Source organism: Panthera onca, chromosome C2, assembly GCF_046562875.1.
Source record: "Panthera onca isolate mPanOnc1 chromosome C2, mPanOnc1 haplotype 2, whole genome shotgun sequence".
NCBI classification, from domain to species: Eukaryota; Metazoa; Chordata; class Mammalia; order Carnivora; family Felidae; genus Panthera; species Panthera onca.
This window is the reverse complement of record NC_138347.1, coordinates 21,676,722-21,748,810: the sequence shown is the minus strand read 5'-3', so window position 1 is coordinate 21,748,810 and position 72,089 is coordinate 21,676,722. Positions and strand designations below refer to the sequence as shown.

Below are 72,089 nucleotides of genomic sequence, written 5' to 3'. Positions count from 1 at the left end.
ATAATGGGCTCAGATTATTTTCTAACAATAAAGTATTTTGTACTTCAGGCATGCACATTTTTTAGATATAATGCTGCTGCATGCAGAAGATTACAATATTTAAACGTAACTGCTATATGCACTGGAAAACAAACAAACAAAAATCATATGATTTGCTTTATGCCAATGTCCGCTTTAATTGTGGTGCTCTGAAACCAACCCCACCCTTCTGTGGTATGCCTGTAACCCCTGCCCCCACAACATGTATGCCTCCCCCATTAGCAACATTCCCCCCAAAGTGTTGCATTTGCTACAACTGAGGAACTGACACTGACACATCATTATCACTCAAAATCTGCAGTTTACATTTTAAATCACTCTTGGTGCTACACATTCTGAAAGTTGGAACAGATGTACAATGATATGTATCCATCTGTATGACACAGCAATGAGTATTTCACTGCCCTAAAATACTGCTACACTGTGCCTATCCACTCCTTCCTACCCCCTCCATTTGTGTTGTTTGAATCCACTGTTCGTGGTAATTTGGCACAGTAGCAACAGAAAATGAATATGAGATGATGATGATAGTATTTCAAAAGGATATTGATACATGTAATATATTGTATTTGAAATCATTGCACGCTATGATTTTCCTTAACGACTTGACTCTTTTTTTCTTTTAATTCTTTTTAATGTTTGTTTATTTTTGAGACAATGCGAGAGACAGAGTGCAAGCAGCGGAAGGGCAGAGAGGGGGAGACACAGAATCCGAAGCGGGCTCCAGGCTCCGAACTGTCCGCCCAGAGCCCGAGGCGGGACTCGAACTCACGAACCATGAGATCATGACCTGATCCGAAGTCGGACACTTAACCAACTGAGCCATTCAGGCGCCCCATTGACTCTTTTCTTCATGTCATTACTCTTTGTCTGACTCTTTATAAAAAGTTTGCAGAAACATAGTCCAATATTATTCCAACTATGTTGTATTTATCAGAACATCTTCAATTATGTTTAGTATGTAGATGATACCTTGCTATACACTTTTTATTGGTGATGTGGTTTTTGCTGTTGCTCATTTCAAAGATTATCTACAAATGGTGAAGTAAGTGACTATCCATCTTCATAGTTATTAAGGTTATTGATATTTATAACTTAAAGTTTTCTAAATTGCAACCCCCAAAATGTATACCTATTTACATTTTTGCCAGGACTGTATTATTGGCAGCTGTTTCATATTTAAGTCAGTTAATATATGCATCATTTAATATAATTAATTCTTTTTTAAACTTGCCCAATTTGGTAAATTAAGAAGAACAACATTAAGTGCAGTGATGTTGCTCATTCAGCACCTTGCCTATTGATTACTTGAAGACATTGTTTTTTAACTGTTTTGCAAAGAGGTGATTCACTCAAAGTGAAAAGATTGTAAACACTGTTTTCAAGGCAATTTGTTTGATGGACAAGACAAGTGTCATACAAAGATATGAAGTACATAAATAGAAACAAAACATTTATATTTAATGACTCCTTACCTAACTTACCGCATTAATAAGAAAATATGAAGGCAAACGGAAAGTGAAGCAGAATTAGAAAGGTTTCAAATTAGTGGCATGTGAAAATGATGTATTTTTGGAGAAATGGTCTATATCATTTTCTGTTAACTAGAGAAGACAGTGGAGGTGACAGTATGCAGAAGTTTATATGAAACATTTAATGTCAATATATTGAAGGCCATGGGGAGATTACTCAACCTACTATTGTCATTATGATGTAATTCAAACAATTCATTAATATTAAGATGTTTTGGGGTCCGTGGGTGGCTCAGTTGGTTAAGCGGCCAACTCTGCTCAGTTCATCATCTCGCAGTTAGCGGGTTCGAGCCCTACATCGGGCTCTGTGCCGACAGCTCAGAGCCAGGATCCTGCTTTGGATTCTGTATCTCCCTCTCTCTCTGCCCCTCCCCAATTCCTGCTCTGTTTTTCTCTCTCTCAAAATTAGATAAACATTAGAAAAAAAATTTAAAAAAAAGATGTTTACCAGTAATTAAAACAATAATTATTTCAATAATTTATAAAGGTATACATTTTAATATTTCATAAACAGAGAGTCTTTAAACTTGCAATAAAAACCATTGACAATAAAAATTACTGAATTTACAGATGACACTCATAATTCACTTAAAAAGAGTTTACATCCACATCTACATGAAGGGCAAACATCCTTGTCTTTCAAATCGGGTTGTCTGAAAAGGCAATAATGGTCTATAAAAAATCAATAGCCAAAGCAAAGAAAGAAAAATAGTTGATTTTAATAGTTTCGGAACATTGATGGAAGTACTGTATAATTAAAAGATTGATGAGCGGGGCCTCTGGGGGGCTCAGTCGGTTAAGCATCTGACTTCAACTCAGGTCATGATCTAAGGTTCCTTCTTTCGAGTCCCACATCCTGTTTTCTGCTGTCAGTGCAGAGCCTTCTTTGGATCTTCTGTCTCCCTCCCCTGCTCATACTCTCTCTCTCTCTCTCAAAAATAAACATTTGCAAAAATGATTGATGAGCTATTGTATCTCTCGTACTTTTTCAGTAAACTTTTAACAGCCCATGATGTTTGTTCCATTGACCACACATTTTTCTCCATACATTAATTTGCTTAATACAGACATGCAAACATTTTAGCATTCTTGTCATGAACATGCTCTGAAAACCACAATGATATAAATCCCATTCTCACATGGTTACACAAGAGCCATAGGAATATATAAACAAAAATAAGGCAACTGAGATATAGTCATTAATATAGGAAAGAAATTCTAATTCTCCTGATCTACAGATTTGTTTTACATTATGGCTGACAAATGACATATAAAGACTATGGTTAGCATTGTCATCCATGGAGAGATGATTTAATTATGCTGTAGTCTACATTTTCACATGAATGAATTAAGAAAGATGTTATGGTCAAATACACAGCATCTCCCATAAGCTGCATAGATAAGTAAATAAATCAAACAATTATTTCCTAATCACGCTAGTAACCATGAATAGCTCAAGAAAAGCCAAGCGGTAGTAATCACCTTCTTTGGCAAGATATTTAATTTATCATGGTGGCAGTATGAAATGGAAGTCTGTGCAAAGACTCCGTGAAATAGCACAGAAAGCAAGGCTGGGAATAGTCTATGATTAGCAGAACAATGCAATAAGGAAAATTTAAGAGGTACAATTGAAATATTTAAGAAGAGGTATTGGTGATTAAATGTGTATAGGATAGTAGTGAAGTGAGCTCTTCCTGATGCTTTAAATGAAAGGATTGCAATCTAGATAGCCAGTATGTATGCTCGATTAAACAATAAAATTGGATTAAAATTACCTCTACCCTTCAGGTATTTAACTTCCTGCAAAATCGTGCTAGTAAGAATAATATTGAACAGAATCTAGTTGGGCGAGTTAAAGGATATCTAGCACACTCTCCCCGTCAAATGGTCTTCTTGAAATGAAAAATTGAATATAAAAATCTGGAAACATCTTCGAGCATGTAGACATTTTTTGTAAGATTTAGCAGCCTTCCATGCATGAGGAACTCTTACTGTTAACAATAAGGGTGGAATCGTATTTAAATACTATGCACAAACTCACCATCTAATCACAAAAGTAAAAAAAAAAAAAATGATTTGGGGAAGGGAGGGGGAAAATGACTTTGGACGAATTTGGGTTACATATTTACCATGGATTTTTTGAGGATCCGATTGAAGACACACAATGAAAATCTGGGGGAACTAAAGTATCTCACTTATCTGGGGCACCTGGGTGGCTCAGTCAGTTAAACACTCAACTCTTAATTTTGGCTCAGGTCATAATCTCACAGTTCATGAGATCAAGCCCCGCATGCAGCTATGTGCACGGAGCCTGCTTGGGGTTCTGTCACTCTCTCTCTCTTTCTCTCTCTCTGTCTCTCTCTCTCTCCCCCTCCCCGCCCCTCCCCTGCTCGCTCTCTCTCACTCTCTCTCTGTCTCTCAAAATAAGTAAACATTTTTTTAAGTATCTCAGTTATCTAATAAACATTTAAGTTTACTAGTAAGATTGTGAGGTAAAGGTAAATATCTGGTTGCAGTATTCAAATTAAGCAGGAAAAACGTAAAAAATCATACTTTAAGGATGAGGAAAGGGAGTGGTAAATAAATGTCAATGATCTCAACAAAATCTTATTTTATGAAAATGTACCGTAAGAATGTTTTCCTCCATTCCCAAACTATCAAATTCTTAAATGTAAAATAAATGCATTGTGCATTTAATACTTTTCCCTTAAATGGTACATATACAGAAATGTCGATACTTTCGAGTAGTAGTAAAGCTATAGGAGTTCTGTCTGATGGATCTCACATCCGATGTAAATGAATGCAGACCAGTTGTGGGTGCACACTTGCCTCAAAAAAGTCCCGCAAAGTTGAAGAAGTGTGAAAAATCAAATATATTTCATTCAAAGTGAAAACCACAATCAATTCACTGTAAAGTAATTGAATGATAAAAGCTAGTTTCAAAAAATTTTGAAACATGCTTTTGACAGAATTCATCTTTTTAATGTGTGTGTCTGTATATGTATGATATATACAAATGAAATGAGAGCAAGCATTTATGAAAAAATAATCAAATAAGGAATGAGTACACAGGAATGAAACATGAAAACACACAATTTCTGCCTTCAAATTATGATAGACGTTGTGAACAAAAAGCTATCGCTGCAGAACACTGAACTATTAATGATAGTGTCTGGCGTAGGCATTCACTCCTGGAAAGAGAACGAATCAGACAGCAATTTAAAGCTTTGGTAATCTCAGTGCTGTCTGGGATCAGCAGCATCACTTTCCTCGAAGAACTACTTAGGAATGCAGAATCCCAAGGCCTCCCCGGGGACTCAGTCAGTTAAGGGTCCAACTTAGGCTAAGCTCATGATCTTGTGGTTCTGAGTTCGAGCCCCGAGTGAAGCTCTGTGCTGACAGCTCAGAGCCTCGAACCTGCTTCAGATTCTGTCTCCCTCTCTCTCTGCCCCTTCCCCACTCACACTCTGTCTCTCTCTCTTTCTTAAAAATAAATAAACATTAAAAAAATTAAAAACACAAAAATGCAAAATCCCAGGCCCCATTCAACAGAATCAAAAAGTTCTATAAAAAAAATGATTCACCAGTGGGTCATATGCAAATTGAAATAACCAAGCACCCTATGTTGTACGCCTGAAACTAATGTAACATTGTGTCAACTATACTAAAAAAAAATAAAGTAAAAATAAAATAACTAAGCACCATCCTAAGACCAAAGATTCTAGAGTCACAAGTTTACTGTCCAAATCCTTTGCAGCTTGTGAGGCCAACGAACAGTATTTGTGAGATAATACAGGTGTGAAACAAAGGATTTACTCACAAAGTTGTTTTTTATCAAGTTTGTGGAAAAACATGTTACATCTAAAAATTCTTTTATACATAACCTAATTTATTCCCCAAACTCATTAACATAATCCTTTCCCAGACTCTTCCTTACATTTTTGCAAGATAGAACTAAATGAGCCATCGTTTTTTATGTCCTTAATAATTGCTACTTCACACTGTTTTTGTAATTATGAAGTAATTATCACTCTAAAAGGGGCTTCCAAGGAAATTCAACACCCATTTTATTTTATTTTTTTAATTTTTTACATGTTTATTTTTGACAGAGAGAGACAGAGACAGAGACAGAGCATGAGTGGGGGAGGGCAGAGAGAGGGAGACACAGAATCTGAAACAGGCTCCAGGCTCTGAGCTGTCAGCACAGAGCCCGACGCGGGGCTCGAACTCACAAACCGAGAGATCATGACCTGAGCTGAGGCCGGACGCTCAACCGACTGAGCCACCCAGGTGCCCCAAACATCCATTTTCTTTTATGCCTCCACTTTTAGGTTTGACAAAATGCAGCATTCTGAAGGTTATTTTTTTTATCTATATGTTTATATTTGATCAAGTTTTGCCATTTCTTTCCACTGCATTTGGAATTTTTTATAGTAACCTGTTTTTTTTTTTGTTTGTTTCATTATGGTTTGTATTCTTTCTCCTCTTTTTAAAATTACTTTATTTTTATTTTTATTGCTTTTTATTTTAATTCCAGTATAGTTAATATACAGTGTTATATTAGATTCAGATGTACAGCATAGTGATTCAACAATTCTGTGCATCATTACTCATTGCTCATCATGGTTAAGTGTACTCCTAATACCTCTTCACCTGTTTCACCCATCTCCCTACCCACCACCCCTCTGATATGCTCTATTTTATTTTATTTTACTTTATTTTTTTAATTTTTTTTAACGTTTATTTATTTTTGAGACAGAGAGAGACAGAGCATGAATGGGGGAGGGGCAGAGAGAGAGGGAGGCACAGAATCGGAAGCAGGCTCCAGGCTCTGAGCCGTCAGCCCAGAGCCCGACGCAGGGCTCGAACCCACGGATCGCGAGATCGTGACCTGAGCCGAAGTCGGACGCTCAACCGACTGAGCCACCCAGGCACCCCTGATATGCTCTATTTTAAATGAGTATCCTCAGTTAAAGTTATTGCGTTTTTTTTTCAACAAGAATATTTTTTTTTTTACTTGAAGCATACTTCACAATACATGGTTCTAAATGATACATACAAAACATTCCATCCAAGAAAAATAGAATAAACATTTCTTTTTTTCCCAGAACTCACAGAAGAATCCCCTGGTTAAATCACATAAAAAGAGACATAAGAAATACATGTTACAAATTTAAGAAGACTTGATTTCAAACCAAATATATTTTCCAACCACAATGGTACAAAAGTAAACAACAATAAAACAAAGCTGGAAAATCGACAATGTAAATATTAAATATTTAATATGTAAATGTTAAACAACACACTACTGCACAAGCAATGGGCCAAATAAGAAATCAAATGGCAAATCAAACTATGTCTCGAAACAAAAGTAAAAGAAACACAGTATTTGAAAACCTATGGGAGTTTGTTCTTCATGCCTCCTAGTTATTTGTTTTGTTCTTGTTTTTACATCCTGAGGTCTTGATGATCTGAAAATAGTCCCCTGGCTTTGATGACTTTATTCATTTTGACTATACTTGAAATTGTTTCCTTCTCAGTAAAATATATTCTCTTCTAAATACCTAATGCACTAAATAATTAAGCAGAAGATACTTTAAAATCTTGTCACCATTTAGAGCAAGTCTAAAATGAGATGTAGGACCAAAGTAGTTTGTGACTTTAATTTTGAGTAATAAAAATTTGTGAATAATTGGTGAATTTGTGAATAATAAGAATTGTATTTGTGGATTTGTGAATTCAGAGTCCATGAATAATAACAGTTCTGGAAGAAGGTATATAAACAATGTATGAACAAAATATGGACAATGATAAAACCTTGCTATTTAAAAATCTGACATTGAATACTGGCAAAATATTACAGATAAAAGCAATATGATGAATAATATCTAAACACATTGTCTACATTCAAGATGACATTTGAAAAATCACAATGGAGTAGAATCACCCCTAGGCAGAAACAAGTGCGGCAATATCTATAGGTCTCTGAAAAAGTGGTTTAGATCCCACATGTAGAAAGAGATGCGACAGAATTACGTAAACTTTACAAATAAAGGACTTGAAGGCCTATGTCCAAAGCATGATCTCACAAGAAAAGTTTTGAAAAATACTTTTTAAAACAGATGAAATAGGTAATTATCAAATGCAACTGAATTTTCTTTATCCTGAATGCAATAGTTTTTTGTTTTTTGTTTTTTTTAATATTTACTTATTTTTGAGAGAGAGAGAGAGAGTGAGGGTGCAAGCGGGGGAGGGACAGAGAGAGAGGCACAGAGGACCCAAACCAGACTCTGTGCTGACAGCAGAGAGCCCGATAGCTAACTCACAAACCATGAGATCATGACCTGAGCCAAAGCTGGACGGGTAACCACCTGAGCCACCCTGATACCCTGTTCCTGCAACAGAGTTTTTTGAACAATTGTTAGAATGTGGTTGACAGTAGATGGCAAAAAGAACCTGGACAGTGGATGGATTGATAGCTGCTTGTATTTATTTAATACACAGAAGTGGAAAATTGAAAATCCGAACATTTTCACCCAAATAAAAATAATTTGGGAAAATCACATGAAGCAGAATTTTAAGAACACAAACTATTTAAAAATTGTCATTCTGCATCAAAAAGCAACTTCAAATAGTGTGATGCCAGGTTGTGTAAACCTGGAGGGCATTGCAGATGTCAGCAGCGTGTGTTAGGGGTTAAAAGAAATAGGTGAAAGATTTGATTGTTATTATTTTTTTTTAAAGTTTAAATAAATTGAATTAGGGGCACCTGGGTGACTCAGTCAGTCCAGCCGCTGGTTTCGGCTCAGGTCATGATCTCAATGGTTCTTGAGTTCGAGCCCCGTGTCAGGCTCTGTGCTGACAGCTCAAAGCCTGGAGCCTGCTTCCGATTCTGTGTCCCCCCTCTCTCTCTGTCCCTCCCCTGCTCACACTCCATCTCTCTCTGTCTCTCAAAAAATAAACAAATTTTAAATAAATTGAATTAAGAAAAGAAGTATAGATAGCATATTGGCAAGAAATGGCAAAATGGAGAGTTCAGCACTGATGTGAAAAACATGAAATGCTATAGCCATTTTAGAGACAGTTTGCCATTATTTAGTGAACCTTAACCTCATAGCTCTACTCCTGGGAATATACTCCATAAAACACTAGCATGGTCATGAAAAAGGACATGTGTGAGAATATTCATTACAGTATTACGTGAGATAGTGAAGCCTTGTGAGAACATAAATGCTTATCAATTCTTGAAAAGATAGATACAACGTGGCATAGGCACACCATGTAATATTAGAGCTTTCAAAATAATTTAGTTTTTCAGATAACAAATTTACACGGTCTGAGAAATGTTGAGTGAAATAAATGAGAAGCTGAACAAATAGCTCAACACAAGTCAATGTATATCAATTCTGCCCATACACATAAAAACAAAATATAACTATATATATTGCTTTTAGATTTATCATTATGTAAATATATTTATGGCAGATTGAGTGTAAAAATAATTACATAGAAGTGGTTTCTATGGGGAAGAAAAATATTTAGGTTAAAAAAGTGCTTATTGACAATTATTGATGACAATGTTATGAATTCATATTTATTTGAGGTAATTATTTTATAAAAATGGCATTTTAATCTTACATCATTGGAAATTAAATTTGACTGAGGGAAAATCTTTTGGGAAAGATTTTTTTGGGGGTGGGCAGGATACTTCTAAGTGACAAAACAAAACAAAAAAAGTTCTGGAATGTCTGGGTATGACATATTGCTGGTGCCTTGGGTGAAGTGAAGTGAATGTCAAATCTTAAAGGAACATGAAGAAAATTAATATGTGAACCCCTGCAGATGAATACAAAAAAGTTAAATATATTTGAAAATTTTAGTAGCTATGAGAAGTGATTGCTATTGTGAAGCCTGCTGTTTTCTCTTAAAACGTGGCAATAATGTGTAAATTAAATTGCAAAAGGAAGTGTATATTATAGAATAATATCCTAGTTGCTTTTCATGCAGAGGAAGAAAAATGGAAAATATATGATAATTATACAGCAAAAGGAATAAAAAATATTTAATCAGCTTAAAGCATTTCAAATTAGCCACTTGCAGAATGAGGACAAGTTAATTTATCCCCAAAAAAATTTTTTTAAAAGGACTTGCTTTCAAGATAACAGGGATTCAAGAAAGATATACTGGCCTAAGGTATAAATTTTAACAAAATTGAGGGATATGTTATTATTCATTAATAAATATGTTTCTTGCAGGTTAAATAGGAAAGAGATTATAATAGCCAGTTTGGTGCTTAAGTTCAATGGACTTTAACATAAGTGAACATATGGTAAAGTAGCTTTTCTTCACAAAATGTATGTTGCAGTATATTTGTTGGGTGAAATATGCTAAAAGATGTTCACTCAGCTTCATCTGCCATCGTGTTCAAGATACTGTTTTTGAACACAGCATCCAGAGATGAAGGGACTCTTCACTGCCCCATAGTTGGGACATTACTGCCACACTATACTTGAGGAATTCCAGTTGAGCCTGGCATGTTCTCCCTTTGACCCATTTATAGTTGGGAACCAGACTGAGGATTTCATAGCTGCTGGAATATCGTTGATAAAGGCAGACTTCTTTAATTTTAATTTTTTTTAACATGTATTCATTTTTGAGAGACACAGACAGAGCACCATCAGAAGAGGGGCAGAGAGAGAGAGAGAGAGAGAGGGAGACACCATTCTGAAGCAGGTTCTAGGCTCCGAGCTGTCAACACAGAGAAATCAGTGTGGGGCTTGAACTCACAAACCAGGAGATCTGGGCTGAAGTCGGATGCTTAACCGACTGAGCCACCCAGGTGCCCAAAGGCAGGCTTTTTTTTTTTTTTTTTTTAATGTTTATTTATTTCCGAGACAGAGAGAGACAGAGCATGAACAGGGGAGGGGCAGAGAGAGAGTGAGACACAGAATCTGAAACAGGCTCCAGGCTCTGAGCTGTCAGCACAGAGCCCGACGCGGGGCTCGAACTCACCGACCGTGAGATCATGACCTGAGCTGAAGTCGGACGCTTAACGACCGAGCCACCCAGGCGCCCCTGCAGGCTTTTAAAAATAAACAGTGTTCAAAGTTTGATGATGCTAGACTACGATCAAGAAGCTTATGGCAGAAAAAGGAAAAATAAAAGTAACTAACCTTAGATAGCTAGATGAGCAGAAGTTTAGGAAATCAAAACTGTTACATAATATTACTAAAATGTTATTGGTATTATTTGCCTTTATCTCTATATGGACATTGGTTTTGATGATGCACAAGCAATGGGAGGCAACACTGCTTTAGCCCAAAGTAAGACAATTACAACCTAATTACAATTACATCCTAGGAGTCATGATTTTCCATACTGCATATCCACAGAAAGAAGAAAATTACAAAGCCAATTTCAGGAACTAATGACCTTGATGAATTTTATTAAATATCAGTGCTTTTTAATATTTCATGTAATGAGAAATATGCACAAAGCATTTCTGCATCACACCTATATTTGATAGTTGTATCAAGGAAAAGACTTTGGAAAAAATGACTAATGGACAAACTATGAATATTCAGATTTGGGTATTTGGCAGATTTTTCTTGAAAATGGATGAAATGTACCTGTCATCCCAAGAAAAACAACAGATTTGTTAACCATGATAAAATATGAGCTTTATTCTCTCTCTCTCTCTCTCTCTCTTTTTGTAATGTGAGCTTTCAAGTAAAAATCAGTATTTTGGAAAACTTATCTGTGCAATCTTAAGCTTGACAAGGTCTCAACATTTAAAGAATGCTCTGATGACACTGGCTGTGATTAACGAATGTGATCTTGATGTAGTTTCATGAAATGTGTCAACATTCAGAAGATCTGTAGAATGATTAAAATATTTTTTTCAATTATGAATGCATAATATTACAGAATCATGCATAGACAAAATTTCAGAGTAAGATCAATAGATTTTAAGGAAATAGTACAAAATGTTCTCTGATTTCATTTTAGACTCTCCATTGTAATTAACCTTAAACTACAGCTCATCAGGTTTTTTGGGACAGTATTAAAAGGAAACATTCACAATTACCTTACAAAAGCTGTTTAGGGAGGCCTAGGTGGTTCAGTCGGTTAAGCGTCTGACTTCCAACTTCGGCTCAGATCATGCGTCTATCTTAAGGTGAGTTCGAGCCCAGCATCGGCCTCTGTACTGGTGGTGCTGAGAGTCTCTCTCCCCCTCTCTCTCTCTGCTCCTTCCCCACTTGCCCTCTCTCTCTCGCTCTCAAAATAAGTAATTAAACTTAAAATATATTCCAAACAGATACCATATTGTAATATTTTGAATACAAAAGATTATGAAAATCCAGCTGGTTTCTATTATGCCAGACATTTTATAGTGTTACAAAAATGTTCAATAATGCTGTTCTCTAAATTTTCATTGTAGAAAATATTTCCCTAAATATATACAATTCATCTTATCAATGAGGTTATTTAAAAAATATTTTTAAATTTCTGTTTTAATTTCTAATATGGCATACATTTTCATGCCTCACATAAACAAGGGCACTTTGGAGTCTTCGATTGTTAGAAAATAAAGGGTCCTGAAGCCTCAAGGGGAGTACTTCTGACAAAATACCACCAGAGTGGTTACAACCCCGTCACAGAACCATCAGCTTGCTGAAGCTTTCTAGACTGGATTTGGTGAATAAGATAGATTGTGGGCCTTGTTTTGTGTGCATATATTTATATCCTTTATAGTTAGGCCAATTTATTCTACAATAAAATGTTTAGGAATAATAAGAAAATAATTTTGGGAAGAAGTAACATTTTATGGTATTAAACCTTCCTAACCTCAAGCATGTTTCCCTACTGTATTTCATACATTTATTTTTGTAATATTTTTTGATACATTTGTTTTATTGAAATGGATTTTTCATCTCATTTGTATCCAATATGATAGAGTTATTTCTGATTTATATCCAAGACTGTAGGCTTATTTTTTATTAGAGCATTATATTTTGATTACATCTATTATGATATTTAGGTGCATATTATCAGAACAGAAGAAAAGTTTACTTTGGAATATTTATCTTTTATCTATTCTAAATCCTTTATTATCCAATGTTAGAGGTATTATCCTCTAACATTATAGATTATAACATTGGATTATAACATTATCCAATGTTAGAGGTATTTTGGTAAATTTTCTTAGAGTCATCTCAATTTCATTACATTTATTCCATTGAGTATCATCTTGATAACACTCATTAATGATTGCAATAACAGTTGTCCTTTAATTCTTGACTTTCATGGGCACGATTTCACATTTTATATTTTGGTTAACAATTACTCATTATTATTAAAATTTCCAACAATTCTTAGTTCACTTTATTCCTATGTTAAGAGTTCTATGGGAAATATCAGCAATTTTATAAAGCTATGGGTTGAGCATCTTTAAATAAGATTGGACTGTTCAGTTCTTCAAAGCTAGGAGGAGATATTTAATCATTTTCAAACTTCCCTGATGATAACTCAACTCTAATTTTATTAGTTATGACCATTTTTGTTTTGATACATCCACCCCCTTTTGAGCCAAAAACAACTTGAAATATTATTACTTCTATTCTGTCATTTCTTTCATTATAATTTAAATGCTGGTTGTTTGATATCTATATGTGTCCTGCTTATTTTTTTAATTATATATTTTATCACTATTAAGTTTCTCTTTTAGATTGTTTAATTTTTCCCCTAAATTTCTACCTTGTGTGATTAGAAATTATTCCTAGTTTTCTTTTCTTTCACTTGACTTCATATTTTTGCCTATGATTTTATATGAATACTTTCTTTACCAATTTGGTTTAACTCTGTATTTTACATGAATGGACTTGAACATTGTTTTTGAATACACTTGAAAAACTATTTTAATTCAGATTTTAATTAGAGAGCATTCAGTGCAATGTTGGATGTGTTCTGATGCCTCGATGAATTTCAAAATGTGTGGAGGGTAATTGACCAACCAAGGCAGAACAAAAGGCACTTCTGATATAAATATGAGCTATTTTACTGCGAAGTATAGAAATTTGGGGAGTAATAAGACCTAGGTTGTGATTTTAAATGGGTAGCTAATATGGAGAAATATCACTGAACATATAAAATCAAGAAACTGAAGAGTCAAGGTAATCATTTACATACATGGGCATTAATGTCTCCCAGGGATGATGAAACAGTGAGAATAGACACACAAGCTAAGTGAAGCACCATGAATCAAGGGAAAGTACAGGTGAGCGATCTTGAGCACATGAACATGGGACACCTGGCAGTTTAAACGTAAACATCATTATTGTTTTGTGGGTACGCTTTCCTTTGCATCGTGTTGTGTTTAAAGTACTTGTTTTTCACATCAACGAATTAGATGGGTCCAGTTTACAGTTCCTGAAAATAACTGCACATTTTATGGAAAAGTTATTTTATTTAGAGTAATAGTTTTCCATGGTTCATCATAGTTTGGTCTGAAAATGTCCTAGGCATGTGACATTAGCCACTTCTGCTTAGAAAGTTATTATAGCAGAAGGGTAGAAACAGAAGGGAGAAATCCGGGAATTTTGCTGCTCAACATATGCCATGTCTTGAACTATCATTTCCCCCAAATCAGATAAAAAACACTTCTGTTGTGGAAAAGGCCAGAGACAATTGGAGCAAAAAAGAAGCAAGAAGATGGCCATTAGTGAGAATCTCTGAGCAGAAGACCTTCTCCCTGACTACAAAGTTGGCTTCAAGGAAGAGGATGCAGGTGCAGCAGGCAGATTGGGGGAAATGAAGACAGAAGAGGTCAACATTATAGTTCCTCCGAGGGACCACAGTGTGGCATGTGCTCTCTAACCACAGGGTGACAGAATGACAGATCAGAGTCCATTTTATAGAAAAGACAGAAGTGGAGTGATCCTTAAATTCTTCCATAAGGATAAGGAAAAGAGTGGAGGGTGAGTGAAACTTCGCACACCCAGTGAGTGGCCCGAGAGCTAGCCGAGAGCTGCCTGAAGAGGTCTTCTACTTTTACATGATGGGAAGCCTCTGCTGACTTTGTTTTCACCTCATTCAGCCATCCATAGTGGGTACCAACATGGAGATATGGAGATGTTCTACGAGAAAGAGCAGGACACTCTATATCTCATGAACAGACGCTTCAGGACACATCAGGACACAGGATTTGGCCCTTCTCCAATGAGGCCACATAACTTGATAAACCTTTAGTAATCAGAATTAATTTTACAAAGAAGGTCGGGAAAATGCTTAAAATGGCTGTTTTCCAGGGATTTGATAATTGCATTTTCTTCCTCTTGGTATAATTAAGGTTCATTAATTTGAAGTACAGAAAAAGAACTTTTCTTTCTATGTTTAGTTGAGGTTTTATTCCTGAAGTCTTATACTCACTAGACTAGCATTTGCTTTTCTGTCTCCTAAAAACCTATGCCTTAAAAGTAAATGGTTATTTATGAAAGAACAGGAAAACATTATCATATTAAATTTATTTTTGGTATCATTTATGAAGAAATAATGTATTGTTTTTATAAAATTTAATTACCTAAAATGTTATTACTATTAAATAATACATTTTAAATTGCTGAATATAAATGGTTCATGACATTCATAGAATCACTTTACCAATGATATAAATATATTTTGAAACAATTCCACATGACATATTAGGCAAATACTTTTTAACCTCAGGGCAGCAAGTTTTCATATTACTTTTTTCTGTGTTTCACTCTATTTTGATTTTCTTACGCCACAGGCAAATAGAACATTTGCTATTCACATTTGTTTTCACTTTTATTATGCCTATTTTGAATTGACTCAAAGGTATAATGTATTGAACTATCATATCCTAAAATGAATCTAAATAATTAAAATGTAAAGGAAAGCTTACTCTATGTAATTTAAGTTAGTTCAACAAGACAGATTTATTTTATTCTGATTTGTCATATAAGTTCAATACGAACAGTATGAATCTGTCATGGAACCCCTTCATAACTTTGCATTTGAATTATTTAGCCTAAAATAAGCAATAATCCATGTTTAAATTAAGTGTCACCCATTAATAGGTCAATATATTAAAAAAAACTGGGGATAAACCCTGTATTAGTTGGCTAAAGCTGCCCTCACAGAGTATCATAAACTGGGTAGATAAGATCAAGGTAACTATAGGGTTGAGTCTTTCTGAAGGTTGTGAGGAAGAATGTGTTCCATGTCTCTCTTCCAGCTTCTGGTGATTTGCTGGCAATTTCTGGCATTTTTTTAGTTCATGCAGCATCACTTCAACCTTCACAAAACATCCCCCCTGTGTTTCTGCCTCTGTCCTGAATTTCCCTTTTACTAAGGACAGAGTCATCTTGGATTAGGGCCAGCCCTAATCTTAACTGGATCATCTGTGAAGACTCTATTTCCATAAAAGATCACATTCACAGGTACTAAGGGGGTAGGACTTCATCATCTTCGGGGGGGGGGGCACAGTGCGTTACATTATACTCCCTTTTTCAAATATAGTGAGCTTCAGATATTAATACTACATCTCCAAAGGTTAACCCACTGAAACTTCCCCTCCAGTTACGAGTTGATTTTAAGATTATGATTGGGGTGAAGAAAGGTTTTCTTAGTTTTTCAACCTTAGTTGATATCAAAGCCTAGTTTCCCATCAAGTATGGCTCTGGGAATTTTAACACAAATCTGGTAGCTGTATTTCCCCATTTATTGTTCTTTTGGGAGCCCTGTAAAGAAGAGGTATGATTAGTAAGTACTTACAGTTGTGGTCCTGGAAACTCATGATTCAATATATGATTCTCCTTAATGACCTTTAGTAAGATACGTTTTTCGTTTGTTTGTTTGGTTTTGAGATTTGTCTTTGAAATGCCTAAACATGGCCCGTTACCTGCAAATAACTTCAAAAATTTGCTGGGTAACTATAGAAGTATTCCCATCTGAGATCAAAAAATCATAAATGAAAAATGTATTTCCTATGCTAAATTTAGAGGCAAAGGGCATTGCACAGATATAATCTGTCTTATTATGACTTACTTCCCAAGGACAGTATGAGGGACCTGGTTGCAATTGAGCACACAGTATTAGTCCTTAGGTATTTGACATTTCTCTAGAGGACACACAAGCCTATTGGAGCTACAGCAGTAACTCTAGAGCACATATTTCAACTGTGGAGTGACGAGTGGGGAACAAGGGGTGAGAAAGTCAAACCATCTCATCCATTATCTCCACCTCCTCCTGAATGAACAGACTTATTCTAAAATCTCAGGGGTCAAGAATGGCTAATTGGCATAAGCCATTACGTTGAAATAAGGACACCTAGAGTAAACTATCCATAATGATGGAGCAGTGGTGACTCTTCTTTTGTTCCTTTTAACTTTTTTTTAATCCCTTATTTGATGTTATGGGAATGGCCAAACATTGTAAAATCTGAGCTCAACAAAAAATAAATTTCTGCCGAGGAGGCCTGGTGAATTTAAGGATTTCGGCTCTAGTTCCTAATGGGCTCCTATACTGAGGAAATTTTATGAACCATCCCCCGTGCCTGGCAGCTATTCTCCAAGAAATATCTTAAGTGACCTTAAGTGCCATTAAACGTGTGCTTTCTGGATCAAGATTGCTAGATGCTGCTAATGTAGCGTCTGTGAAAAAACTGACACCTGTAAAGGCTTTCTTAGATAAGGAAAAGCTTTTGAAAGTCAAGAAGATTGGGCTATGACTGAAGAATGAGCTGGTGCTCCCCAGGCGGTGGAGGAGGGGACTGTTGCAGGTATTGCAATAGTCAAGGAGGCACTTGATGTGCTCAGGGAACTGGAGTGGTTGAGTAACGTTAAGGAAGGAGAGTGTTTCAGAGGTTTCGGGCACAGAGGAAATTAGCAGTTATGTAACGATTCGCCTTGATTGCATGTGTTTTAAACAGTGCAGTAGTTTATTCAAATTCAGGTCTGTCTGGCAGACAGAGAATCAATTAGGGGGGTGGTAGAAGTAAGAGAAAAAAACAAAACATGATTCTGCTATCAACTACAGAAATAAAAGAAGGATAGAAATATGGTATTCAATAGATACCTGAGTTAAGAGACAAGGTAACAGACTGGTTAGGACTAGAAGCTCTGGAAGATGATAGACCTAGGTTCAAGATCAGCATCATTGGTTCCTACACTCCTCTGCCCTCCTTCTCTTTTAAACAAGTCCCAGTATATGCAGAAGGACTTAAATCATACAATATATGTCCCTTAATACAAAGGAATTAAATTGGAAATCTATAACAAAGAAACAATACAATGTCACAACGATGTGGAAATTTAACAACACTACTCTTACTTAAAAAAATAAAATATAAAATCGTTCTCTGGCAACCAACGTTTTATTTATGATGAAAGCGTCACCTGTGGAGAAAAATTGTTTATTTTGATAAAAATATATTAATAAAATGAAGGTATGTTAAACAATTCTCTCTTGTAATCTTATTTTCAGGGTAATACCTGGAAAACAATAATTATTTTTTTTAGATAGACTTCCAGCTACTCATTATGTTTCATCCCTTGTAATTCCTTGGGTCAACATTGTAAGAATAACTGGAAGTTACTTTATCATATTCTCTAATGTCATGTTGGTTCAATACTAATTGGATGAATCTATGGGCAACTAGCTTATTTTGCTTGTGCATGTGATGGTGCTACAGCTGAATAGTAGGCAATCCCACGAATCCGTTCATCTGAATGGTGCTTGAAAATGCTTCGTTCCTCACTGGTGCGTGTACATCCTCTCCAGAACTTTCCATTGAGTAAAGGAAGATGATTCTCTTCGATTCGTAAAACATAGATTAGTAATTTTTCCCCACTGAGAATAAATACTAAGACGCCCATATGCTTACTACTTACATCATTCATATTTTTCATAATCAGAAAGACTGTGAAGAGTAGCATCCTAGATGATCTAACTCTATATGAGTTTGGGATGGTCATCATAAAAAAGGCTCACAAATTGAGTGTCTTAAGAAACTGATTTATTGTCTTACAGCTCTGGAGTCTAGAAGTCTGAGATCAAGTGCTGGCAAGGTTGGCATCCTCTGAGTGTTGCGAGGGAGAAATGCACGTGGCATTCTCCCTGTGTGCAGGTCTGTGTTCACATTTCCCCTTTTTGTAAGGCCAGAATTCATTTTGGGGCAGGACTGTCTCTACCACAGTAGGGCCTCATGTTAATTGTATCTACGATTGCCTGTTTCCAAATAAGGTCACATTCTGAGGTCCTGAAAATTAGAACCTCAGTATATGAATTTCAGGGTGATATGATTCAACTCCTAACAAACTTGAAATTTAAATTGTATTATGTCCTTTTTAAAAATTGTGTTTCACATTTCATATGACAACAGGTTTTATAGTCTTAAGTTTGTTCTGTATACAGAACTACTGTGTTTTTATATTACCGTGATGGTGAGTCAAAAAATAAATACAAACTAACATAATGAAAGCTGTGTATATGGTAGTCCCTAGCTGAGCATAACTCAAGGATTACCTTATGAAATGCTCACTGTACCCATATGGAAAATACTATTTATTTATTCATACAGTTGGCTAGAAAACTGGAACCTCAATCTTTCCCAACTTATCACTTACCCCTTGGCAGGTCTGCATGCCAAATCCCGTGTCCTTAACTACGCTCATCTGTCTATAGTCTCCCAAAAATCAAGCAGTAGATCTAAGAAATATTGATGTGTAAATCACCCATTGCCTGAAAACTGGCAGGGCACATTACAAAATAGAATTATTTTAAAATAAGATCACGATAGGATCTAAGGTCCACTTGGATAGAAGCTGTTTATCTTCACACATCCTTCGTTAAAATATATGTGAATGCCTAATATTAAAACAACAACAAAAAGCAAATGAGTGTATAAATTTTAAAGCTGAGGTGTAAACCATGGAGGTCTGTTTCTAAAGGGTGCTATTTTGGTCATTAGGCCCCTGGAAGAAACACTGGTAAGTTAGGAGATGCTGTAAAAGACAGATGTATCCCATTTGTAACATAATTCTCCATATTGAAGGAATAACAGCACAAGTTATTTTCAGAGTGCCAAATGCTTTCACTCTATTTTTTTATGATTGTCATGTAATTCCCACAACTTAGAGGAAATATATTTAGTCTCATTTGATACCTGAAACAGACAAAAAAAATCATGTGTGTGCCCCCCCATAGTTACTTCACAGAAATAAAAGTGAACTAATGTTTAACTATGAATCTAATGTTATCCTTATTGAACCGCATTACTCCAAAATCCACACCCGTTGCTGTTTGGTTTTAAGCACAGAGGTAAAAGATTTCTGTTTTTTTCATTCTGTTTTAAAGCTTTTATATGATTCCATAGAAATAAATCCAAAGCTGTCCCTCACATCTTGTGATTTTAGTTCATAACAAGATTCAGATATAGCTGTATTTTAAGGTTACAGATTCATGGTTACATTCAGGTTTTATCTCACTTCACTGATAATTATAGTTACAAAAAAACTGTCAGGTAATTTCTGTTTTAAAATTACAAGCAACAGAGTTTGGAACCGTCTTTGATCTTTGCAACAGTATACCGATGAAATTAATGAAATTAACCCAGATATTTTCCTCCCAACATTCTTGCAAATAATTATAATTGAGTTCACTTTGCTAACCTTAATTCACATTGTTTTCTCTGATGAGTAATTAACACTTGTTAATTGTTTAGACTTCCGGCTTATTAATGTTAAAACTGGATGTAGTGTAACTTTGTCTTTTGTTACTGATTTCAAAAATTATCAACTCCAATATGTGAAGACAAAATAGTCTTGAGAAAAATAAATGTGAGTTAAAACGAGGCAGCAGTAACCACAAGAAAGATCTGAGCACTGAATTGTGATATAAGACAAATATTGTGGGAAGAAATGTGTGAGGTTTTCTTTTATTTCCTAAACAGAATGTTTATTTTTACATGTGTATGTTGGTTTTATTTTTAAAGCTAGCCAAATGGAGTTATCAATAATTTTATGATTTCTATGTTTTCTTTACCTAGCACTTTTAGAAATATATCTCTATTTCCATAATTTAAAAAAAAAAACACCTTTTACTAAAGTAGTTTTGTAAATTTTATTTTTTAAATTTTGTAGTAGGGGGTTTCTATTTGATAAAATTATATTGGCAGTTTATTCAGTATCTGGTCACAGTGAAATAAATGAAACATTAATTTTCAGTAATATTTTCCTTTCTTTTTTTTTCAGTAATATTTTCTAACTTTTCTCAGCTAATGTCACTTAGCTGAAAACAACATGTTTTGTAGAGCAGTTTTTATGACATAAACTCGGTGTCTTGTAAATACTTTCATGCTTGTCACAAAGCTTGTGAAGATCACACCCTCCACTTCAGGGTCTGTGTTGTGTGAAAAGATTCCTTTAAATTAGAAAAAAAAAATAGCAGCTTTTACAATCTAAAATGTCCATATCATAAAAGAACACTCAACTTGTGTAAGATTGTTTCTAAAAGGACATGTCAGCTGCAATCAAGTTCAATGCGTGTGGCAAATGTTAGAGGGGCACTCATTTTTTTTTATTTAAAAAAAGTTAATGTTTTATTTATTTTTAAGACAGAGAAAGACAGAACATGAGTGCGGATGGAGTAGAGAGAGAGGGAGACACAGAATCGGAAGCAGGCTCCAGGCTCTGAGCTGTCAGAACAGAGCCTGATGCGGGGCTCAAACTCAAGAACTGTGAGATCATGACCTGAGCCGAAGTCAGACCTCAACCGACTGAGCCACCTGGGTGCCCCTAAATTTTTTAAATTAAAAAAAGACTCATTAATTTTGTGTTTGTCAGCACAATAACCTCAATATGTCCACCAAATAATGGCCTTAATATCACTAAATATCTGTAGATCTGGAAATAAGTGCCATAAAACAGCTTTCTCTTGACTACATTTTTTCCTTCCTACCTACCACCCACGAACAGAGAACAACTAGTGTTTAACCAAGGATGAAGAAAAGGTAAAAATTTTTATTTATATAAATCCAGAAATTATAAGTTTTTATGCAAATTAGGAAGTTTTACACTTATAGAACAAGTAGCACCAGGAAAAACCATCCTAGTTAAAGATATCAGTATGTAAAATTATATTAGTTTTTTTTTTCATAATATTGAGCTAGGACTTGTCTTGTTTTGCAACTCACTTCCTCCCTCCACTTGCTCCAGGTATAGATACTGATGCTCATTAGAAGAACACATTTCATTATTAACGTATGCACACGTGTCTGGGTGATTTATGGAGAGAAGAAGAGGTCAAACAGGTAAGCTAAAGAAGATGGTGGGATACGGGAAAATGAGAACCAAAATATTTACCATCCATAGTAGCTTAATCTCCATAGAGAAAAATATCCTAATAAAGGACTAACCATACCCCCAAAAAGTATAACCAGTGTTTAAGTGTCCAAGGAACAGAAAGAAAAACAGATCATATGTAGTCTCAAGGCACAATTACAACAAATTCCTAAAATGTAGAAATATGCTATGTAACTGTTTACACTAAAATAAAATGTCAATAACAATCAGATACAGGAAATAAAACTTATTATATGATATTAATAATCATATAAGTAATTCATGGATCAAATAAAGATGGTGAGAATACAAACACACGCATGTGCACAGACACATGTAATTAAAACACTATAGATCAGGGGTGCCTGGGTGGCTCAGTCGAGTAAGCATCTGACTCTTAATTTGGCCCAGGTCATGATCTCTTTGTTCCTTGGTTTGAACCCCTCTTGGAGCTATGAGCTGACAGTGGGGAGCCTGCTGGGGATTCTCTCTCTCCCCCCTCTCTCTCTGATGCTTCCCTGCTCTCTCTCTCTCTCTGTCTCTTTCTCAAATGAATAAAATAAACTTTAAATAAATAAATAAATAAATAAATAAATAAAACACTATAGATCAGTGCTAGTGGAATATAAAGCTAAATAAAGAAAAACAATAACAATATTAAAAAGGTTAATTAAAATTTTTTAACGCATGGATTTTAAATATTTAACAAAGAAAAACAAAAACAAAGACAGCTACAACCTATGGAAGAATTGGGAAGCAATCAAAGACAAAGGTAGAAAACCGTAAACTATAAAATAAAGTAAATGGATATATATACACATATATATATTTTCCATTATATGGTACCATCACTTGAATTGTGGTATATTTTTGTAAGTAAGGATAATGGTTCTTGAGACCATGTCAATATGACCTGACCAATCAGGATATTCAATCTTCCTGGAAGGTTTTTCCAAATCACGACAAAGACTAAACCAAGAAATTTCAGATTCATCAATTGCTACCCACTTTGCAATAGGACTTTGAAAAATTGTATTTTTAGGTAATTAAATGCCCAGGACAGATCATAAATATCTTGAGGCTAAAGGTTGTATTCACCTTCAGTTCTATTTTAAATTTCTACCATTTAAAAAAAAATAAGTTTCTTTAGTTTTTGAGTGAGCAAGAGAGAGAGGGGGATCAGGGGATGGGCAGAGAGAGAGGGAAAGAGAGAGTCTCAAGCAGGCTCCACACTGTCAGCGCAGACCCTAATGTGGGGCTCGAACTCATGAACCATGAGGTCGTGACCTGAGCCAAAATCAAGAGTTGGATGCTTAACCTACTGAGCCACCCAAGTGCCCCTTAAATTTCTTCCCCTTAAAAAGAAGAGTTGGTATGAAAGACAAACCAATTAAACAGATAATGAAAAGAATGGTATATATATATTTTGGACCGAGTTTCCTTTTTTAAAAAAAACTCATCTGAATTTCGTGAGAATGTATCGCAGTGCAAAGACATATTGGAGGAGAAAATAATCAAGAGGAGCAATGGGTTTGATGAAGGGAAAATTTCTGTCTTGGAAATGAATTTAGGATAGATGATTTTTTAAGAGATAGTCTTCCGTTAAGAGCCATTAAAACCCTTTCTCTCTTTTTTTAAATATAAAATTTATTGTCAGATTGGTTTCCATACAACACCCAGTGCTTATCCCAACAGGTGCCCTCCTCAATACCCATCACCCACCCACATGCCCTCCAACCCCCGCATCAACCCTCAGTTTATTCTCAGTTTTTAAGAGTCTCTCATGGTTTGACTCTCTCCCTCTTTAACTATTTTTTTCTTCCCCTCCCCCATGGTCTTCTGTTAAGTTTCTCAGGATCCACATAAGAGTGAAACCATATGGTATCTGTCTTTCTCTGTATGACTTATTTCACTTAGCATAACCCTCTCCAGTTCCATCCACGTTGCTACAAAAGGCAATATTTCATTCTTTCTCATTGCCATAGGGCACTTGTACCCCAATGTTTATAGCAGCACTTTCAACAATAGCCAAATCGGGGAAAACCCTTTCTCTTAATTTCACTCATTGTGAAATCTCAAGGGTGGGAAGGTCGGCAGATGGAGGGGCTCACTCAGTCCCCTGTGGATGGGAGAGGCGGGCTATGTACCACAGATGTGAGTCCGTGCTCCAGCAGACCCTCCTCCGCTTCGGCTCTACCTTCCTAAAACACAAATTATGGATGGCTTTGCCATTGGGTCTCAGCTATTTTGAACTTGGTTGCTAAAATTTATTACTTACAGTCATGTGTTTAGACGCTTGGAAATGCCTGGAGGTTTTTGAGAGGGCAGAGATCAATTGCAGCCCTAATATTGTCATCGTGCACTACTGTTAGATACAAATGTGCTCCTGATCCTGTACCTCTTAAAATTAGATATATGCGGATATGTGTGTGTATGTGTTTATGGAGCTCATACATTTAAACATTAGAAGCTGAACACACTTTCTAAAAGCCAAAGAGATATCAAAGAAAAGCTAGAACTACACGGTAAAAGCAGAAGGAAAAAAAAAAGAAACAAACAAAAACAGATTTTATATAGGACTAACACAATAGAGGAAAAGAGACCCCGGTATATAGGGGACTAATAGGAATTTACAGCTAAGGAGTAGGGTAGGGGTCAGTGGATGTGGAATTTTCATGAGAAAACATCAAGGGTGAGGGGGATTCTGGTCAAACCATTTTAACAGCATTTTTTTGTTGAAGACAGTCCAGTGTGATTAGGCACCACCAGGGCAATGGTGAAGGTGGAGGCATTGATAAGATATCAAGGATGATCCTTTATCAAGAGTTGGGGTGGGGCACCTGGGTGGCTCAGTCAGTTAAGTGTCCAACTTCAGCTCAGGTCATGATCTCGCAGTTCATGAGTTTGAGACCCTCATTGGGCTCTGTGCTGCCAGCTCAGAGCCTTAAGCCTGCTTTAGATTCTGTGTCTCCTTCTCTCTCTCTGCCCCTCTCCAGCTCGCACCCTGTCTCTCTCTGAAAAATAAATAAACGTTAAAAAAAATTAAGCGTTGGGGGTTCTCACTTTGCAAGATACTTGCTAAAACTGGATGTTATAAGAGGGTATGGAGATGGGCCTATGAGAAGGTTCAGACACCTGACTCAAGTTTGGTCAAGAAAATAACTTTTGCCACATGTTAAAATGTAACATTTCAAAATGTCAATAAATTACTTATGGAAGAAAAACAATTTGTCCAGTTACAAGTTGTGATTGTTGTTTTCAAAATAATTTAGAGAAAATAATTTTTTAAAGGTTTATTTATTTTTGAGAGTGGGGAAGGAACAGAGAGAGAGGGAGACAGAGGATCCGAAGTTGGCCCTGGACTGACAGCAGCAGTGAGTTCAAAGCAGGGCTGGAACTCAGGAACGGAGAGATCATGACCTGAGCTGAAGTCAGATGCTCAACCTAAATGATTTTAAGAAAACGTAGGTTATACAGATTATATATTAGTATTGTTAAATTTACAGAAAAATATTGACCTAAGAATTGCAGCCATACTAAGATTTGGGAGTGTAGTTTTATACTTAGAGTCACTTGCTGAGATTTAATCATCGATAGAATTAATAGGGATAAAAGTTTTGTTACAAAGTAATAGCACCCTTTGGATGCCCAGTTCCCTCTCCCATAGTACTTTTCTATTTACAATATTGTGACTGAGAAAAATGACCCTAGTCCTTCCCTAATGGACGAGTAATTTAAACACCTTCTGGAAAATACACACACACACACACGCGCGCGCACACACACACACACACACACACACACAGAATAACAATTCAAACCAGCTAAATGTTAAATGACAAAGGGGTCTCTAATGAAATCTCAGAGGTGTAGCTAAAGGAAATAAGGAAAGGATTTAAATACCAAGTCATATAATGTGCAGGAAAAGAGCTGAACTTGAAATAAGTATTGGCTTCAGGAGGTTTGCTTTTTATCTCTTACACCTGTTTCACAGAACGGACTTCATTTGTTCCTGCTGCATATTAATTTCCTCAATATCTTGGGGAATACTAAGAACCAACATGTGGAATTTAATCATCTAATTCCTACCATCACAGAAGGAATTGATATTTTAGTCTCAATAAAAATATTCAAAAAAAAATCTGCTGGTTTGTTTCATTTACTCCCCTTCCCCCAGGACCACTAAATTGTGATAGGCTATGGAAGCAAATGTTAGCAGAGATTCGGTCCCTTTGTGTAGCTAGAAAAGTGGTACATCCCATTTATACCACTTGTTTGGAGTAAAGTGAAGGAGGGGTATTTCTGAGAAGAGCAGAGTTCTGGCCAAAGGGCAACGTGGACATCCTCCATAATGGTACACGAATAATGTTTAAACCAATCTCATTTTTGAGCAATTACAAACGTTATAAAAATAAAGTACAGTTTTAGGCAGAAGTCTACCAATTAGTCTTAGTTCTGAACTCTGAAGCTTTGCCAGGCAATCCTCCATAACATTACAAGTAAAGAGCCTTCAAGTATTTGACATTGCAGGTCATATTTTTTCATCATTGCCTTTACACCTCAGCTTACTACGTGTTTTCCTCCTGAACGCACACTAGCTTAATATTCTGTCTGTTAAAATCGACAAGTTGTGAGCAGAATCCTTTATTTGTTGAAAGCAAATATGAATTGGAAAGGAAGGATGACTCGAATACATCTGCAATGACACTATATTTCTCTTCTTACAGATGGAATTTTCACTTACCTTTGAAGCCATATCAGATCCTATCCGTAAAGTTGTTTAGGTTCCCACATATCTTCATATCAAAATATATCTTTTTTAATTTCTTAGGAAATACTATCAAGCCAAATCTACATCGTTAATTGGATATTTTTCTTCAAATGAATTTTGTACCAATTAATTTTGTTTAAGTCCATTACTCAATTTTGGGGGTTTTTATATAATCATGTTTAATTTTATCCTTTCATCATTTAACCTTTTCTTTTTTCAAACCTATGAATAAGAATTAGGTGGCTTTACATCTTAGAGTATAGCTAATATCTATACTTCAAGACTATATTCTTCTACATAATATTTGAGCATTATCAGCTATATTAAAATGAAGAAAGTACAACTTTAATCCAATCTTATCCATTTTGGCACATTAAACATGTTAAAGTCTTATATAAGATACAAATTCATAGGTGTGCGTGTGTATGTATACAAATATATGTAATTCCACAGATGTAACCATTTTGTAATCGTATGTGATTGAACTACATGTATATTTTAACAGATTTATTCTGGGTCCTGTGGTGTATCTCATATTCTAAGTATTTGTAATATATTTCATCGTAGGTAAACATCCAGTACATCGAGATATAATTTAAATAAGTTGCTGTGTTCTGTCCTCTGTGGAAAATCTCCCTCTTTAGAATCTAGCTAGCTATATAACACTCTTCAATTACTAATATATTACACAGAGGCATTCTGCAATCACACGTGCAAGCTATTTGATATACTGGATGTGGAGTTAATATTAATTTGGAAACAACATCACTTAAAATCACGTAATCTCTTATTGAATTCTTTCTTGAATACTGATGGACTTGTTAGTTTTCATATTTATGGCATTCTCTTCAGATCTCAAATACTTTTTCTCTGTAGGATAAGTGACATTACCCATCTCAACAATAGTTGAGAATTTTTATAGTGTATCTTCTGTGGATGCAGCATATTCTTCTCAAACAGTAAGCATAAGTTTAGTGAATAAATTTTGTCAAATCACTTTATTATCTAAATTTTACAAGTCTAGTAATCTTAAATTATTTTCATTAGGCATACCCTATTTTCTGGTCGTTCTTGTCTTTGGGTTTCCTAAAACTGTGTTACCACTGATGAACTCCTATCATATAATCATCTGTATTCAATAATTATTTTACATTTCTGAGCTCATTAGCCACTTTCTTTTGCACCGTGAACTTAAAGATTTCTGAATCTTTAAAAAACTTAAGCCATCTTCAATTTAATCCTCAGCTAGATAATCAGATTTTTATGAATGGGAATGTATTCAATATAGCTGGATAGTTGAAAAGTGAAGGAAAAAAAAAAGGGGGAGATCGGCAAAACAGAATTGTTACAAACATACAGGTCACATGCAAATACAGACCATTGCATCCAATAACAAAGTTCAAAAGTAGGTGTGTGTGTGTGTGTGTGTGTGTGTGTGTGTGTGTGTGTGTGTGTTTTAAGATTAGCATCTGTATGAAAAATTCTAGAAATGTCCTGGCTGCTTAAGAAATGTTATGAAACCTTTAGAACACTGAAAAGGAGGCACAGTATGGATTATTTTCCCATTTTTTTCCAACTTTTTTAAAGCTCTTTTAATCACTAATGGTGTTCAGACAGTGCATTTTTCCTTCCCGATTGATTCAGCTTTTAAGCAGCCTTTAGAATTCAAATGAAGTTTGCTATTCTGCTGAGTCTGGCTAAGTAGTATTCCTTATGAATCAGTCAAATGCATTCATAAATCATGTAAAAGGAATACCTGCACTTTATATAGTTGCTGAAAGTTCCATCATTAGTGATCATTTATCATCTTATTTAGATTACTTATGAAGGTTTTTTGTTGTTGTTGTTATATCTCAAGTATCCTAGTTTGGTATTTAAACTTTTATAGGGTCAAATGTGTACCATTTAAGTATGTGTACCAATTAAGTACTAATTGTCAACAAATGGCTCTATTTGAGGTGAGGAAAATAATATGTCTGTCCATGATGTTACAGCATGTCCTAGAATGTTCTGATCCACATAGGCTGTTGAGTAAGAACTTACAAGACTGGGTATAGGACATCAGTTGGCCTTTTCAATCTGACATATGTGTTTAAATATTTTCTGTCATTTATTAGCTCTGATATGGTTATCCATTTACTTTATTGTAAAACAAAGTAGTAACTTGCTCACTGAATTAGGAGAATTAAATGAGAAATATATCAAAAATCTTGATATTTAGTGTAAATGTCACTTTATTTCATATTTCTTAGACACACATGGAGAAAGTTCCCCTTCTCCTGCTCAAGGAGAATAAAAATCCATTTCCCTTTCTGAATTATTAGTTTCCTAGGAATGCCATAACAATGTACTACAAACTGGGTGGCTTAAAAATGCCTGAAATCTATACTCTCAAAGTTCTGGTATTGATATGGCCATGCTCCCTCCAAAGCCTGTAAGGGACAATCTGTCTCATGCTTTTTTCTTGGCTTCTAGTGTCACTGGTAATCCTTGGCATCCTTTGGCTTATAGCTATCATTTCAATCTCTGTCTAGACCTTCACATGACACTCTTCCCTCTGTGCCTGTATCTGTTGTCCCATGGCCTTCTCTCTTATAAGGGCACACCAGTCATATTGCATTAGGGCTCATACAAATGATGTCATCTTAACCTGATTATATATACAAAGACCCTCTTGTCAAGGAAGCTCACGCTTTCAGGTAACAAGGATTAGGACTTCAAGAGGTTTCTAGAAGGGAAGGCAGAGGACACACACCATTCAACCTATAACACTTTCCATTTTAAGCAATATATTCTCACCCCAGTCAATACTGGAATCTTTCTTGTCAATATACTCTCTACACTCTAATTCAAAAATCAGATAAGCCTCCAAACAATTATAGAAGTGCTATATTTACCAATGTATTATTATGTAGAAAGTTTGCTGCTTTATTCATTTTTGAAGCCCACAATGTGGTTACTATAGACAAATCAGAAAAACATGACTCCAGTGTAATTAGTTTATCAAGCTGCGAAGTAGAAATTATATTAAATATTATAGAAACTAAAACTTGGACCCCTTCCATCAACTGTTGATAGGAAAAATAACAAAACATTTTTCCTGCTTTGATATATTGTGTCCTTTGAAGCAACAGTGAAGTGAACCATTGAAAAGTAAAACACTCCATTGAACTGAAAAACAAACTGAATGGGAAAGCGAATGCCTTAGGAAAAAGCAGTTTTGTAATCTCTGCTCTCATGTCTCCTTGTGTCTTTGATGGATGATGAGAAAAGCTAAATTCTAAACAAAAATGCCACAGTGACTGCAATACTATTACTTCTTGTTTTGCATATCAAGAGAAGTTTTTAAAGAATACCCCCAAATGCCAACCAAATGGAAAATGACAGGATAGTGAAAAAAAACCACCATATCAAAATTACCATTTTACAGTTCACTTCCTAATGACAAAAGAGACTTCTCTATTTCATGGGCCTTCAATTTACTTGATGAAAGAGGGGGGGGTGGTTGCTCTTGGATTGCTTATAAGTTGATTGTTTTCCAAGTTTTCAAACATAAAGTTAATTTCACAATAATTCATATTTAATGTGCTTACCCATTTGTGCTATTCGGTTGTGTCGTGTTAACAGAAATTGATGTCCTGTTCACAGAGGAAAGGGTACCTTTCTGAAGAAGATAATTCATTAATAAAAGGAGTCCTCTTGGAATGTTTTGGCTGAAAAAAATTAACTCCTGGCCAAACTTAATTTAAAAGGCAGATATAGTCCTAGAACATATATTCATGACCCAAAACGTGTGACTCACTTAACCATGAAATCAATGAAAGAATTAGAGCAAGGTAAAGGAATTAAAAGTTCCAAATAGGACAGGAGCAAGTGAGAATATTGAAGAGGGAGACTAGGGCAGACCTGATGATGAAGATAAAATGTGAGCAAGGTAGAAGGTCAGGCAAGTGGCCAAGCAGAGATCCAAGGCAAGAGCTTCCCAAGCAGAATGATCAGCTAATGTGTCCTGAAGCATGAGTGCCTGGTTCACACGAAGGAGAGCAAAGAGGCCTCAGGAAGAAAAGTAAGGAGAGAGAAGGGAGTACCAAAGAGGTGACAGGCACAAGGCATTGTCGCATCTCACAGACCCCTGGCTATCCCTATGAAAACCACTGCACATTGTTGGTGGCAAAGGTGAGGAGGAGAGAGACAGCATGCTCTGTCTCTTGCTTAAAAAGGAGAATTCTGGTTCCTATGATGAGAATCGACTGAAGCCATCCTCGAAAAGTAATGGCAATCAGACCACAGAGTAGGCGATGAAGAGCACTACATTTCTGGTTATATTTTGAAGACAGGTTCGGCATAATTTTGTGACTGATTAGAGGTGGAGTGAGAAAGAAAATTATGTCGGGATGGGGAAGGGTAGTTCTAGTTCTAAAGTTTGAACTTCATCAACTGGAAACATGAAATTATCAACCCAGAGGGTGAGGTGTGCGAATGGATCAAATGTGAGTAGACATACGTGTTTTGGGGAGAGGGATATCAGGGACTCAGTTCGGGGTCAGTTAAATTGGATATATCTATGTGTCATCCGTGTAGCAGCACCAAGTGATGTCAGAATCTTGTATCTTGAGCTCATTCTCCGGGTCCTGCCATGGATGGCAGACAGGGAGGAGCGAGGCACAGCAGTGTAAGGTTGGAGAACAGATCAGGCTTCCCTTTTCTACTGAAACCTGGAAATAATCATGAGCCCAATCTAACCCTGAACAGAGACATAAAGCTGAAATTGAATAAGAGAGAAAAGATTTAAATTTAACTGGATTACACTTTTTTTCATATGCTAAAGGAACTGGAGGTTTTGCTTTAGATAGTATTAACTATGCAGATAAGAAGCACAGAGCATGAGGGAGAGCAACCTTAAAGTATTTTCTAGTTTATACCCCATCAACATCAAATTATGAAATCACATAAATATGTCTAAGACACGTTTATTATAGTAAAATATAGAGGAGATGTGCAAAAAGTCTATGAAAGCATGGGATTATCAAAAATGCATGTTGCCATCTATAGTCACGGCAAGAACACGATTTCATAATTGGACATGTGAGCAAGATATAATTGAGATACACTGAAATGTGTTTAAGCAGAGGCGTATAGTTCATTGTGATAGCATAAACTGGAAAGAAATATTAAAAATAAAGCAGAAAGTGTGTATTATGGGGATATTTTATGTGGGTGGGAAGAAGTGTCTTGAATGCAATAACAAGGAGTAAGGATGCTATTCTACAGTGATGTCAGAACTATCCTCTCTAGTGCAGAATGATATTTGTTACTCCATTAACAAGAGCCATTTTAAAAAGCAGGTTTATATGTTTGCAAAACAGAAATTTTGTCCATTTTTAGTAATGGATCAGATGAGATTTGCAGACAAACATCTACTAAAGTACCCTTAAAACTACTGGATTGAATGCTAAAAGGGAATATATTTTGTTAAGCATGCGTAAGGTTTATGGTAGAATAAAATAACTGATCGGATATCAGAGAAAGCAAAGCAAAGCAAAAAAAAAAGGGGGGGCTTAATTGTTGGGGGTTGGGGGTACCTGGATACAGTGCAAATTAAAAGGCTGAAAGCGCCCCTGGAGAAAAACAACATTAATGGGTAACTAGGGGAATAAAGGCAAAAACAAGCCAACAAGTGAACAAACATCAACAAAAAATCACTTGTTTGGGGCGCCTGGGTGGCTCAATCAGTTGAGCATCCGACTTTGGCTCAGGTGGTGATCTCACTGTTCATGAGTTCGAGCCCCACGTCGGCTTCTGTGCTGACAGCTGAGAGCCCGGAGCCTGTTTCAGATTCTGTGTCTCCCTCTCTCTCTGTCCTTCCCCCACTCGTACACTCTCTCTCTGTCTCTCCAAAAATGAATAAATGTTAATTGTTTTTAAAACTACTTGTTTGCTGTGAGCAGAAAGAAAACAAACTAAGAAGGCTCTCCTGAGAAATCTTATTTTGAACTCTTATCCTTGATTTTGGGTCATAAACTGAAGTGTAAGTTCCCTGGCTGGTGTGGTAAAAAAGAAGAAAAATTATTTCACATACAAAGATCTATCGTTGCTTCGCCACTGGATCCATGGAAGAACCATGTGCAAATGCTCACAGACAAGACTAACAGTGTCCTTGGATAAAAGCCATAAAGTCCCAAGAAATTCCAACTCAACTACATACCCCTGAAAAATACTGAGAAAGCCAGCCAATGTGGATGAAATTAAACCCTGCAGAATCATATACAGAAGTTTCATAAATAAATACATATATATGTGTGTGTGTGTGTGTGTGTGTGTGTGTGTGTGTGTGTGTGAGGGCCAAATACAACAAACCGCGAAGATTTAAAAAGTATAAGAACTTCTAGAATTGAATAGATACACAGATACATACACATTGGGGAAGGGAGTTCAATTTATGTTCTATTTCTGGTTATGACACACAAGGGTGTAAAAGCCCTCTATTTCTACTAAAAACAGAACAAAAACAAAAACCAAACCCATGGAATCACTACATAAACCAATCATTATTTGGTACAGATGGAATGCTTTTGTTGCTCCAAAATTCGTGTGCTGAAACCTAGTTCCCTGACCTAATGGTATTAGGAAGTGGGACCTTGGGAACATAATTAGGTTATGGTGGTCAATGGTTTCTCGGTTAGTGAGTTCAAGCCCCGCATCGGTCTCTCTGCTGTCAGCGCGGAGCCCACTTTGGATCCTGGGTCTCCCTCTCTCTCTGCCCTTCCTCCTCTGCTTGCATTCGCTTGTGCTCTCTCTCACTCTCTCACTCAGAAAAATAAAGTCAAAAAAAAAAAAAAAAAAAGAGGCTCCAGAGAGTTCCGTTGTTCCTTCCTCCATGTGAAGACACAGCAAGAAGACCATCTGTGAACCAAGGATCAGGCCCCCTATCAGACATTGAATCTGCCAGCACCTTGATCTTGGATTTTCCCACCTTCAGAACTTGGCCCAGAGGGACCAAGACATTATTCTTTAAAGCCATCAAAGTACTATGCACACAAAACGATGACATGCCTCAACTTTCATGCTTCAGCCTTTGTAAGTGAGCAAGTTACGGCAGACACTTTGATATCTGGTACCAGTTGCCAAGGTCTCAGGCAGGGCAGGTAGAATAAGCTGGCTAGAGAAGTACAGTCTTTGCTCAGGTGAGGAGAAGCCATAAAGTGCTGGAGCACTGAATTTTGGTTTTGAAGGAGACACTCACAAAATGAAACTATTTTTCAATTATTTTCAATAGCTGTCTTATGCAGAATATTGTCAAGAACACAGATAAGGGGTAAGGGGGTAGAGATAGAAAGCATATTGTGAACTCACAGCCTCATACTCTCACATGGATAGGTTCTTATGGTCCTATGGTTTGTTTCTCAATTTCATGTCCATGTGGTTTGCCGGGACAATAAAATATTTGCCACTCCTCCCACACAAAGGTTTTTTTTTTTTTTCTTTTTTTTTTTTCCTTTTCCCTTGAGTCTTGGCTGACCTTGTAATAGTTTGTCCAGAACACCAGCACCATTGTGTTAGTTCTGGACCTGGGTTTTAAGAGTCCTGGCAGTTTGTTTTCAACTTCTCAGACAAGGATTTACCTGTGAAGAGTGTTGGCTTCTCTGGGTCAGAGGACAAGAGGAGAAGGTGATTTGGAAGCTCCCACGTTTTCCTGTTGAAACAACAGACATACCAATCTGCTACCTTGGATTGTGAGTGCTACTCACGTTTCTAGGTGACAGTGACCCCATGGTGACTCAAGCCAAAACTAGGAGAACATCTCCTTACCTGAACCCAGCTCATAGTGCAGAATCATGAGCAATACGTGTTTTGTTTGTTTGTTTGTTTATTCGAGAAAGAGAGAGAGAGAAAGAGCATGAGCAGGGGAGGGGTCAGAGGGAGAGAGACAGAGAGAATCTCAACAGGCTCCGCTCCGGGGGGTGGGGGGCTCGATCCCACAACCCTGGGATCATGACCTGAGTCGAAATCAAGAGTCTGCGCTCAACCCACTGAGTCACCCAGGCACCCTTAAGTGACTTTTAAGTCACTAAGTTTGGAAATAGTGTTTTACATGTCTTTTGACAATTTAAACGCTGTCTTTGCAGAGCTATGAAAGGCTTTAGGTCCTGCACATTCAATTTTTAATCACAAAAACTTTTGGGTGGCATGTTCATTTCTTGTACCTTTGAAGTCTTTCTAGGTTTCTTTTTTTTTAATTTAATTTTTTTTCAAGTTTATCTATTTTTAAGAGAGAGAATGAGAGCACGAGCTGGGGAGAGGCAGAGAGAGAGAGAGAGACAAAGAGAGAAACAGAGAATCCAAAGCAAGCTCCAGGCTCCAAGCTTTCAGCACAGAGCCTGATGCAGGGCTTGAACCCATGAACCATGAGATCATGAACTGAACCAAAGTCGGAGGCTTAACTGACTTGAGATAGCCAGGCACCTCTGTCCCTCTAGATTTCAAAACTGGTCCTCTAAGGCCATGGATCTATCTTAGAAGTTCTCTTATTTTAACAACAGGTGCAATACTAACAAGGAAAGGGAACTTCTGTGTCTACTAATTGATACAGATGGATGTTTACTGTTCTAGTATCTTAGTAAATCAGAACCAAAAGCAGACATTGTTGCTTCAGGAGAAATCCCCATGGCATCATTAATTCCTAAATGCTCATCAAATATTTGTTTTATTTTTCCAAGTAGTCCTCTGCTTTTTCTTTTTCTTTTCTTTTAGTTTATGTATATATTTAGACCCACAAACCTCTTTAGAGCATACTTTTAACAGAACACCCATTAAGATCTGAGGCCAGGGTAAGATTAGGCTGTTACTGAAATTTTGAGTAGGATTTCAGTCACTGTCTTGTCAAGTTTCCCGATACTGGGAAAGATCCATGTGCTTAAGTCAAGGGTGATCTGCCTACAGACTATCTTTTTTTTTAGTTTCACTTCGGGTTTTAGGGATTTCTTTTTTTATTATACCTTTGAGGTATTTGAGTCTCAGAGCAAAATATTACCTAGGTATGGTATTCCCTCTGGTCAATGAGTTTCTTTAACAAGGCTAATGCAGGTGGACTCTTGTGAGTGTTGAACCTGGACTATGTAATAAAGGAAGCTCATTTTGTAACAGCAGTCTACACAGCCTTGAGGGTTAGCGTGCTTTAAGCTTACCTGCTCCTTGCTTGATGACTTAAGTCCCTCGATCTGTATCAGAACTAACCTACTTCCCTTGAGATCCCTAGACCACTGGCCTTGAGGAATGAAGAATCAAATTTTCCCAGAAGATAAAGAATGACTACATTGAAAAACAGCTACCATTGATTCCAGCAAGTCTGTCCAGGGTCATGTTGACATACGACTAACGTCCTGGCCACCTGCTTCTCCTGCACATAGCCCTGTTCTCTTTTCCCACACCTTAAAACCCTCCAGCTCCCCCTTGATGGGGAAGGTACTCACTGAGACGTTAATCCACTATCTTCCCAGGTTGCCAGCTTCCTGATAAAGGTTTTCCTACCATCACTTGTCTCTTGGGTACTGATTAGTCCGAGACCCACCTGTCCGGTAACAATCTGGTGACAGTTGGTGATTTGCCAGAGTTTGCTGGATGTTGCCCACAGTTTCAACATCAGCACATAACAACTCCTCCCTCTCGACACTTCTCCTAATTTCAAAATCTGTGGATAGTAGAGAGCGATGCGGATTATTTCAGTGAAGTGCAATTCAAGTTTGAACTAGCAGGGGCTGGTATAACCACCCTGGTCAGGGTAGTTGCAAATCTGGATACTTGTTTTTGCATGTCAATCTTTCCTCGGGCTCCAGGAGGAAAACGTACTGAGAATCAGCCCTGGTAACATCCTAACTCCTACAGAACTTTAAGTCTACCTATGATTTCATTCTCAAGAGATGGGATTTCTTTGGAGGAGAGATGGCAGTTCTGGCTCCTGGGATCCTATTAGAAGACTTAGGACACTCTACTGCTGTCTGCAAATAAGTTTGCAAGTTCCCAGAGAGGCATAACTCAACTCTCACACATAACACACTCAAAGTGAATTATTCTTGGCTCTCAAGAATTCCTAGGTAGTCCATGACTGTGTGTGTGTGTGTGTGTATGTGTGTGTGTGTGTGTGTGTGTGTCCCCACTCCTTCATTCATGTAAGGAAATTTACTCCTCATTCACTCTATATGAAATGAAAAAAAAAAACTTTTCTTCTAATTTTCTGATTTTCTTCAATTTATTTGGAGGAAATAATGTACTTTTGGTTCCTCTAATTTTTCCTACATATTATACCTTTTTAGTCTGTATTGAGGTGGAAGAATGTTAAATAAATTGAGGCTATAACAGACACAGGAAACCCCTTACCGAAAATCATGCTTCTGGAAAATGTTTTCTTATGTTAGGTGTTGATGAAATCCGTATTAACAGTCCATGCATAATCCCTTTATTGAGAAATAGGTGGCAAGATACCAAGATCTCAAATTGCAGGAAAAAAACTGATTTGCTTTGCCTCTTCACTGTATTACCGACAGGGTGAGGTCATGGAAATTGAAGTGTGGAAAAATCGGAGGAAAAGTGCATAAATTATACATACATATAAAAAGCTAAACTCAGAAATATTCCAGATTATAGCTGAAGCCAATATGTAACCTATACGTCAATTAAAAATAAAAAAGAGAGTTTTGATTATGTGTTTTTTTAAAAGAGGGGGAATATTTTAAAAACGTCGATGTGTACAATTGAGGATATAAATGTATAAAGTAACATTCTGATAATAATCATGTATTATTCATGTGATTCTTTACGTTATATTTTATAAACTTGCAGAGTTTATAGGTCAGATGCTTGCATTCCAAACAAGTAAGTACTTATGTCATCAATTTCTCTTATATAATAATAAGATTTTTCGCAGACCTTTGCTTCAGCATCATTTGGCAGCTAATAAAGTCTGAATGTTTATTTGTTGTTTGTTTATACTTAGGTTAATGTGTCAAATAATCATCTTCCCATTTGTAAATAAGCATATAATTGCTCAGTATCTGAATACAACATCTTTAGTCTCCAGAGAGTATTAGAAAAGCTAACTGAAGTTAATCATCCCAGATCAGACCGTCAACAGAATTTTAGAAGGAAGGGTAAAAATAGTGTGAGGCAAAATAAGATTAAAATCTTTCATGTCATTGGAGGGAAGTAAAAATTGTTTAAATTACTTTGGGTGACATATAGATCTATGCAACCCCCAAAATTACTATTAATGTAATCAGAACCTCTAGAATTAGAAATATCACGAGAACCTTTCAAATCAAAGTTTTTCAAAAAAACCTTTTCATTTTATAAATTACAGAGTTTCATTCATTTAGTCACAAATGAAATTAATAGGAAAAAAGAAAGTATAAATCAGTAAATACAGATGGAAGGAACTATTTTAAATATTTAAAAATGTAAAAAAATATATATTCTACTGTCTTTCCCTAATGAAAGATTTATGTGTTCCGTGTTTGACAGGAAATGCAAAATTCAACTACAGGGTCTGCCTAGTTTTCACAGACCCACACTGACTGGAAGTTGTGCATATTGGAGTTGTATCCTCTAGATATGCCCAAGTGTCAGTTAACAAGGTTCTATGCCAAGTGAAAACTGCCTGTATATATATGTGTATATATACCACTCTTAAAAAAAGACATGAATTTTAAAACTAAATGTGTATAAATATATGCCTTGCAAATACTTAAGTAACAAAATTAATTACAACGAACCTACAGGTAACAATACAAACACCATCCAAAGGTCAAAAACAGAGCGTTTAAAGGCAGACTATTTCTAGCCATAGCTATTTGTTTGGGAAACATTATAGCAGCTATGTAAGCAAATCCAAAGATAAGCAAGGAAGAATTGGCAGATACATTACCATTTGGTCTTTGTCACATAATTTAAATTAAGTAATCAATAATTATATACAAGAACTGAATGATATTATCAATAAGGTTGATTAAATTCTATCAGTAGAAATCTCCTACAAAGACACTATGCAGCCTCGTGTAGTCAATAAAAACCTAAAATGGTCATGTGAAAGACTTTATGATCTTAAAAATCAAGGTGAACCAGACAGGAGTTAAATTATCAGATTACAGTATTATGAAATAGAACACTAAAAGGTTATTTTTTTTATTTTTAAGATAAGAATTTGAATTATTTTATTTTATTTTTTAAAAGTTTATGTATTTATTTTGAGAAAGAGACAGTGGGGAAGGGGCAGAGAGGGATAGAGAATTCCAAGCAGGCACTACACTGTCAGTGCAGAGCCCAAAACGGGGCTCTAACAAACCATGAGATCATGATCTGAGCCGAGACCAAGAGTGTGATGCTTAACTGATTGAGCCACCCAGGCGCCTCAGAAAACTGAAAGTTTTAAGCAACAACAACAAATGTGGTTAAACATGTGAAACAATATCAACCACTGTGCTAAGAAAGCAAATCATCAAAGACATCTAAAAATCATTGTGTTAAACACCATTAAGCATCTTAAAATCCAAGAATATAAAGCAAGAACAGAGGCAGTGTAAGTGTTAAAAATATTATAGAATTTAATACAATCAGGAGGAAATTGGTATCAAATTGAAAAATAGATAAGATCAATGCAATACAAAACAACTATACTTTGTATAATTAATAGTGAATCTAATAACAAATACTTAAATTTTAAAAAATCTGGAAATGCAATTGCCTTCTAAGAAATACAACTTATGTTTTATCCTCATATGTTTGGAGATTAAAGAGATGTTCTAAACTTGAGACAGTTAAAGCTTATTTTAATCCTGCCTTTTGAGTTTGGGCAGCATGTTTTCCATAAAACATGACTCTTAATCAGTTGAATTGCAGCTAGTTCCAGGAACCTATAACCACAGTTATTTGCTGGTCATAGGTCTCAATTTATTTTTGTCCCTTTGATTTCTGCTGTTATAGACTACCTTCCACTTCCACCCCCAAATATGTATGGTTGAAACCTAATCTCCAGTGTAATGGTGTTTGAGGTATGACCTTTGGGAGGTGACTAGGGTAAAGCACTCTGTGAATAAGATGAATGTTCTTATTAATAGGATCAGGAAAAGCACCCCAGAGAGAGAAAGAGAGAGAGAGAGAGAGAGAGAGATCACTCATCATGAAGGGGCACAGAGAAAAAGCAGCTAAGAACTAGGAAGCGATGTCACAAACACTTGGGTTTCCCAACCTACAGAACTACGAGAGATAAATTGGTTTATAAGCCACCCAGTCTGTGACATTCTGTTACAGCGGCCTGATGGACCAAAACATGCCACCCAGCCCCCTTGAACTAATGATGGCAACCTTGAAGTCACATGTCTGGAATAGGAAGACTACAATCTTAAAGTCTTTTGTGGCAGGGCTAAATATAAATGGGACTGTACCATCCAAAAGCTTTTAAAATGGCAATTCAAAATGCTACTGGTGGCTCAAAAGTACAAACTTCCAGTGATAAGTATGTACTAGGGGTGTAATGTACAGCATGAGGACTGCAGCTAACATTGCCATATGACACGGAGGAAAGTTGCTAAATCTTGAATCTCATCAAATTGTGTCCACTGTATTCTTTTCTTTTCCTTGTGTCTATATAAGAAAATAGACGTTAGCTGAACATGTTGTGGCAACTATTTCAAAATATATGTAAATCAGACCATCATGTATACATCTTGAACTTATAGCGATGTTGTCATTTATTCATCAATAAAACTATAAGAATGTAAGAAAAAGTAACATGGCATTTCTCCTACTTGAAGTCTGAAAGAAACATGCCTTACCAATCCTTCTCATCAAATTTCTCGAGTTTCTTTGTCACTTTATTATTATTTCATAAAGCCAATTCTTCCCTATGTAGGTCCTGAAAACAATATCTTTGAGGCTTAAAATATCCTGACACGCTCTATTTTCTGTCCTATCGGTTTGTAAATAAACCACGTATTGTCTGGGCTCATGTCTTTCTATTTTAGTTAAAAGCAGCCAGTAATCATCTATATTTCTAACAACCTGCTTTCCAACCCCACTCTCAAATCTACAAACTCAGAAAAATCTTAGTTAAATATCAAAGGGGATAATTTTTTTTTCCAAAGGAGGTATTTTACCAACTATTTTGCTACTACATAGCATGGATCGATTAAGATTTATATATTCATATCCTGAAAGAAAATACCAATCTTTGGACCGGAAAAAAGACCATTTACAAAGCATCATGCATTGGTTTCCCCACACACATTTCTCCACCGGGTGGGGTGATGGGAGTCAGAGGTGCACCTGTGTAAGCAGTCGTGCACAGTAGGAGAAGAACCTCAAAATTATGAGCCTCAGTTCTTAGGTAGAGCTGCCAGAGTAACTGCCTGTCTTCCTCTCTGGAAATAAAGACCTTACCTTTTGCTCTAGAAAGTAAGAAAACACCACTAGGAGAAAGAAAAAAGATATCTCTGGGTTTATTACTCTGGAATGTGACAAATATCTTCGGGGGAGAGGAGGACGGTGGGATACGAAAGGCAGAGATATGCTCTGTATCTGTTGTAGTTGTCTAGTTCCATTGCTCGGAAGGCCTAGATAATGCAGAAACATTGAGAAATACAAGAATTTTCTTCCATTAGGTTCTTCCTCTGTCCAATATCTCCTACCACCTTCCTCCCTGACCACTACCTGACTTCTAGACCAATGCCCTACAGTTCGGGTTTTATTTAAGGTAACCATCTACATTGTATCAGTTTCTGCATGAGGTAAGGGGATCATGACAGTTTTAAGAGATGAAGGAAACCATGCAAGTCAACTAAATAGGGATTTCTTGTTTGTATCAATTCAAGACAGAGAGGAAGGAAGTGCCCCAGTTTCATGAACTATTCGGGCACTCCGGATGGTAGTGTCTGCCATCTTCAAGGATTCCAAGATTCTCATGGGTGTCAACACACAGCAGGGTGCTGGGGGGAAAGAACTGTGTGTGGGAGAATATTTGGTCCAGGTACAGAAGTAATACACAAGATGTCCATACACATACATTGAATGAAAGTAAGTCACATTGTCTTATCTAACTACAAGACAACTTGGAAAATGGGGTCTTGCTTTGTTTTTGTGAAGAAAAGACAGGTTTGCTGAACACCCGGCCAGTCTCTGCTGTATTTCTATCTCTACTTCCCCATTTGCCTTATTCTAGGTCTATTCTCAACATCAGTTCTTGTTCACAATATACAATCAAACTTGCTACCTGGTGATTTCCGAGTATTTTCCAAAGATCTGTTTTGTTTTAACCTCCATTTGTGTTAGTTTCAGATAAAACTCTTGTCATAAGAAGATATTGTTACACTTTCCTAAAACATGAATCCAGTAGAATGGATTGCTTTTGGAGTCTCTTAATATTTTCCTCCATCTTACTATACTCACCCTCTGCCATCAAGCTCTGGTTCCCCCACAACCCCCCCCCCCCAAAAAAAATTAGGCTACTTAAAAAAATCTTAAAGGTTTTCTATAAGATTAGAACTACTTTGTGTAAGAATATATTGGTTTTTTTTTTCAACGACATTTTAGCACTTGAATACAAAATGTGTTTAAATGTACAAAAAACATTTTCATCTAGGTGAATATATGGCTCTATTTTTAGGCACACAAAAGCAGTCACAGATATCCCTACCTTCTCAGCTACCGAGGCACCTGTCCAGAATACAGGAAGAATCAACATGTTTGTCATTTCCAGTGCTGTAACTGGACAATATAGCATTATTCAGATGATCAACCCTTGGGTTATTTAAACAAGTGGATAAATGAATGAAAAGCCATTTAGTGGCTGCACAGGAAGCTTATCTAATTTGGTGTAATGGATATCCTGGGCGGGAGTGGAAAGGTTAAAAGGGAAGTTTGTTCTGCCTAGGGATGCTGTCCAGCCTAGATGTGCAGTCCGGACAGACGCTGGTGGCTCCAACAGTCATAAATTGGCTTCCCAACTCTCCCTTCTTCCTTCCTTCCTTCCTTCCTTCCTTCCTTCCTTCCTTCCTTTTCTTATACTTTTTAAATGTTTATTTATTTGAGAAAGAAAGAGAGAGAGGCGGGGGGAGGGGCAGAGAGAGAGGAAGACCCAGAATCCAAAGCAGGCTCCAGACTCTGAACTGTCAGCACAGAGCCCGATGCGGGGCTCGAACTCACAAACTGCCAGATCATGACCTGAGCTGAAGTCAGACGCTTAACCAAATGAGCTGCCCAGAAGCAACCCCCCTTCCCTTTCTAAGGGTCCAAACAATTTAGTGCAAAATGAGAAAAGAAATGTTAAAAATTACTAAATATTTTCCTGAATTATAAAACAATACCTTAGTTCTTTTGGGGAAGTGTACTAATGTTTGCTTAAAGTTGTTACAAAATAATGAATGTGACATCTCAATATAATGTGGTAGTCTGGATAGGATCCTGGAACAAAGGGTATTAGGTGAAAACTAAGGAAGACTGAATAAAAGAATACATGTATATTAGTAACAAATGCACCATGCTGATAAAAGGTGTTAATAGGGAAAATTAAATGTGAGATATATGGAAGCTGTTTTCTTCTCAATTTCAATAAATTTACAACTGTTCTAAAAAAATCTACTTATAAAAATAAGAATAAATAAATAATAAAATCTATTTAAAAATACACAAACTATTAAACTTAATGGATACTTGCTGACTCTAACCCTTGACCAAAGTAGAACAAAATTTTTAAATATCACAATTGATAATACCTAGGATCATCATCATCAATGTCACAATAGAAGAAAGTAAAACTCGTGTTAGTTCACACCTGAAAACTCAAGTGTGAGGGTAAAAAAAGCTATCAGCACTGATTGGCCACTAGTAATTTCTGTAGCTTCTCCCAGAAAAAGAACTAGAATATCACCCTGATACTTCAACCTAGGAATTGCTTGCTGTTTCAGAGTCCTGGGTGATAAAGACAAACAGATCAATCGTATCAGTGTATGAGGAAACTTCACAGCTTAACACTTTTATCTTAGTTTTAAAAATTACAGCTATTTGGAAGCACTTGGCTGGCTCATCAAGAGCATGAGACTCTTGATTTTGTGGTCATGAGTTCAAGCCCCATATTGGGTGCAGAGATTACTCAAAAAAAAAAAAAATTAAAAAGCTAGTTAAAACTCTAAGAGCAAAAATCTTAGGCTTGTACATAAATATGCTGAGGAAGAAATTCTATTAGCACATTCCTCCTGCCTGACTTGATTCATATGAATAAGCTGAGACAAATCTAGGTAGCAGATGGAAGCATGGATGGAAGAGTAGAAATACAGTACAAATATGGATGTCCCCAACATGAAGAAATTCTAGCAAAGAAAACTTGCACTCTTTTACCATAGAATCCTTCATGGTTTCCTCATTTCACTGGACATTTTTTCCAGTTCATCCTACGTCTTAGCAGTTTGCTTATACTATATAGCTTATACTAAATGCTTCTCAAACACCTTACTTAAAAAAAAAAAAAAGATATTATAAGAAAGTTACAGTGGGAGTGGTCATTTGGGGGAACTATTCAGGTTTATAGTTTCACTCTCTAGGATCAAGTTCTGTGGATGCCTTATCTACATCTCATTAGCTTACCTTACAGTTCACCTGCAGTTTCTGTGACTGGTTCCCACTCACGGTAAGGGCTTGCTTTCAACCAAGCTCTTGGTTTCTTTTACTGAAGTTGCCTCTGTTCCTTGAGAGGCAGACTGAAATTTCCAGGGGGGGATGTTCATACCCTCTGTAGTCACCTTCAACAGTGAGAGCGACGAGCTAGAGGGTAAATATTCCAGAGCCTCCAGTGCCCACGCAGGAATGTACTCATTACAATTTTACAGGGTCCCCTTCCTTTCCCACCCATTCCTCCCTCATTCAGTGCTTCCCAGGATTACTGCCAAAATAAACTAATTGAACCATAATCCTTTCTTTAAGGTGTTTCTTGTAAAACATGAATTTACATATATCTGTACTCCTAAAAAGGGTAAGAAGCTTTAGATTTCTACAAAGCATTGCATCGTAAGCTATGATTGTGAATGTATTTTTATATAAGATTGATACAAGAATCACCTACCAGGAAAAATAAAATAAAACAAATAAATAAAATATTTAAAATAAATAAATAAGTAAATAAATAAATAAATAAAATGCAGTAAACAACATTGGCAAAGATGACCTAAGAATATTCAAAAATAATGAAACATAACAACTGACCTCAATTTTAATTAGTCTGTCAGTCATATACTAACTCTTCAAATGTATTCTTTGTTCTTTTTAATCTATTATTCAAAATACATGAAGACAAAAAAAGAAGACTTTAAGAGTAAAGATATTTTAAGTATCCCCTACTTTCAAACAGAAGGAAAATCCACAAAAACAATACACAAAATTCAATTATAATTGTTATATTCATAAGCCTATAGGAAAGCATATTTGTGGAAAAATCAACAAACATCTATTTATATCTTATTTGAAGGATTATATGAAAAAAATTTAAAAATATAGTAATAATCAGTATTATAGTCCTTCATCTTTACTTTCTTGTTACTGATAACTTTTACGACCTATTAATGTTTTTATATTTACCACCTGTTTGCAACATATAGTTGTTGTTTTTGTTTTTTTTTTACAGATTTTAGTTTTTACGTAATCTCTACACCCAACATGGGGCTTGAATTTCCAACCCAGAGATCAAGAGTCACATGTTCCGCTGACCGAACCAGCCAGGCACCTCTGCATTTTATAGTTTGTTATTGTTGTGGTTGTTGTTTTACATGAGAAAAACACCAATATGGGAACTGACTTTATTAGAGGAACAGTGAAAGGTCTAGAGTTCTGTTAGAAACAAAAGGAATAGTAACTTTCAGGAAAGATGATAATTTCACAGAACTTCTGGAAAATTCTATGTTTAAAAGAAAAATATGATGCAATTCAACAGATTTTGTATTGTTGTATCTAAAGGAAAAATAAGGGCCCAAAACACAGTGTGATGAAGCAGAAGTGAGGTGCAAACTGCGTTGCCCGAAGCCGTGAATAGAGGCATTCCTTATACCAGTGGCAACACAGAGAATGGTTTTTAGTTATTAGCTGATTGGGGATTGGTTTATTAACATTTGTATCAGAAAGATTTTGTGAGGTGTTCATCGGAGAAATTATGGCTACAAAAAGTAATAACTTCTCTCATTGAATTTTGTGGTGGTTCTATATAAATAAAATTTGAGGTAGTGACTGGGTGACTCGGTTGAGCGTCCACAACTCTTTTTTTTTTCTTTTTTTAATTTTTTTTTTTTAACGTTTATTTATTTTTGAGACAGAGAGAGACAGAGCATGAACGGGGGAGGGGCAGAGAGAGAGGGAGACACAGAATCGGAAGCAGGCTCCAGGCTCTGAGCCATCAGCCCAGAGCCCGACGCGTGGCTCGAACTCACGGACCGCGAGATCGTGACCTGAGCTGAAGTCGGTCGCTTAACCGACTGCGCCACCCAGGCGCCCCGAGCGTCCACAACTCTTTATTTTGGCATGGCATCACGGTTTGTGAGATCAAACCCTGTGTCAGACTCCACTCTGGGTGTGGATCCTGCTGAAGGTTCTCTTCTCCCTCTCTCTCTGTCCTTTCCCTGCTCTCTCTCTCTCTCTTTCTCTCTCTCTCTCTCTCTCTCTCTCTCACACACACACACACACACACACAAATTTCCAACTCTTGTATTTTATCTAGTATTATTGTTGCCATTTCATACTTTGGAATACTAGGAGCTCTGGGGAATAAAAACTTAACAATGGGACTGGAACTCCTTTCTTCTTACTTCCCGTGATCCCTGGAATAAAGAAACACCAAAGAAGCCTTCTAATAAATGTGCCAAAAAACATACTTCCTCATAGACATACAAACAGCATTTATAGCATGAAGGAGAGTTATAATCTAGAACATGTTTTTAGCAATCTAGATCTGATCTCTCTAGGTTACTTATTGTAATTAAACTTGGAATTTGGAGATTTTCAGAAATTGGAACTGTTGCCTAAATAGAAAATGAAACCAGTGAGATGCTGATTCTTTGATGAGATATAAGGTATTCTATAATGAAATGGATTACCTTGTGAAGCAATGTATACACATAACTTATTCCAATCCCATGCCATATTAAATCTGAAACAAGGAAGCTTCCCAATGTTATAGAGAAATAAATCCTGGGGGAAGCTGCACATGAATGTCTCAGTTTTCATCCAATGAAAATTTCACCTTTCTTATAGTATTAGTAAATTTGGCACTGTTTTCAATCATAATATTATTATTCATGTAAGCTTAATTTGACAATTCAATTTTTGTGTTACCTTGTAATTTTAGGAAACAGTTTTTGTTCCATTAGAGAAAAATGGAATACTTGGTCAAAAGACATCTTGTAATCATTTGCTATTAGAAAGATCTGTGGGTATTTAAAAAATCCACGTCCTAGGTAAAGTCCTAACATCATGGCATTTAAAATTAAGTGACTAGGATACTAAACGTGTAAAATGAAGCACTGTTAGAGTAAGGAAGGAATAGGAAGTGTTGGCCAGGTCAAGGAAGGCCTCTTTAAAGTAGATATTTCTTTGATTTATTCAGAAATTTATCTAAATAAGCAATGTATCTTTCTGAGCACCAGAATACTAGGCAGATAGAAGAGAGAGTCCATTAACTGAGGAGAAAATGAGTTTGTTGTACGTGTTTGAGAAATAAGAATGTTAATGTCTTAGATTTTGCTTTGAGTAAACCCAATGTAAGACAAAGGCTTGCATTCACTTGGAAATGATGTGCTGATCAAGAGGCCGGAAAGAGTGAAACTGGCAAGTATACAAAACTAATTCAAGGGTGTTATCAAGCTGATCACTGTTGTGGAAAAAATGGGGTTCAATCCTATCAGGGAGCCTCTTATGAGCCATGTAAAATGGATCTCAGAATTTTCCACAGAGGAACTCAGAAGAGACAGTTTAATCCACCAGTTAACTCTCTAATCTTGATGCTCAGGAGGATAGTTTTCTTGAGATTATCTCTGATGGTAAATATTGACCTCCTGGCCTCCTCTGCTTTAAAATTCATGCCAGATGGTACTAGGAAGCATAGTCCCATGGCAGTACCTTCTGATGTCAACCTTGGCCTAAAAGGAAGCATTGATAAGCTTTCCAGAGAGGTCAGTGTCTCCCTTAGCAATTTCTTATTGGTGAAAGAGATTTTCTGGGAGACATTCAGTGGTAGATTGTCTGATCTCACATATTGGATCCTTTCTGTATTGCTCACCTACATAATTGTCCTGACATTGTTCTAAAAATTCTATTTATTCGCCATAGACAAGTATTTTCAAGATTTAAAAAGCAATTTGAAGCACTATCTTCTGGTGTTCCTGCCAGAACATTAAACACGGAGTCACAGCAGAGGACCTCCACTGCAAGAAGCTATGTATTTAGTAGTCCCAGCCCAGATCTCAACTCCCAGATAACACTCCAACATATGTTCCCTAATACTTTCCAGTTTATTAGTCAGATGTTGTAGTCACTTGAATGTGTTTCTCTTTTTTCTCCTGGAGAAACTACTTGATAATTAATTATCTTGTCTTAGCTCTGTTTCACCTGCCCCTACTTACAGATCAGGACATGAAGAGAAATGGAGGCAAGTATTGAATAATCCAAGCTCATCTTGCAAGACGCTTGAGCCATAAGAGCCTTTATATGAAGAAAGGATTTATCATGGGGGAGGGAGTGGCTTCTTCCAAACAAGATATTGAAGATGAATATAGAGAGTCAAAATCATCAAGCTCTTTTACTTAATAGCTCACGATCTGGGTCTCTAGAATTTTCTTTACTTCAAGTATGGTCTCTCTTCCTGGGCATAGGAAACCCATAGAGGCTGTTTGTTCTATATCTTTTCTAGTTCAAGAATATTTATATTGAAATTCTGGGTCTGGTTTTCATCAATGTCATCTCTATTCTAGGAGGATTGGTAGCTGGTTAATTTCAATTTTTTTCTATGAGCTTCTAAAAACATTAACAAAAGTTAGCTAATTGTACAGTCTTTAATATTATCATTGTTCTTATATTAATAAAGTGTATTGTACAAACCGACATTTCATGTTATAGTTGCACATATTCCAATCCATCTCTTATAAAAATCTTAGTTATAATTCTATTACATGTCAATAGTTATCACCAATCCACTTAACCCTGGCAATAGGAGATTCTGAAGTAACATCACTCACAGAAGAAAAACATTGCTGGTATTCCTAATTGTCTTAATCAGGGTTGCCCTGAAAGAAGAGAGCTTGATAAATGGTTTGTGTGTAGGAGAGGTAGGAGGAAGAGGCTAGGAAAAATGTAATAATCACAAGAGGAAGGAGAGTAAGTCAATGTTAGGCTAAGTAATTTTGTTATCCTAATAGGCAATTGAGGCATAATCCTTGCAGGAACCTCTAAGGAGCAGTATAAAGTGTATTTCAGAATTATCCAGCTAGAGCTAGAATAATGTTATAAACATGATTCTCATTGTCACAGGTTATAGCATGAAGTGTTAAAAATTAGTGTGTTTATACAAACATACACAAACGATGACTGAGTAGCTTCTGTGTGTATCCGGGTAAAGGTAGAAGAGGATTTGGGGGCTATAAAGTGAGATGTGTGGTAAAACCGAAGCAAATAATTGACAGATTATCTCTGCATGCAGCTAATTGCTAATGCAAGAGGTGTCCAGTTGAGTGATTGTGACTGGAGCAAGTTAAACAAGCAAAAAAGTATCACAAAATGAGATTGGGAAGTACAGAATGGGGGAGAGCCACATGACATCCACATGACTCTTCCTTCATACATTCATAACCTTCCCCACAAGAATGGTGCATTTTTTTTTACAAAAATAGTATGAACCTATACTAAAATGTCAAAATCACCCAATATTCACAGTTTACATTATAGTTCACTCCTGGTTGTACATTCTATAAGTTTAGACAGATGTAAAATTATATATCCATCATTAGATTATCATTTAATGATTTTTAAATATTGAACTGGCCTTACATTCCAGGATGAATCCCACTTGGTGAGATGTATACTCTTTTCTATATGTTGATGGGTTAGATTTGCTGATATCTGGGCCTGGTGCTTTCTGTTCTGGAAAGTTATTGACTCAATTTCTTTGATATAAGCCAGTTCAGATAATGTGTTTCTTCTTGTGTATTGGCAGATTAGGTCTTTCAAGGAATTGGTCTGTTGTATCTGCGTTGTCAAATTTGTAGACGTAGAGTTATTCATAGTACTTTATTATCCTGTCGATGTCCTTTGGATCTGTAGTGATTCCTCCTTTCATTTCTTTCATTAAGAATTTGGATCCTTTGTTTCTCTCTTAGTTAACATGGCTAAAGTCATATCAATTTTATTTATCTTTTCAAAGAATCACTTTTGTTTTCCTTCATATTCTTTACTGATATATGACCTTTGGAGGTCAGGCCAACATGTGAAGTGGAGAAAAACTAAAACCTGAGTATGACTGAGGTGTTTTTGTTTTTAGTTTTTTTTCCCCTATCTCTTTCAACTGGGTGATTTCTGAAGTCATACTAGCATGCAGAAGATTGGCAGTCATATGGGAATGTTGGATTTGGATTTTTTTAGACCTGTGAAAGATCTTATTTGATTGACATCCAAATATAAATGTTGTATTTGGAAAGTTATATACATAGGTAATAAGGAGAAATGATGGTTTGCTATATAAATTCAGGAGGAATCAATGAATACAAGTAACATAAAGCCATCGGAATTTGAGATCATTTGGAAGGTAGTGAGTGTAGGGATTAAAGGGAAATTCTGAAAATTCTTGAAAACACTAGTGTTTCTGAATCAAAACCAAATTCTAGCACTTAGATGTTGTAAAGAATAGAAGGAGTAGTCAGAAATTTGATGGAAAACCAAGAGATTTCCATGATATATATCAAGTGGAAGAAAATACTTAAGAAGGGAAACATCTATCAGCTTATTCAAATATTGTTGAAAGGTATCAAATTGACTGCAGATATTTTTTAAATGGCAAGATTAAAGGCAGTTTCAGTTTGACTTTGATAAATGTTTAATTGCAGAGATTAAAGGAGAATGATCTATGGAAGTAGTGACTCTATGTATACATGTATATTACAGAGACAGACAGACATGTTCCTGAAAATGTTTCCTTAAATAAAGATAAAATAGTGAAAATGGTGAATTCAGTTAAGTCTGGTTAGTAAATCAAGTTAAATAATGATAGAAATGATCCAATGAAGAATTTAAATATGTCACAGCAGGAGGGATTGATTACCAAGGGAAAGACATGACAGTATGAGATCTGGTATATAAACAGAGGAATTGACTAATATGTAACCAAGGGCAACATATCCATTGTGAGAATAGGACAAGAATGGATATGTCTGCAGATTCCAGTGGATTGTTACATTTGGCTCTAATTAAGATGAGGGATTCACTTCCAATTGTTTCTATATTCTTAGTGAGATAATAACGCTAGCTTAGAGTATGTGAGGAAGTGATGTGAGGAGTTCTCTCACAGAGGGGCTAAGTGAATTGGCCAGGGAATTTAACAGTCTTGACAGGAAATCCCAAATGGGACACCTGCAGTTTGTGTTCACAAATTTAAAGTGAGACAAGTGCATACCATTGTGTGTATGTGTGTGTTTTAGTACCGTTCAAATGCACCAAGGTAGCTACCAGTTTATAGAGAAATGGATGTATTCAGGTTTGAGGTTTGCTCGGGTGAAGGCTGAGGTTACCTGAGAGATAGTAATTATATTAATATATCACAGTATCTAAGCCTGAAAATAAGGAAAAGGATGAATACAAAAAGTGATAGAGATATTGGACTGGAGTTCAAGATGAGGTTAAATTGGTTTAAGTGGGGGAATTGAAGGACATAAGTTGGGAGTATATAAATCATAATTCATAGCAGATGATTAAGAATCTAAATATTTGGAGAATTGTGATAATTAGCAATGATAAACACTAAAGAGTGAGAACACTAGAGCATGGAGTGTGGAAGATTTTTTTCAATGATGAAAGGTCAAAGAATTAGAAGGCCAGAGAGTTAAATATATGGTGCATATGTGAAAGAGAACTGAGGGGCGCCTGGGTGGCTCACTCAGGCGACTGACTTCAGCTCAGGTCATGATCTCATGAACTGTGAGTTCGAGCCCTGCGTCGGGCTCTGTGCTGACAGCTCAGAGCCTGGAGCCTGCTTCAGATTCTGTGTCTCCCTCTCTCTCTGCCCCCCCCCCCCCCCCCCCCGCTCATGCTCTGTCTCTCTCTCTTTCAAAAGTAAATCAACATTCAAAAAAAAAAAAAGGAAAGAGAACTGATGTATTGCATTTCTTACCTTCTTTGTGGCTATTTGGTCTCATGGGGTGGGGGGGGACTTCACGTTAATACAAACAAGACGCACTGCCTTCTTTAACCTTCCATGATAGATTGCAAAAGTGGCCACAAACCCTTGCACTTGTATCAAGAAGTATAGTCTTTCTCCAATGTTTAAGTCTGTGATGGTCACATGAATTTCTCGGGCCAATAGGGCATTGACAAACAGGATAAAAGCAGAGACTTGGCACGAGCTTGATCTTTGAGGGTAACTCTTTTACAATGTTTTTGACCTTTCAACTACCATGTGAAAGAAGCTCAGACCCTCTCCTGGATAACAAGAGACACATGACCCAGTCCCCTCCAATTTGCCAAGAGCCTTCCAAGTAACAGTCATGTGAGTTAGTCAACCAGAAGTCATCCAGCCCTTAGCTAACCCGCCACCTGCCAGAGGCTGCATAAGCTAGCCCGGCAGAAAACTAGGCTGGCCTATTTAGGAAAGACCTCCCTGCCAGTCCACAGAATTAGGAGACAAATGCATGATGACTGGTTTAAATCACTGACATTTTGTGGATAGTTTTTTATACAGCAATCAGTAATTAATAGAGATATTCCGCTTGTAAGTGTCATTGATCCTGGGAATGGGAGATAGTGATGACTGGAGAAAGCAGTGAAGAGACAAAGGAGGCTGAAAAAATAGTGAATAATCTATTCATGGAAGCTAGGAAAACAAAAATCAGTGAGGAGATTGTATAGCAAGCTGAAAAAAGGGTGACCCACATGATTTTTTTGTAGAACAGTAGGCAAAACTATCATGTGGTCTAATTCGGATGGTGAAGTATTTGTCTAATGTACACGTCTAGCACATCTTCTATACATGGTGTCTGTGGGAGTAAAGGTGCCAGTAGCTGGTCTCTTTAGTTCAAGAGTAACACATCCAACACCGCCTTTTGGACATGATTTTAGAGCACAGAATTTTGGACTTCAATTCTAAGGGAAGAACTGTAGGAGGCATTTTGGGTCCCTGGGATAAGAGTGAATGTATTTTCCATTTGAGAGAAACTTTAACAAATTACAGCTAGAGGATGTATATGATCGATTCCCAAATGCCCATAAAAGCCTTCCATTCTACGAGTAGCATGAATAGGGAGAACATGTTGCTCCAGCTCTTGAACCTGGGATGGCCGTGTGACTTTCTCTGGCCAATGGACTTGAATAACAAACGTGACATCAGCAAAGGCTTAACAAGGGCTCTATATTGAGGATGCTTCCTTTACAGTGTTTGTGACCACACAGTCATTATTTGAAGAAATCGGGCTAGCTTGCTGGATTATAAGAGAAGTAAACTCAATTGCCTCTCTCACCCTGTACAGCAGCCAGAAAAAGCCACACATGTGAACTAAGTCACCCGTGATGACCCAGACACAAGCTGACTGACCGCTGACAGCTGTATGGCTGTCCAGTAGTTATCAGCTGAGTTCTCTCAGACCGGAATAATCAACTGCGAGTGGACTAAAAGGTTAATGTTTAAACCACCAAATTTTGGGATGTTTCCATAAGCAGCAAGAGATGAAATGCCTTTTATCACTAGGAAGCACTCTGTTGCTTTGGAACTACCACTGTATTTAATCCATCCATAATGAGTAACATTCTCATGATGTGAAAATGACATCGATGCTGTTTTAATTTACCATGATCATATACGTTAAAAAATAAATATGTAGTTAAGCTTATGAGAAATATAAGTAGACCAAACCTATCCAGTTCCTCTTTTTATAATAAAAGTTATATTTTTGTGGAAATTATTTTACGCAAAGCTTCTGAGATCTGATTATACACATAATTAGTTTTATCTGTAGATTTCCTTCATATTACAAGCTCATTCTAGTAAAGATCTTAGTAAAGATCAATCTTATCCAGGAAAATAATCAATATATTAAGGATTTGTAGCATTATTATGTGCCATAATTAAGGACTTAAAACCATTTAAACTTATTTAAATGATTTATGCTTATCATGTTATTAATGTGTAAAATATGACAACGTTTGTTCATGTTGTTGTGTTAGGTGGATATTTTACAACAAATGGTATGGGGGAATAGCAAAAATGTGTAGCTTCATCATCCAAAGTATTTAAAAAAATTTTAACATTCATTAGAACTTACTGGTTTAAGCTCCTAACAATTAGATTTAGAATAGTCAGGGAGGATATATTTCTTCTCCTTTTTAGTACCGTTCAAAGGATATGTTATCAATTTCCTGCCACTCTCTCACCCTGGAGGAACTAACATTATTTTGATTTTATATTGAAAATAAAAGGCATACTGGAAAATAAAAATGGATTTTGAGATGTTTTCCCTCTCCAGAAGAATTCAGACATTATCAGCACTGACTCTTACCAGGGCAATTCCCCTTGGAAGGATTAAGCCTGCAATTGGTCCAGAATCTGTGCTGTATAGACATAGGTAAAGAATAAAAGGAGACTACCAGGGGCGCCTGGGTGGCGCAGTCGGTTAAGCGTCCGACTTCAGCCAGGTCACGATCTCACGGTCCATGAGTTCGAGCCCCGCGTCAGGCTCTGGGTTGATGGCTCAGAGCCTGGAGCCTGTTTCTGATTCTGTGTCTCCCTCTCTCTCTGCCCCTCCCCCGTTCATGCTATGTCTCTCTCTGTCCCAAAAATAAATAAAAAACGTTGAAAAAAAAAAAATTTAAAAAAAAAAAAAAAAAAAAAAAAGGAGACTACCAAATATTCCTTTGCTAAATCGTGCATGCATTCACCTGTATGTCTCCCCCAGTTTTAAGTAACTGATACATAAATAATGTGTAAGATAAGTTATTAAATGTAAGAGACTCTTCAACAAGTCTTTCAATTCTACTAAAACTTAATACACCAATTTTATTTGTTTATACTGTTAATAAGCTAGGCACCATGCTTTAGAGACCTGGCTCAAATTGAAAACCGAGGGAAAAGAAAACTGGTCATATCTTTCATATTTCTCTCTCCAGTTTCTAGATATCCATTCATCCTTTACACACCACTCTGAACTATGGAAGCAAATTTGATTTGTGTAATTGACCAAGTAAAAAAGAGTACACATGTTCCTTGATTCGCAATGGGTTTCATCTCGATAAAAATAAAAATAAGTTGGAAATAGCATAAGTTGAAAATTCATTTAAAATACTTGGCCTACAGACGTTGTAGCTTGGCTTAGCCTTCTGTGTTCAGACCACTTACATTAGCCTGAAACTGGGCAAAATCATCTAACATAAAGCCTATTTTATAATAAAGTGTTGAATAGCTCATGTAATCCATTGAACACTGTACTGAACATGAAAAACAGAATGGCTGTATGGGTATAGAATGATTGTCAATGGATCATTTGTTTACCTTGGAGATTGCATGGCTGGTGGGAGCTCACTGTTACCACCCAGCATCACAAGAGAAGACTGTAGAAACACGTCAACAGCCCGGAAAAAGATCCAAATTCAAAATCTGAAATACGGTTTCTACTGAATACATATTACTTGCACAATATTGTAAAATTGAAAAACAAGCTGAATCATTATAAGTTGGGGATCATCTGTATAAGGCTACTAGTAGGGGAAGTTTGGGAGGAATTCAATATTGATCAAAGAGTGTATCTACTGAATGGGAGAAGGGCAAAGCATTAATGTTACCTAATTGAAATAGAAGTGGAAATAGTAAACTAAGTCGAAAGAGCCAAGGACAGATCTCGGCAAGGAAAGGAGACTAAACAAGAGATGTAGTACAAGCTGGGAATAATTCACATTCTTTTAATCACCGAAGTTAATGTAATCAAAGTGCCTTATTGTTCTGACTAGTTGAAGTTAACTGCCTAGGTCAAAGTTGTAACTGTAAATGTTCTCATTCCAATTTCCCTGGTGAAAGTAACTTCAAATTATAGTGTTAGTATTGAATGCATGTGACATTAAACACTAGTTAAGATGAGAAACTCAAATGAGCCCACTATCACCACCTTGGAGGAAGTTATGTGGAGGATTTTTGTGGCACTTTTCCACACAGAACAAGAATGGACCTGGAAGGAATGGATAGGACATAAGGTCAAAGCAGGTGACTTACGTCTGATGTGCAAGAGATATTTGAGCACATCTGGCCTTCCTTATTTCTAGCAAACTTTGAATCAATATTAAGTAATGATCATGTAATCTATATCCAGCATGTATCACTGAAATCTACTTCCAAATTTCTTGTGGATGGCCTCCAGAAACTAGGACTGAGAAAAGAAATGTCCACACTCCAGGTGCTTTCTCTAAGAACTAACTGAATCTGGGAGTCAGTTTCTGGGTTTGTTCTCCAGCCTCCCTATCATCCCAGCGGAGTGAGTCCGACTACCAATGAAATTTGAGAAGCAAGCTAAGAGTCACAATTTTCACTCTCTGAGAAAATTACAGTTGATGTGAGCTTTCATTCACATACATTTAAGGCTGAAGACTTAAAATTTTAACTTACCTGTTCTCACAAACATGAACTAATAAGGCAATAGACTAACATGTGCTGAGCTTTCATTTAATTTATATGAGAAGCCTATTCTCAGCTCCTGCTAAAGTGTCCTATCAGTGCTTTCCAAATCCCTGGGGCTTCTCTGAATGTACCACTTAAGCTGGCATGGGTTTCTGATACTGGTTTCTGACACAGGAATAAAATACTCCAAAGGAATACCAAGGGCTAGGTTTTTACTAATTTTATATGCCTCTTCTAAACAAGTGATTATACGTATGATCCCTCCACCTCAGTAGATGCTATAATTTAGTTGTCCCTACAATTACTCCAGCTTCTACATCTCAGAACTTTTCCTTACCATCTCCTTGCAGATTGTGACTCAAGTACACTCAGAGTGCAAATGCAGAGATGAGAGGCCACTTTGAAAGTTACTGCAGGAGGTTCAAGTAAGGGATTATACATAAAAAGTCAGAACATACATTGAGGAATCCTAACTGAAAAAAAATTACAAGTCTAAATTTTAAAAAGGCAGAATTTCTTTAGAAAAGTATACAGTTTAGATTTGAAAACCTGTAAAATATAAGAGAATATCTCAGCCTTAGTGAAAAACAACTTCATAATACAAAAGGACAGCATTGTGGATGGTTTAAAGAATCTATTTTACAAAAGCTTTTGTAATAATGTCAGTCTCATAATCAACAGAATGGTTTAACCTAAAGGCCAATATAACCCAGCCATTACCAAATATAAAAAAATTAAATGCTATTTGCGTAGATTTAACACTCATTTTGACACAATATGACACTTAGTAATGAAAACCTTTAAAAGGATAAAAGTTTATCTACTGAACAGCTTAGTAAACATGTTAGATAAGGTAAAAACTTTAGGGGTCACCCATTCAACTCAGGAATTCCTCTTATCAAACTTTTCCTGGATGTGTAAGCCAATAAAATAAATAAGTCACAATAAAAGTTTAGAATAAACTGGAAAAAGCTTCACAATTTGAAAATATGACAATAAATATAAAATATTTAAAAGAAGATGAAACAATAAGAATCTAATATGTCAAGATATAAAATTTAGTTAGAAAAGTGATGGTATCCCTTAAAGAGTGATGTATGCAATACAATAGAAATGGTCCCAAGGAATTATATTAGTAAATTCCATAAAGTATAAAACTTTAAAAATATCAAAAACCTAGTGGAAAATATAATACAAGTCAATTGCACGACATAAACAGAACATACAATGTTTCTAAGTGGGAAAGCCAATGGAGACTAATGATCTAAGAGCTACAATTTTATCTGTAATTTCAACTCAATCCTAATAAACAAGACTTCATAATCCAATCAAAATATGTTTTGAAGATTGAATTTCTTGGAAGACTCAAGATAATTTGTTAAAAGAACAAGAAAGTGGTATTCGGATATCTGTCTATTTTCAATTATAGAGCAATTACGAACACTGTGCCATTAACACACACACCAAAAGAAATATATAGGTGAACAAGTTAGGGGAGAGGATCCATAAATAAAATGACGCTGATGATATAATTTGGTGTGCCATAAAAGTAGCATTAGACAGTGGTTTGAAGAAGTAATAATATACAGAAGCTGGCAGTGAGAATGATGGCACATGTAGAAAACAAAATATAGTTAGTACTTGATTCATACAAAAACACATACATAATGAAAATCTGGAAAACAGCTCTCTTGCGCATGCATACACTGGAAGATTGGCCTTCGTAGTAAGATGAAAATCATTTTCATCTATCTTAGTAGTAATAAATCTCCAAACATACCCTAACAGACATAATCACAGTTTCTTTCTTTACAGTCCTTCAAGAGGTATGGTCACAACCAAAGCTTCAAAATACAAAATTGGATCTCTGGAACAAATTGTCCTTCCCAGGTGAGCAAAGTATGGGAAGGACGTTGAAGCTCACATGCCCAGCACCGATTGCTAAGGTTCATGGTGGAAGAGATGGAGAAGCAAGTCTGCCCCATATCAAGTCTTTTGGGTCAGAGGAATCATTTGAGCATCTGGCCAACAGTGACATTGTGGATCGCACCAGCTATCAGAAGAATCCAAAGTAGGCAGGGGATAGAGGAAACAGAAATGTCTCTTCTACAGCAACTCCTTTACATGGGAATTCAACTAAGGAACAGAGTTAGAGGTGGAGTTGGAAGCCATAAAGAGCTCTCAGCGTCACAGTCTTGTGATCTTCCAAGTTTACAGTTTTGAATTTTAACAGAAGGCAAAGATCGTGATCTTGATTTATATTTGACCTTTCCTGCCGGGAAAGCTCTGCACCGAACTCCCTAGCACTGCTCCTTCTTGTAACTTGAAGACCGTAGGTTGCTAAGCCTAGAGATTGATTGTTGAGTCCTTGAGCCTGTGAGATCAAGAGGCTTCATGACTGCATTGGAGGAGGTCTCGGAGACTGTGAGCTCCTCAGACTTGAAGTCTATGAGATCATAAGACTATAGACCAGGAATGTGTATCATCATTATTCAACAGTTTTAAGAAAATACAACATTCTGCCAAGTCTATACTTTAGTGATTTGTATGCAAATATAATTGTGTATGTAAGTTTTTACAGAGGTGAAGCATCTCATGTAATAGCCTAAGAAAATACAGTAACAAATATCCAACCATATTTGTAAATATTGTGACTTAAACACAGACCAAATATAAACTTTTCCTTGCTTTGATTATATTCGTCTTGTTACTGATACATGTAAACTATTTTCCCTCACTTTTCTGAAACTTCCTCATATATATGATCTAAAGAGAGGTATCTGAGAGCAAATTACACATGGGAAAGTAGTTAAGTACCTTCCCCTGAAGCACTCTAATTTTGGTGTACCAACACAATTAATGTGTAAAAAAACAATATAAGATGTAGATTTTTTGGAGGGGGGAAATGGAAAGCATTTTGTTTTAATCTTCTAGCTTAAAAAATTAATCCACTTGAAGTATAATCTCATAATCAGAGAAAACTCAGCAGGGTGTGTGTGTTTATAGAGTGAAATGGGCACTTAGTTTTTTTCTCTGATAACAGCGTGCGTGTGATACGCTAAGCAGCTAATACAGAGCCCTCAACATACACATAAAGAAGCTTAAAGAAGCTAGAAGTTTATCTGTCCATCATTCAGGATCACAGAGGTGAGTAGTCGAAAGTTAGTTAGATCCTATCGTCCTCAACATAGTCCAGGTAAAGCTTCTTTATAGAATCAACATAGAAGTTGCTCCTATCACTTCCAATCATATAATAATGGCCAGGATTATTGTTATGGTCACTTAAGAGTATTTAAAAGAGACTGAACTGTATTTTTTAGCACTTGGTCTCACGGTCATTAAGAATTTTGGGTTGGAGATGTTTTACTAAAATAAAAAAGAATGGATACTGAAGGATAGTCAGCATTCCCTGATGCAATTAACTTACTTCACCCTAGAGTTGTAATATCTGATACTACAATTTTTCCCCTTATTTAATGCTTTTATCCTCAGGAAACCTTTTATAAAGTACCAATTACCATCAAGAGAATTGCTCTCCTTTGTCAGCAATTAGCTAAATAAATTTGATTAAGTCACCAACTATTTATTCAATAGTATTATATAAAAATCTGTTAGAAAATCTCCTGTGAACTCACGAAACACCAGACTGGTTATATACTGTCTGAACCACGTTCCAAACTCCTCGATAATTGAGAATCTGTAATATCAGCACAACTGAGTAAAACAAACAACGTAATATTTCCCTTAAAAGGAATTTTTTAGTGCAAAATTAGGCTTTGAATTATACTAGTACTATTCTGGAAATTATCAAGAATCAGATTAATGCTAATCTAAATCTGAGTTTTCTAACCTAATATAGGTCAAATATTTGTTAGATGCTATAATAGCAGACTAAATTATTTTCAAAATGTTCGAATATTTTTTTTAAGGTTTTGTTTTTATGTAATCTCTACACCCAACCTGGGGCTCAAACTCAGAATCCCAAGATCAAGAGTCACATGCTCTATCAAGTAAGCTAGACAGGTGCCCCATGTCTGAATTAATTTAATAGTGAGATGAATTAAACAGAGATGTTTGAAAATCATAGCCATCTAAATGTGGCACATATATAAGCATGTATGTGTCTGTGGTCTATGACTTCATTCAAATATACAAAATAAATTAGTGAATTGTCTTTTTTCTTAAGAGGCTTCCAAGTAAATATTTACATACACTTGGGTGAGATAATGCTTTATTAAGAAAATTAGAGGGGCGCCTGGGTGGCTCAGTTGGTGAAGCTTCTGACTTTGGCTTAGGTCATGATCTCATGGTTCGTGAGTTCGAGCCCCTCGTCCAGCTCTGTGCCGAAAGCTCGGAGCCTGGAGCCTGCTTTGGATTCTGCATCTCTGTCTCTCTTTCTCCCTCTCTCTCTCTCTGAAAAATAAATAAAAAGAAAAAAAAAGAAAATTAGGTAAAGTAAAAGGATAACAAGAAATAGAATTATCAAGAGATATTTGTTTGCAAACCGAAGAATTTCAACTAATACATCTCTCTCTAAACAGAAAAAAGAATTGTGAAATAGTGTCATCTTGTGATGACTATATTCTGTGTGAAAAACATGTACCTCACCTAACCTTTGTGCAATTTAATGACCCCAAATAAAATATTCTTTCATATCCTTTGTCTCAATTTAAATGTCAATTTTTATGCAATATGTAAAATCTTTACTAATTCTACCTTCAAATATAATTCAGCCTTGTGATTCGGCCTTAAAAAACATCCTGCCACTTGCAACGGCATGGATGAACCTGGAAGACATTATGCTAAGTGAAATAAGACAGACACAAAAAGAAAAATTCTGCATGATCTCACTCACGTAGTGGATTCTAAAAAAAAGTCATATCCGTAGCAACAGAATAGTGGTTACCAAGAGTGGAAGATGGGGGAAATGGAGAGATTTGGATCAGAAGGTAAAGCTGTACTTATGTAGGATGAGTTAGCTTAGAGAACCAGCATACAACATTATGACTAATCAACAGTACCTTGTTGTATACTGGGAAGTTTGCTGGAAGGAGATTTCAGGTGCTTTCGCCATGCACACTCGCAGAGTGATAACTGTGTGAGGAGATGCAAATGTTACTTTGACAGATTGCAGTAATCATTTCACCCTGTATATGTTTATGAAAACATCATGCCGTACATCTTAAATATGTATGATTTGATAGATTAATAATTTTCTTACAAAACAATTGCTTCAAAACCTGAAAGTCTTTGATGCCTTTGTATTTTATAAACAGTAAGACACACATAACAAAATTATTGGCTTGGGTGTATTAATTTTGTTTCTTCTTAATTCACTATAGATTCATTCCCTTTCCATTGTTTTTCCATGAAAGTTTTCTGATAAAATTATATTAACCACCAAAACAACAATCCCATCATGATGACTATAAACCCTTTATCCTCTCCCTTTTCTTCTTTAATATCTATCACTACATTATTTATTTCTAAAGCACAATGTAAGATCGATTAAGTCAGAGTTTTGATCGGTTTTAATTAAAGTGGTAGATACAATAGTATGTACTCAAATATTTGTTGAGGGAATAGCTAAGTGAACTCGAATACCCAACGTAATTTCAGAACTCTCATTACTAAAGATATGTAAATGAGCACAGTTATCTATTTATGAATTATGAGTTATGAAGTATTGGTAACTAGTTTAATTTTCTTTGTTCTTTGAAAAACAAGTGGTCAGACACTGGCAATAAGTTTGCTGTCTATATTAATATGTCTGTAGAATCTGGATTGTTCTTAAAGACAAAGAAAACTAGTAACTTAATTTCTTGATGATGTCAATCAGAAAAATGTTTATTGCAATTCTAATAGGTCTGTAACATCTTTCATAACTTGACGTCTCTAAAGCTCTGGACAAAAGGTTAGCAAGCATCTCAATAATATTTAGATCAGTATGAAAAATGGCAAAACTTCCTCCTCAAAGATAAGGAGCGTATAAGGCCAAGATGAAGTTAAAAATATTGCAGGTGAATAAAAGCAGCTTCTATTCAACATAACGTAAACCCCTATCATAGGGGGAACTGGGTGTCTCAGTCAGCTAAACATCTGGCTTCTGCCGGGGTCATGATCTCAAGGCTCCTGAGTTTGAGCCTCGTGTCGGGCTCTGTGCTGACAGCTCAGAGCCCAGAGACTGCTTTGGATTCTGTATCTCCCTCTCTCTCTGTTCCTCCCCACTCACACTCTGTTTCTCTGTCACACACACACACACACACACACACACACACACAACACTAAAAAATTTTAAGTACTCTATCATATATTTAAAAATACACCCTTTGTCATTGTTCTTTGTCATAAAGAATATTGAATTGGTTCAGGAATATGACAATCTCGTGACTTCAAGAAGTCCATTTTCCCCCTGACTTTACTAAGGTGAACCCAGAGAAAAATGAAGGTCAGTAAGGAGATTCATTTAGTTAAGGCTTGGAAAATAATGCACAATAGTAAATATAAGCATAGCAAGGAAATTGCTGACAAGACTATGCTCTAAGTTTCTCTCCCAAATAAAAAAAAAAAAAAAAAAAAAAGAAAAAAAAAAGTACCCAAGGCATCTCTACTGGAAGGTTTAACAAAACTCTTATCTGGAAAATCGTACAGATTCTGATATATTACTCTGAGGCTAAAGAGTTAAGAGTGAAGGTCTTTTCTTTCTTGCTGACAATAGCCTTATCAGTTTTTCCTTTAACTTGGTGACTTCCATTCTTAGATCCACGCTATGTGTGATAGAGTGAAATTCATCCCGACCCTGTTGAAAAATGATGGCAATCCCAAAGGGAAATTCCAACAAAAATAAGGCAAGTTTAGTGTAGCAATCCAAGAACGTTAGGCTATACACAAACTAAAAGTTCATATTAAATATGATTCAAACTGAGGTAAAGATAAATGTAAAAATATTTGAAAAAGGTGATATAAAGAAAAATAAATAAATGTGGAAATAACAGAGATTAATCATGAAATAAATGAATGGCTATTATGAGTATAACATTGGATAGAGCTGAAAAGATTATCTCAGGAACCTATCAAAATTTAATACAGATATAAATAAAATTATTCTGTTTCTGGGTAAGGTGCAGTATGGAAAGGAATACCATCCCTGCTGAGATTAAATAGAAAAAGAGATAATATTTAAAAATCTTTAAATATATAAGGGACCTCCAAAAGCAACAGGAGCTAGACAGGCCAAAATTACACAGAAATAAAGCTACTACGGAAGAAGCGAACATTGAACTCTCCACAAGGAACACAACATTAACCTGAACTTATTTTTCTTTTAGTGAATAATATACCAAATATCTGAATAAACTGAATTCAAGTCAAGACAAGAATTTGACCGAAAACTAAGAAAAATCAGTCTATAAATCCTAAGTGATTCAAATACTAGAGTACAGGTACGTTTACACACACAACGTAAGCAGTACAATTCACACATTAAATAAAGCAAGGATTCTCAGTGGGGGGTGATTATTTCCCCCTCTGGGAATATTTGGAAATTTCTGGAGATATTTTTGATTGGGAAGTGGCTTCTATGCCATCTAGTGAGTTGATGTCAGAAATCTTGCTAAATATCCTATACTGTGCACAGGAGAACCCTCCCACAACAAAGTATCATCAGCCCCAAAATATCCTGTCCCAAAGTATCAGTCCTGAGGTTGAGAAACTTTAAAACAAAACAGGAAAAATAGGAACTATTGAGATTTTCATGATAGCTTAATATGAGGCACAAGGAAATCCTGAAGATAAAAATAAGTAATATTAAAAATCTGATAGCTGGATTATCTCAGACAGGAGAATTAGTGATCCAGAAAAAAGGCAACTAAAATATTCAAATATTTAAGTTTTGATGTAGATTTATAATTAAATTGTCAAAATATATTTAAAAATCTCTAGTAATTTTGGGGCAACTGCTTTGACTCTAAATGGCATTCTGGGAGAATTTTAACATCAAATCATCTAATTCATAAGCATTGTATGTCATTCTCTTTCATAAAGTCTCATTTAATTTTTCCTCAGCAATATTTAATATTTTAATACAGGTTTCTTTTTCTTTTAATTTTTTTTTAACATTTATTTATTATTGAGAGACAGAGAGAGACAGAGCATGAGCAGGGGAGGGGCAGAGAGAGGAGGAGACACAGAATCCAAAGCAGGTTCCAGGCTCTGAGCTGTCAGCACATGTCCCCACGCGGGGCTCGAACTCACAAATTGCGGAATCATGACCTGAGCTGAAGTCAGATGCTTAACGGACTGAGCCACGCAGGTGCTCCTAGAGACTTCTTAAAATTATGCTCTTAAATCATGTAATCTACACATAGATTCCCACTCCAATCTTTACAGCATTTTTATTCTATCTTGTCCTTGCGTGCTGGCAAGTACTTCTTTGGAAATAATTCTGTGAAATTGTGGTATTCTTTTGTAAAGACGGGTAAAATGTGTCTGTGAAGTCACATCGGACTGGAGATATTACAGGAAGATCTAAAGAAGGATCCTTATGCCTTCACTAAGTGTAAGATTATACAATGAGTTTGGTTATGCTGTTTTAAGAAATTTTTCTCTTACCTCTAAATTGTCAAATTTATTGTTCTAAAATTTGTGTAATATTTTATACTAATATTTTAGTGTCAATAGGGTTTTCATTTTCACTCCTGAAATTGATAACTTGTTTCTTGTTTTGTGATCAGTTTTGCTAGATGCATGTAATTTTAATTTTCCAAAACTCCACTAGATTCTCAATGTGCTTATATATGATGACCGTATTTTGAGTTCTTGACTATATGAAAAATAATTGCCTTGAAATTATCTCCTAAGGGGTGTCTGGGTGACGTGGTTGGTTAAGCATCCGACTTCAGATCAGGTCATGATCTCATGGTTCGTGAGTTAGAGCCCACATCGAGCTTTGTTCTGACAGCTCACAGCCTGGAGCCTGCTTCAGATTCTGTGTCTCCCTCTCTCCCTGCCCCTCCCCTATCTCATGCTCTCTCTCTCTCTTTGTCTCTCTCTCAAAAATAAATAAACATTTTAAAAAACTGTCTCCTAAATACAATCTCTTGGTCATTTTGTGGTTGGCTTCTCTTGAATGCTTTTATTCTTACCAATGGGTTACATTTCCATGTTTTCAGTATGCCTAATAATTTTTGCATACAAAACATTATAAATATATTGTAGATTGTCTGACTCTGTTAACCTCCTTTAGATAATGCTGTCTTTTATTCTAGCAGGCAGTTAAATTTGTTAGGTTTGGATACCAAACACTGATTCGTGAAGTTGGCTGTAGCTGAAACTTCTCTGTTCTTTCACCTTTCCAACTTTCAAAGACACATAAAACACGGGTCAAACAGCAACTTGGAGAGAGTTTGAGCAAATTTTTGGAGCCATACCTGTTTGGATCCCGCTTCATAGCATCTCACTTTTAATTTTCTAATTTCTCCTTTGTATCAAATTTACCATTGACTCCTTAAGCAAGTAAGACTGACTTTCTTTGATTCTGCATACTTCATTCTGTGTGGTACCCTTTAATTACACACACACACACACACACACACACACACACACACACACACACGTATCTCTCCAATATGGTTCCTTTTCACTATTGGTTTCTCTCTATTCTAATGTTTTATCCAGATTTTATTAATGTATATTGCACAAAATTAGTCAGATAGAAGTGTTTTCTCATTGCGTGATATAAAATACCATTAATCTTGGCTTTTATACTTTTCTTTTGTGAACATCTGAGAAATATAAGCCTTATACAGTTAATCACCTAACTTATGTATATATATTTAAATAGCATTGCATGGAGAGAGATATATAGCGACACTAAGAAAACATGAAATTATTTTTCTTTGAAAAAGAATGGTGATAGGACTTACTTTTGAGGGAAAAAATAGGAAACAGAAGTTTTCTTGAATTGGAGAATATTTTCTGAAATCAGAAAGTCTAAGTTCAAATAGGATTTCTTCATTTTCTGTTTCTGTCACCTGAAGCAAGCCATTGAACTTCTGAGACCAATTTTCACCTATAAATGAGGATAATAAATAACTGTCATATTCACCTCATAAGCAATTATGAAGGTCAAGTGACATCAGTAAAGTTTTTAAAAAATCCATGTGCGTGTAACAATATATTAAAATAAGTCCATTGTGGTTTCAGTTTTGGCAGAGCTCCCAAATCAATACATGTCAACCCTTCCAAGTTTCCAAATTCAGCCATGACACCACCACACTTGACCTGCAAAAGGTGAATGAATATGTGATTGACCATTACCTTCAACCACATAGACTGTATAGAAGGCTCTTCATGGAAAGTGGATGCAAAAATCTTTCTACAAGTGAACTATCTGCCCCCCCCACACTCTAGTACCAGTAAGGGTAGGTCTTGATAGACGCTTTTATCTTCATCTCACAGAGTTAAATCAGATTTCAAGGAGACCATGAATAGTTTTATGTATGTCTCTAAAGGCTAGGACAAGGGGTCAGGGACATTCCAGCCAATTCTTTTTTTTTGTTTTAATGTTTATTTATTTTTGAGAGACAGAGAGAGAGCATGAGTGGGGGGAGAGGGGGTGGTCAGAGAGAGGGGGAGACACGGAATCCGAAGCAGGCTCCAGGCTCTGAGCTGTCAGCACAGAGCCCAATGTGGGGCCCAGGCTCATGAACCATGAGATCATGACCTGAGCCAAAGTTGGACACTTAACTGACTGAGCCACCCAGTCGCCCCCATTCTAGCTCTTTCTTAGGGCTAAACCCAAACATTATGGACAGAACATTCTGCTTGTGGTAGAATATCAACTGATAGCTCTGTTCAGAAAGTAAACTGATCCCAGAGATAATCTACTGTTCTTTTCCCCAAGTGCCATACCTAAGTTTAATGAGAGTTGTGTGAGATAGATTCCACAGGGTTGATTTAGACACCAACGCTTTGACTTTCATCATTCATTAGCAATGGTCTAGAAAGCACTCCTCTTCAACTGTTCATCATCAGACCTCCTGGCTTCTTCAGCAAAATTCAAGAAGAAACCACAGATCTGAGTGTTTCCAGTGAATGCCTGCCTTAGCCTCCATCTCCACCATAGCAGAAATTAAGGACAGCTCCCGTGACCGTCGTCCTTCTAAGAATATTCCTACAAGCTGAACACCTAATCAGTCTTTCTGCCTGAAGCAGGATCACAGTTTGTAAGCCTGTCTTTCATTGGTCACACGTCTTAGTGAGCAACAGCTTTACTCTTCCAGTTGCTCAAGCCCAAATACTCAACATCATCTGGACTTTTTCTTTTTTTCTTTTTTTTTACTCGTACCTCATATCATCTGATTCTCCAGAATATCCCATCAGGTCTATGGTTAGGCATTTACCACACACTTCTCCCCACTTCTCCACAATCGTCTTGATCCAACACACCATCGTGTATGTAGAATTTTTCCATAAGCCCATAACTTGGTCTCAGTATTCTGTTCTCTTTTCTTCAATCATACTGGCTTCTTTAGTGTGCCCAGAACACCCAAGCACATCTTATCCTGTGGCATTTTGTACTTTCTTCCTTTCTTTTTTTTTTTTTTAACCGCAGTATCTCTTAATCTAGAATAATGTTGGCACATACTAAGTGCTCAGAAACATTTTTTTTTTCATGGAAAGAACTACAAGGTCTTTGAAGATGGGGTTCTTTAAAAGCCATCAATACTTCCATGAGAGTCAGCTTTCAGTACCTGTCATTTCCACAGAAACCTAGTGTCCCACCAATTTCAATGTTCAAAGTTGAAAAATTTGTTTTCTGTCTTACCTCTCCACTCTCTCCATGCTCTGACACCAAGGATGTCAGAAGTTAGAGCTAAGGAAGGTGTGCCGGGGTGGGGAGCACCTAAAAGTTAAAGACAATGTACACACCGACGTACAGCAGGCTAAGAGGAAAATTTCAAAACTCAATGAAGTTTGGATTTCTATTTCCCTAAAGTGGACATAATCATTATTAAACTGAGACTTTCTCAGAATTCAATAGCCAAAGAATTTTATTATCTTTAAGTGATAATGTCTCACTGAACATTACCAAGTGAGTCATAATTCAGTTGCGGGCACCACCTTAAGAAAAAGAATGTTTATTCGCTGATTCAGACTCCAAGTTCCACTTGAGAAGTAGAATATTTAATAACAGTTAATATTAATTGAGGATATTATATTTGAAGCTCGGGCTAAAGAGAATATAAAAATAAGACATTTCTTTAACCTATTATAAAACATTTTCACAAACCTAATTGCTTTCTTTTTATTTCTTTGCTTACAGGGTATTTTTATAAATAAAAAAAAATATTTATATTCTCCTAACGTATCTACCCAGGTATAACCCAAGGCAGAAATAATGTAATTGTTATACAATTATAATCAGTCACTTAGGAGAAGCAGAGCTTTAAGAAGAGTCATTCTTATAGTTTCCCAACTAACTTTTTTCCTATTACTGGTTTTTCCTTCTTACCCCCAATTGTTATTCTCCCTCACAAAATGGTTTCTCAATTTTACTTTAATCCTGAAAAAGCAATTCCTGGCATAAAGGGTGATTTCATGGACAAAGTTTTCATCCGCTAGCAGTTTCTCCTTTCCTTCTAATTGATGAGGTCTATTTCTCCATTTAATACTTTTCTAGGAAGCAATGGACCAACTTCTTATATATTAACTGCTGAATGACTAAAGTAACCAAAGGTTTTTCTGATTGTGCATAAGAATACTTTACACCCAGGCTTTTCCCTTGCCTGCTTCAATGAAAGATTTTTTATTTCCATGATGCAACACGACTACTTTTATACTGGTAAAAATAGTAACAATAATAACAATCCTTCTCATGTTAGTCATGTGACAAAAGCCCAGAAACTATTGGTTTAATAAACTAAGTCATGTGGAACTGCAGGGAAACAAGACAGGACTGTTCTGCCTCTGACAGAGAGGAATTTGATTTGACCTCTGTGTGTGTGAGAAAGAGAAACTTGTCCAATGAGTATTATACTTCTCAGTTGTTAAATTCAAAATAATTGTATTAATGTGCCTCTCGAAGAGCTTGATAAATCTTAGTTGCCTATGAATGTTCAGCTCAGCCTATGAATTTTTATGAAGTGTTCATTTTCTATGGAATCTTACATCACAGATCTAGGTAAACACATTATACACCTGGCTGAATTATACAAAGAGCATGCTTCCCCTGATCTAGCATAAACAGATAGGTGTTACATACATATATACATTATATGTAGATTCTAGGTCGGGTATTTGAGATTTCGAGTAGTCTGGACAGGAGTCCTGCATTTGCATTGCTTCCAGCTTCCTATGGCAGGGACATTCTTCCTTGGTCGCGCGCTCTTTGGTAGACAATGGTGAATTTGTAAATTTCAACAGATGGCTCCGGTCAGAAGCATATACACTGTAGAGTCAAAGAGGAGCCTGGAGGAAGCTGATCAGGACATGGAGAATATCCAATTTTTGGTAAAAAAAAAATGTATACACTGCAGTTTCATAAAAGTTGTGCTTTTAACACCCAGGTGAGCCATCCAAGTGGAAAACAAATAGACTATCCCGTAAATGCATTTAACTAAGAAATCTCAAAAACTCAAGTTCTCTCACAGATCCCTTTTAGTTTCAATTCTTATTGGTGGAATGAAAGAAAATTTATCTAAAAGTCACTTTTACTTCCCAGGATGAATACAGACTCTTAATATAATCTGAGGTAATCACACTGAAAAGAGTTCATTATATCTTCATCCTTACTGTACTTCGGAAAGCTCAGGAGGCTAGATTGCCACTGAGAAAAAAGGAAATTGAATATTTTAAAACAGTTTTGTCTAAGTAAGGTCATTTGAGGTTGTTGGTGACGCAAACACAAATGCCCACATCGAGGCGTTGATGCGTAGGCAGAGTTGGGCATGCACATCGCTCACACATTTTCAGTATTACGGCCTCCACAACATCATCCGTAGGTAGCCTAACATCTGTCCTTTGACTTACAGGATTTATTTATTTTATTTTATTTTTTTTATTTTTGGGAGAGAGTGTAAGTGGAGGAGGGACTGAGGGAGAGAGAGAATGTGAGGCGAGCTCCACCCCAAGCATGGAGCCAGATGCAAGGGTTCCATCTCACCACCATGAGATCATACCCTGAGCCGAAATCAAGAGTCGGGAACTTAACTGAGTCGGCTCCAATTTATAGAATTTTATATGGTCCATGTGTTGCCTATGTCTTAATCCTACAGTAGAACCCACTAGCCTTCCTCTGTGACAACTACTCCATATTCCTCACTGTTGGTCATCTTGCTTTATACTTGATGTATACTTGATTATATTGTTATTCAATCTCATGACGATTCATCTCAGTTCACAGATACCTACCTCACATGTATGTTTACCTCTGTACTATGCACAACAATAAACATACACAAATCCTAATAATATGCACACAAATGGAATACTATAATACATATTAATTTTAACATAATTTGGTAGTGTTTTACTACAGTTTAATTCACTTTTATCCCTACTCTTACTCAATCTTAACTCTCAGACATCTATCTCCCCAAACACACGAACATACGCATATATATACCTCACAATGTTTTTTTTAAGAACACCACCACATTAACAACTTGTTTGTATTCTACCTAGAAGATTTCTTGTTAATATCAAGTATTTGACTCTATTTAATGTAATATTACCACATATACATGCTAGTATAATCATGTAAATAGATTATAACATTATTCATTTTCCAACAAACACTGTTAAATAATGTTCATGTTTTCCTGTATTTTCGTCATTCTTACCATTAATAAAATACTAACTGAGCAACTGGAATGCTATGAATACCATTCTAGGGACTGTGGACTTGATAACAAAAGAAGACCTGAATAGCTTTTTTTTTTTTTTAAGCTCTCTAAATAGCAAAACATTTTGTTGCAAACTTCTTTCTAAACTGTTCCTTTTATATTGGCGGTGGGGGGGTGGGGGTGGTGCATTCTTTCTTTAGGTATATTTGCTCCTAAAATATAAGATTTCTAATTTTGCTTCACTGACAGCATAATTTTCAGCTGTTTTTACATCTGGCTGGACACAAAATGAGCAGGTAGAGCTCACTAAATCCTAAAGTATATAGTTATTGCTGCCAGTATTATACTATCATTAGCATATTAATTGCAGGATAGCAGCAAAGAAAATTCAAATGGTTTGGTCTGGCAAAAGTCCCTGAGGATCAGATGGTTTGTATTATTTCCTAAAAATCTGTTGTACTATGTTTTTTTTGGTCATTTTATGTGTCTCATTTCCCTCACCAATTCAATAAGAAACATTAAGGGTTTTCTTCGTCACTCAAAAAAAATCACTTTAGTATTTAGACTTTAACTTTAGACACAAATTCTCTCATATATCTACACTCTCATATTTTATTATTGCACATTCTGCTATACTATGACAAATGTTCTCTCCAAAATTGT

At 36.2% G+C, this 72,089-nt stretch overlaps 1 long non-coding RNA gene across 1 annotated transcript; it reads right to left on the bottom strand.

Annotated features, from left to right (window-relative positions):
• Window positions 1-25,231: 25,231 nt before the first annotated feature.
• Window positions 25,232-52,195, bottom strand: LOC132682787 (uncharacterized). Its single transcript, XR_013557750.1, has 3 exons — window positions 52,099-52,195; window positions 34,328-34,398; window positions 25,232-25,378 (listed from the first exon to the last, which is right to left on the bottom strand). It is a non-coding gene; the product is annotated as an uncharacterized LOC132682787 (long non-coding RNA).
• Between the last annotated feature and the right edge of the window lie 19,894 nt (window positions 52,196-72,089).